Raw genomic sequence first — 72,089 nt, 5'->3', positions numbered from 1 at the left:
ATGATGCTGGACGAAGCCAGGCAAACATTATGTTGGAGGTTTCTTACGGTAATTATACAATTTGCACTCTGAATGAAATAAAACTGTATACTAAATCACATTCAAAGATACAAATCACGAACGGAAGAATACTTTCTTATGAGTTCACAAGATGTTTTGTTTCGACAACAAAAATACGGTGACCAATAGTTGTTAATGTCTCTGTCATTTGGTCCCTTTGTGGAGACTTGTCTCATTTGCAACCATACCGCATCTTCTTATTTATAAATATAAGAGTTTAACCAAATAAAATCGAAACTTATGTCAAATATGGCAAAGCGATCTAAGGCTTGAAGTAGATACATCTTTATGTATTTATGTATCGAACTATTTGAACCAATAATTAACAGTCTAATATGCAGGCGGTTGGCAAGCACAAAAGTTCCAAATTATTGACTATTCTCTAATCATGAATGTAAAGAACATGTACGTGTCAATAATAGTTATTGCCACCTTACTACTCAGCTGGTAATAACGTAAAAAATAAAATCACAAAATACTGAACCTCGAGAAAAATTCAATAGGAAAGTCCCTAATCAAATGGCAAAATCAAACGCTCGAACACATCAATCGAATGAATAACAACTGTCATATTCCAGACTTGGTACAGGCTTTTTCCTATGTAGAAAAATGGTTGATTAATTAGATATAGGAAGATGTGGTATGAGTGCCAATGAGACAACCCTCCATCCAAGTTACACTTTATAAAAGTAAACCATTATAGGTCAAGGTACGGCCTTCAACACGGAGCATTGGCTCACACCGAACAGCAAGCTATAAAGGGCCCCAAAAAATTACTAGTGTAAAACCATTCAAACGGAAAAACCAACGGTCTAATCTATATAAAAACGAGAAACGAGAAACACGTATGAACTACATAAACAGACGACAACTACTGTAATCAGATTCCTGACTTAGAACAGGTGCAAACATTTGCAGCGGGATTAAACGTTTTAATGGTACCAAACCTTCTCCCTTTTCTGAAACAATAGTATAACATCAAAACATAGAAAAACACACTATACAATATCAATTGGAAGGCTTAACTCAATCAAAAAACGTAAATTAAAACCTGGTTTTAAAGCTAGCTTAACCTCCCACTTGTATGACAGTCGCATCAAATTCCATTATATTGACAACTATGTGTAAACAAAACAAACAGACATTATAGGGAAAAATGTCAAACAAAGGGTTACAGCAGTCAACATTGTGTTAGAACCTTAATCACTATAGAAACAAACAAATATGTAACTAAGAAGCACAAAATGGCATACAGACCAAGCATATTAGCAAAAATTAAAGACAAGAATACACAAATTTACCATAGTACAATACCACAATGACGGGATGTATAAGAACAGAGAATCAAAGAAACATAAAAGGCATAAAGACAAAGCTTATTAGCATAATGAATGACAAGAATACAAAAAAGTTTTAAAATAGTAAACTGGCTTTAAAACATCTTAAAATGAACAGGACTACAATCAAATACTCCAGATGAGGGCTTGATCCACTAATGACTGACCAGTGGTACTAAAAACAAAACAGCTAGAAGAGCTTATCAAAACCAAAGGTGCGAGCATAGAAAACAAACCACAAAAAAATAAGTAAAATTTGGATATATATTGCCACTGGGGCTGATCAATTTAAGAAAATAAATTAAAACATTACTTCATGTTCTACAATGCAAGATATACCCTTAATTATTACTCATTAAAGCAATATAAATAATGGCATCATGAATTTATTTCTACTATTGATAATTATCCAACTTGGTCGATATTATGGAGACTAAAGGTAAAAGTAAAAACAAAACAACCAACCGAGAGAAATAACAAAGAAGTATAAATGTGTTAGGTGTATATAAACAAAAACCTGAACATTAAAGATTTGGTGATGTTAACTATCTTAGTGTTTGTCTTTTCCCTAGAAATCAAGATGTTGAAAATACAATGTTGTTTTATTCATTCAATCATTAGCACAGAAAATATAATTCGTTTATAAACAGTTCCATCAAATTTTACTTTTAGATCCTCCTAAGATTGTTAATCCGCCACTACCTATTATAAGTACATCTGGTGAATCACATAATTTTACTTGTACAGCCACAGGCCACCCTGTTCCAGTTGTATCATGGACTTTTAATTCGGTATTAATTATTCATAACAGCATAACTTGGACTAATAGAACTGATATACAAATGTATGCGCCAATTAAAACAGAATATTAACATTAAAAACCAAGTTCATGACATACTGTTTTTACGTTTTGTTTTCCCTTCGATTCATATTTGTTTTATTCCTGAGTGCGTTGTTTTTTGTATGCATTAAATATGAACATGTGATGAATAATGATAAGCCAAAATAGGCATTTTTTTCTGAGTGATATTCTGATAGTAGATGCACTTCTTTAACGAAATCAATGTAGTTTTTATGTGATGTATATGCTGTTTCATCTGAAACCTTTCCTGAAATATTTGTTATAAATGTTCACAGAAAACAAGTATTGACATAATCATCAAATCTGTATACTTTTATACATTAACAAAAATAACGATTCTAAATCTAAGAAATTGCACGTACACCAACGTTATACAAATTTCAATATTATAGCAAACATCAATAGCAATAGTATTAAACCTATAATAGTTTTATATTCTACGGAAAACATCGTTTTATTTCCATGTCGTTTTAGTTCTCTCGTCTACCGGTTGGGTTACTACGACATGTAACATTTGATAACGGTTTTATAATATTATTGGTTAATATGCAAGAATCCGGTGTGCTGACATGTACAGCCAAAAATGAGTTTGTTCTGATACAAAGTCCACTCATGTTATTGTTAAGCAATGTAAGTTCTAATTATGATAAAAATATGAGGCATTTATTTGTTATACACCAACTTTAATTGATTTTAAGTGACTTAAGTTTTTAATGTAGACGTTAATTTTGAGAAGTTGTAACATCAACCAATATCCATAGTATTCAAATTTTTTTGTTTAAAATCATTGCTTTTCATTGATACGACAGTTATAAAAATTAATCATCTTGTAGACATCAACATTGTTCATTAGGCAATATACATTATCCTAACTTCGAATCGATATATATTTTTTTTTTTTTTATTTATTTTACAGCCACTGCAGTGTTTGGTTGAACCAAGTCAATATTACATCATATGAAAATAAATTATGTTGTTTTATGTGTTAGTAATTATTAAAAATTATCAAAATGCATTTGCGTATACAAATCAAGGACAATTCATGCAAAAAATACAGAAGAGACTTTCTCTGTCGACACAACTTGTCTTGATCTGTTTGAAGTTTGTAATTCCCTCGGGTTTGTTTTGTATCTTGATTCCTATATTCTCAAAGGAAGGAATAAAACATAAACAGGGAAATACTTCATTATCTAAAAGAAATAACGACTAACTTTCTTGTTTATGTTAATATGATACCAATGTTGAATGATTATCACATCCTTGAAAATCCCGTCTAGAAGACGTGTAGTGCGCTAATAGATATTATCACTTGTTTGTATTTCTGAGCCTTTTGGAAATGTTTACGTTTGAAGAATAACGTAAAATAAAATATGATAAAAATTAACGGTTCTATTAACATTATAAATGAGGTTCCACGGTAGAAGTAAGGTAAATGAAGTGAATTAAACGTTTTATTAACTGACTACACGATGCCTAACAACACCAAACGTGTACAATCAGTGATATTTTCCAGGAAAGTCTAGTTTCAAATCAATTCAAAGTTAACCGCAAAATTGGAATTTGAATCAATATTACCATACCAAAAAGGACATGTTTAAGTTTATGAATGAACTTAACAATTATCAAAGACGTTAATCGTCACACCACTCCCTCAAACGTCATTCAAAAAACAAGGAAACCTAGAACTAAGACGAAGTCAAAAAACAATACTTACAACGTTATTCACTCTAAATATGAAAACACGGAACAAAAAAAATCGTCAAAGATATCAGACTTCAAAATTGGTAAACAAAACGCACAATTGGAACTCATTAGAGTCATCAGTGTGCTAAATATGGACAAACAGTAGTATACCGCTGTTCGAAAGTCATAAATCGATTGAGTGAAAACAAATCCGGGTAAAAACTAAAACTTAGGGAAACACATCAAACATTAAAGGAAAACAACAAAACAACAGAAATGCTAAAGTGCAACAAAAAACCAAACGCCAACGCAACACACATAGAAGCGAACTATAAGATAACAATTGCAATTTTCCTGACTTGGTACAGGACATTTTAAGAAAAAAATGGTGGGCTGAACCTAGATTTGTGACTAGCCAAACCTCCAGCTTTTATGGCAATGTAAATATACAGTGTAACCTGCCTAATCCGACTCACTGGGGGACCAGAAAAAAAAGTCCGTCGGATTAAGCAGGATATCGGAATACTCAGATATTTTCTGCAAGGATAGGCAGATTTCAAGACCATGAAAATGTGTCGGGCAAAGCAGGATGTTCGAATACTCAGGTGTCGGATTAGGCAGGTTACGTATACACTGTAACAATAAAAAGACAACAACACATGACAGGACTACAATACAAATAAGTAAAAAAAACATTCAGGATAGAGAAATACACAAATTAACAATACCGTAGAACATTACGACATGCTAATAGTTATTAAAGGTACCTTATAATTGAATACGCCAGATGCGTGTTTCGTCTACATAATACTCACCAGTGCACTAATGTCAAAATAGTAAAGATAGCCAAACAAAGATGAAGAGCATTGATGACCCAAAATTCCAAAAAGTTGTGTCAAATACGGCTAAGGTTATCTGCCTGGGATAAGAAATTCCTTAGTATTTAGAATAATTCATACTTTTGCAAACAGTAAATTTATAAAAACAACCATATATGATATACATGTCAACACAGAATAAAAACAAACACGTAAAACAAAATAGGCCAGCAAAATTAACGCAGCAATTTAAGAAGGCGTAATCCCAAAAAAGAGTACAAAGTTCGTCATTATCTAATAAACTTTAGACAAATAAGTTTTATTTATCGTTTTGTCATGCATTTTAATCAACTTATAAAAAAAATATAAACAGTAAAGGAGTAAGTTTCTATGAAACCCTACAATGAACCCTGTTACCAGCTACAATTATAAATAAGTATCCATTGACCAATATCGCAAAGCATTATAACTAATACAATGCCTGGATAGGAAATATGTAATTTTTTTATTTTGAAATTTACATAAATGCGTTCTATTCATGACGCCACAAACAATCAATCATTTTAATGTTTTCATTAAAATTCAATGAAAGCGGTTCAGATTTCATTGATATTGTGCATGCAAACACAGAGCGCATGCGTCAACAGAAAATATCTTCACACCTAATGTTCGCTATACTTTATCACATATCTGTCTTGCATATGTTGTGTGTCGAGTCTTGCGCTCAATGTTTCCTATGTCTAAATGTGATTGCAATTTAGAAGATTTTGCCATATTTCACAAAAATCTTCCTATTTGCCTATTTCAGAACTAAAGAGTCAAAGCTTTGAAATTAATCTTGGACAAAAAAAGCTGTATTTAACATTTTCACATGCCTTTTAATCAATTTCAAACATTTTTTTATCTTGAGGATCGTGCCTTATATCATCCATCGAAATTTCTTCTTTAATGTGAACTTATCAGTATCATTTTAATTGGGAATTACTGACTATTGATTTAAAAATATTGTCCTTATATTTGTGCTTACACGCAACGTCATTTTCGAGTATGTGTGTGGTCTTAAATCCTCGCAACTCTGTTCGAGCATTGTATTAGTCAAGTACATATCACCTTGTTATTGAAGGTCTTTAATACAAACCTGACAATGAAAACTTCAGACAAAAGTACAGCAGATATAGGGCTTTAAGTGCAAACAGAATGCTTTAAGGTGAAACTTTTTGTATGTGCTTGGTTCCTCTAAATGCTTTCATATGTTGAGTTATTCAACCATACCAAAACACTTTATGAAAGATATGAAGTTAATAATAGGGTCAGCCATAAGTGCGTTTCGTCTACCTTAGACAAATATATCAGGGGACACAAGTGGACAATCAGACCACATCTTCTTTTTTTAAAGATATTATATATACCATTACAATGCAATTTGTATGTAACATTTTGTTTTCATTGGCAAAAGTTACCGTTAAATCAACATTTGACATGTCGTAACTAAGGAGAGACCCACCATTTTGAACTTATTGAATCAACAAATGTTCGATTACTAAAATATTATTAAGAAATAAAACAACACCTATCTCAATCGCCGTTTTGATGTGATATGATCCACCTTTGAATCTTACAGGTACCATAATAACCTTCAGATTTTAAAAGTTTTCATTTGTATTACGTCACGTTCAGCCATTACGTTTAAGCGCAAAAATCATTCATTTATTTTCGCGGGATTTTATTTTATTTCAAATTTATATATTTTTTCAAGCTCTAACGTCCTAATTCATTTATAATGCATTAGATTTGGAATAACAGTTCAATTGTGATATGTCTCTGCTATGAATCGCAAGTAAAACTGCATTTGCGATCGTCAAATCGCCAATTGACGATGGTAACTCTTCAACTACACGACTGTTATTCCTTAAATATATATTTTACATAATCTGTTTGTTTTTTGAAATTTAAATATTGTTATTTCTATATCATTTACTAGTACTGTGTGGATACCGCTGCGTGTTGAAATTAATCTTCGATGATATCCAAAGATAAAAAAATCACTTACTATGTACTGTCATGTTTAACAAATAACATACCTATTTAAAATTATCCGTTTATATCTAAAAAGATTGTTAAGGTTCTAACTGTCTCAGGCAAAGTTTACTTACTTGTCATTCCGTTTAGGGTTCTCTTTTGTCATATAGGTCCTAACGTTTTAGTATATTTAAAATCAAATGCTATTAACATTACAGATTACGATATATTCAGAAAAATTCACGAAATTAGTAAATGTCTATTCGTCTCAACTGGTCATAGTGTTATCTGTATCATACCAATACTTGACCTTCGTTAAGACTTATTCAAACAAAGATAACACTTTGACCTTAAATATATGTAAAACTATCTAAAGTTGTATCTCTGTATAAGGTCATGTTTTTATTCATAACTGTTTTGTTGTATATGATATAGTTGGTAATTCATTGAAAGCAGAGCAATATCCAGCAGGTATGTATTCATCTTTGATTATGCGTAAGAAACTATATCACATTGTTTCTATTTACACATTGTTAATACATTTAAATATATATAAACAAGTATAAATTGAAAACAACGTTCAAACCCCTGATTGCGTTTGATTAAAACCGCAATTTTCGTGTGCATGCAAAACGCATTTGACTAGCAGGTCGAACAAGTGATGTTTTTAAACCCTGCTGTCTGCCATTGGCGAAAAATACCCCGAGGAAAAATGCAAAACGGAAAGTCCATAATCAAATGGCAAAATCAAAAGCCTAAACACATTAAACCAATGGATAAAAACTGTCATATTCCTCACTTGGTACATGCATTTTCTTATGTAGAAAATGTTGGATTGAACCTAGTTTTATAGCTAGCTAAACCTCTCACTTCTATGACAGTCGCATCAAATTTCATTATATTGACAACGATGCATGAACAAAACAAACAGACACAATAGATAAACATATCAAAAATAGGGAACAGCAATCAACATTGTGTTATCATCTTAATCACTAAAAAACAAACAAATGTAACAAAGAAGCACAAAATGACATACATCAAATTTAACATCCTCATTTTGCCTTTTTATTATACGATTTTATTAATCTTTGTAAAATCCAACTATAACGGATTGCAAGATTTTAAGTACTGGTATAGAATCGCACGTTTGACGTCACACAGATTGATATAAAATAATTGTGTCGTGCAAAGTAGGAGCTGCAAGTTTTTGAATACCGAATAAGTTGGGAAATGTATATCCCATATGCAGGTGAAGTTGGTATATTGATACTAATGTGGGGGAAATTAATAATTTAAAAAAAAAAATCGTCTCGTTTGTCATAGATGCTGTGACTGAAATGGATCTTAATTATTAATTTATTACCAAACAGAAAACCATTAACTTCGGGGAAAGATGGTATACCACAAACATAAGGTGCAAAAACTTGTACACCATATCAAGATTTGGACAAGTGACATCTTTTCAGTGATGTTAAGAATTGAAACGGTATTTGGAAAGCAAAATAATTAACCTCAATTTAGGATAGACTCTTTGATATTTAAAGAGTCGAAATAGGATGAACGGATCATATAAACCCGAAGGCAAATATAATACCAGCCAAAGTATAAATTGAAATCAACTTTCAATCCTATGATTTCGTTAAATAAATACCGCAATTTTTATACGTATGCATGTAAAAAAAAATTCTTGGTAAAGGGGTAAATACAGCAAAAACAACATTTTCAAAAAGACCAAAAAAGTGAAATAGTATGTTTAAACACAACGCATTTGACTAGCAGGTCGAACAACGGATGTTCCTTAACCCTGCTGACTGCCATTGACGATTGTCAAATAAACGGATAACCACATATATATTTATAATTATTACATGGGTTGCAATAACACTGATTTCCCAGTGAAATAGAAACCGATAATTTCATAAGTGAAATAAACGTGGTTATTTCACTCCTCTGATGTTATACAACAATGGGCGTTGTCAAGACGTCGATAACGTCGGATCAAAATAAATGGTGCATGCGTAGAAAAAGATATAGTTCCTTACATTTTCTACTTTAATTTCATGAACAAAACCATCTGCCAATGTTAATAAAAAGAATAATTAATCAAAGAATTCAAATATTGGAAAAATATTCGCGCATTTGTGAATAAGTGTGTTGTTTGGTCACGCGTTGACTATTTTTCTCTATTTGAATTCTTCGATTATTTATTCTATAGATATATTTTTATACAAGCAAACCTGTTTAAGAGACCACCTGTATTAAGCAAAATACCATGTAATAAGACCATTCATTTTAGATCCCTCGGCAGTGCATTTCATTTAGATTTAACCTGTATTAAAAGACTACCTGTCTTATGAGACCACTTTTTTCTCTCCCTTGATTGGTCTTTTAAAACAGCTTTGCATGCATACGTATAAAAATTGCGGTTTTTATCCACCGTAATCAAAGGTTTGAACGTTGTTTTTAATTTAGATTTGTTTTTACTTTTTCGCTGGGGCTTGTATTATATTTGCACTCTGGTTTATATGATCCGTTCATCCTAATTCAACTTTTTGAAAATTTAAGAGTCTATCTTAAATTGAGGTAAATTATTTGGCCTTTCAAATACCGTTTCGGTTCCTAATATCACTGAAGAGACATTAATCGTCGAAATCCGGATATGGCGTACTTATTTTTGCATCTTTTGTATGCAGTATACCATCTTTTTGTCCAGTTTATTATTTTGTGTTTAGTATTAAATAAATAATCAGGATCCATTTTGTTACATCTGGTGATCCATTTTTTTTTAGCAATTGCCAGTGGCAGTCAGCACGGTTAAATAAGTGCCGTTTTTGTTCGACCTACAAGTCAAATGCGTTATATTAGAATATACCTTTTAACTGTGTTGGTCTTTTAGAAAATGTTGTTTGCGCTGTATTTAGACCCCTCTACCAAGAAATTTGTTTTGTATGCACATGTATAAAAATTGCGGTTTTTATCCAATTCAATCCTAACTTTGAACTTTATTTTCTATTTAGATTTGTATCTTGTTTTTGTTGGAGCTTACATTATACTTGCCTTTGGGTTTATATGATTTGGTCATTCTATTTCGACTCTTCAAAATTTATAAGTCAATCTTGAATTGAGGTAAACTATATTGCCTTCCAAATACCGTTTGATTCCTAACAGCACTGATGAGACACTAATTGCCGAAATCTGGATATGTAGTACTAATATTTGCACCTTCTGTATGCGGTATGCCATCATTTCCGAAAGTTTATTGTGTTCTGTTTGGTATTAAATCATCAATTAAGATCCATCTTATTGCATCTAGTGATCGGTTTATTTGATAATTGCCAATGGCAGTCAGCAGGGTTTAACATGTTTAAGATTATATGTTGTTCAACCTGTTAGTCAAATACCGTTTTGTTTTGCAATATACTTTTTAATTTTTTTTTGTGGTCTTTTGGAAAACGTTGTTCGTGCTGTTTTTAGACCCCTCTACCAAGAAATTTGTTTTACATGCACACGTATAAATATTGCGGTTTTTATCCAACACAATTATAGGTTTGAACGTTACTCTCAATTTAGACTTGATATATAGAATGCATGGTATAAGAAATAAATATAAAGAATACTTTTGTTTTATATTTTATTTAGTCATACAGTCATAAAGATAAACAAATATACTACAAGCAAATTCATTATACAGCAAACACCCTACACAATACATATAACATAGTTACTTAAAACATAAATATAATGCATATTTTTCGTTCAGGCATGTAGATAATCAAACACACTAATAAATAAAGAAAATACATGCATAAACCATAGAACATTAATCTCATATAGACCGTTGGTTTTCCCGTTTGAATGGTTTTACACTAGTAATTTTTGGAACCCTTTATAGCTTGCTGTTTGGTGTGAGCCAAGGCTCCGTATTGAAGGCCGTACCTTGATCTATCATTATTTACTTTTATAAATTGGTCCTTGGATAGAGAGTTGTCTCATTGGCACTCATACCACTTCTTCCTATAGCTATTTACTAAATATGCTGGCACAATTTTGTAAAAGGGAATATAGTTGTTGGCTGCCTTACCGTTGAAGCGCCTGTGCTCGCCTAAAATGAAAACAATAATTACTAATTTTTTTTTAAAATAATAAACAATTTTAACGTTCAAATTAAATGTTTTAAAAATTGATCAAAAATGATGATAATTGCTACTTCAAAATGCAAAAAAAAGGATGAAGTTGTATCTAAATGGGTTCTCATTGTTGCTGGCCGTACAGTTATCTATACTTGCTTATATCAACTTTGGATGATTGGGGAATAGTTGTCCCATCTTCTTATTTTTATTATTAACTTTAATAAAAAATACTATGAATTTATTATACCTTCAACATCATTGTTGTTCCTCACTGACATCCGATAGTCAGACCACTGCTGAACAGTAAAGACTGTGTTGTTGAACCAGTTATGTTGAATAAAACCATCAGCTGCTGGATCTGTCTTGAGGCTATTGCAGTTGTTTGAAGCATCTCGGTAAATGCTGATCTGATGTGGTCAGCTGGCATGTATCGTAGAGCTAGTAACTTCCTGATGAAAAGGTGGACGGTCTTCGTACAGTCGTTAGCGGTCTTCAACCCAAATAAATTCTGATTCAATTACCAAAAACAAGTAGTGTGAAACTGTTATAGGTTATCCGAGTACTTAGACTAATGATTTTTGTTTTTCTTTGTTTCATGTAATTTCTGATAAAATAATTAACACATTATATATTCGTCCCGTTTTGTTTTTCTGATATTCACTGTTACATCAGCAATAATAATGGATCATCCTATTTTGGAACAACTAACAGCACAGAACTTCGTTACAATTGTTTGAACTGGAAAACAGTTAATTCGCCTTATGTTCATGACTGGGAAGACCATAACTTCTGCAGAAATCCAAACAAATTTCACAAACCTTGGTGCTATATAAATGCCAATACTTATGATTTTGATTACTATGATATTCCATTGTGTGGTCAGTCATTCAAATCTTGTTCAATATTTACATAATTGAAATCTCAAACTAAATGCGTTTACACTTCTTTTCCCCTGTTTTCGGCTATAATCATTAGAAAAAAACATTCCACATTATGTCTGTGCCTTTTCCGAGTCAGAAACCTGTAGTCCAGTGTTAACGTATGTAGCTGTATATATATTTTTTTTCTGTCGTTAGACAATTAACAATACTCGTGATGTTTTCCTTTCGCATTCCTATAGAAATAAATTGCCGTGTGGGATTAAAAACTTTGTTCATGCAGTTTTTAAACTGATCACTTTAAATTTTCATTTGGGGAAAAAATATTATTCGAATATATGTGTACATCACACATGTCCAATTACAACAAATAGGTTAAAATCAGTATTATCATATTTTTCAAGGAAATTGTTCAGGTCATCCATGCCATAATGGATCTATATGTATAGAAAAACAAGGAGAATTCGCGTGACGATGTAGAGCTGTATTTACAGGTGGACTTTGCAATATTGGTCAGTATTAACAGATATAATGAATAAAAGATAATAAATGTGTGCATATTTCTGTAATTATTTACTTTTGATTTAAAAATAAACATCATTTAGCATTCCTATCACACATTCAAAAGCAATTATCAAGTTACCAAAGTAACCCTCATATACATAATAGTGTAATTTTAGTATAAAACGGTTTTTTTATAAAAAAAAAAAACATATGCATATCAATATTTGCATATCACCACGAATCAATACATAAGAAACATTAACGACATGATCAAATTACATTCGATAAATAATTAAAAAAAATCATTGTAAAACAATGATTTTCAGATAATAACAAAACGATGTCCGTTATAATTCTGATTACCCCAATGTCAAATACAGACGTCATCGTTTACATTTGTTGATACTCACGAAACATGGAAATCTTATATCTCTACATTGCTTTGAGTAAAATAATGATTCTACTAATTACACTCTTCGGCTCTTCGAGGATATAACTTTAGCATTCTATTTGCCGGAGTTCGACGAGGCATAATAATTAACTCCCTTCAAAGAGGTCAAATTCCTGACCTATGACGTACTAACATGCTCATATAAATACGGCCTAGCTACCTGTGAAGCTCATATATTATTTTCCGAGCGGCGAGGTATATGCTTGTAAAAATTTTTCTCTGAGACGTTGTCCAGATTTATGAAATAAAAATTTTAACTGAGAACGTTGTTCCAGTTCTTTACAAACAGAAAGTTATAACTTGAGACGTTGTACAAGTTTCAAATTTAAAGATACCTTTACGCTATCTTTGTTTTTATCACCTGTGTACAGGTGTGTTGTGTACAAATGGCGGACGACGATGTGTTCTCGCTTTCATACTCAGGTTGTGAGGACAATCTTAATTCTGATTTAGAGAGTTTGTTTTGTGAAAATACACAAAATATAAACACTAGGGCAGATTCTCATAATGTTGAGAAACCTACATGTAAAACTAAAAGCAGGGTTATCAAGGGAAGTGCATTACCCACTAAACGGAAGTTGACTCCCGCTAAAGGCCCTAAACAAAAACAAACTAAACGTTCAACAAAGTCTAATGTCGAGGACAAGTTGAAAGATAAGCTAGGGATTGATAATCTCAATAGAAATATAGTTTCTTTAACAGCAGCTTTTCAGAAACATATTACCGGGCCAAACCCGAGCACCTTGACGCATTCCAGTGTTGATACGGAACGTCATGAGAATAGACCACGAGATAATATATCCGTGACACTTAATAAAAATAGACCGGGTGTTGAAAGTAATGAAAGGGTACAAGTACCTACACCCAGGTCAGAGTTGATCAGCTGGGGTGACCATGATATTGGTAGCGACCCAATTCACAATTATGATTTTAATGAATTTGATACTGATTACTTATCAGATAGTTATAACCCTAACATGGGTTTTATAACACCACCTGTAATTGGTGCTAACCCAGCTGATGCTTTTCATAGAGCTTTTAATGAGCCTACTAGTGAAGTAGACAAAGGTGAGGTTTTCGATGAAAACCCTGAAGATACTGAGTGGAACATTCCTCAGCTTAATACAGAGGAGAAAAATGGGCCCAAAATAGGGACAAATCTATCAAAAGCAGTTAATGCTTCCTTGTCTATCAAATCTAGTAAAGATTGTATTACTGAAATAACAAAAAGGCATTTAAGGCCTGACAATTGTTCCTTGATGGTTGTGCCCAAGGTGAATAAAGAGATTTGGGAGAATATCCCCAGGCAAGCACATTCTAGTGATGTGTACCTGCAAGAGGTTCAAAAATCTATGATGGCAGGCATGGTGCCTATTGTTAATCTTGCAAATCAATTGGCCATTAAAAAGGAGCCAATTGATCCTTCTATAGTCAAGAGTGAGTTATCAGACTCCATTAGCCTTATGGGCAATGCCTATTATAGTTTGTCTATGAAATGGCGATATGATATTAGAAGATTTTTGAACCCTAGGTATCAGAGAGTTTGCTCACATGATATTCCAGTTAACCAAAATCTCTTTGGTGACAATATTATGCCAAGAATTAAAGAGCTGGGTGATCCAACTAAGATCCCTATTGGCATTAATAGTTCTCGTTCAAACAGGAGATACATGTCTGGAAGTTTAAACTCTAGAGGCCCTGCTGCAGGAAGCGAACAGCAGCAGCAGGGCAACAGGCCTACTTATCTGAGAGGCCGACCTCAGCAAAGGTCAAGAGGAAGAGGACGTGGTTTCCACCTTCCAAGACGATAAAAGACGTCAATTCTATTTCTAAGGTAAGAAAATTAAAGAAAAGTTTCTGGAAAACAATTACATCTGACAAATGGATACTAGATGTTGTCGAGGGATATAAGATAGAATTCTTACAGAAACCAGTTCAATATCGTAAACCGAAAGCTATTTCGTTTTGTACGAAAGAAATTGAACTTGTAAATAAAGAGGTTAAAACCCTTTTGAAAAAACGAGCAATTAAAAAAATTCATGAAAGTGGAGACGAGTTTATTTCAAACTTATTTCTGGTGCCGAAAAAGGATATTAGCCTTCGGCCAGTCATCAATTTAAGAAAATTGAATGAATTCATTGAGTATCATCATTTTAAGCAGGAAAATTTAACATATGCTTTAGGTTTGATACAGAAAAATGATTTTTGCTGTTCCATAGACATGAAAGATGCTTATTTTAGCATTTCAATTCATGAAAATTTCAGAAACTATCTATGCTTTTACTGGAAAGATGATTTATATAGATTTACGGTTTTTACCATTTGGTATTGCTTCTGCTCCAAGGGTCTTCATAAAAGTGTTGAAACCTGTTTATGCTCTGTTTATACAGAATGGCTTCAGATGTTGTTATTATATTGATGATTCGCTTTTGATGAATCAAGATTACGAAAAATGCTCTAAAGAAGCCTCAATTATGGCCAATGTTATTGAAAAACTTGGTTTTACAGTCAATACCAAAAAATCTGTAGTAATTCCATCTCAACGTATAGTTTTCTTTGGTTTACTTATTGACACTGTCAAATTTAGAGTCTGTTTGACTGATGAGAAAATTGAAAAAATTCTTTATTTTTGTAATTTGATTTTACACCAGAAAAGAATTACCATCAGGTTATTTGCAAAACTAATTGGATTGATTATACATGCATTTAATGCTGTTTTACAAGGACCTCTACATTATAGAAATTTAGAGTGAGATAAGATAGAAAATCTTAAAGGGTCAAACGATTATGATAAAATCATAACTCTGTCTGAAAAAAGTAAATTAGAACTTAATTGGTGGTTAAAAAATGTAAGAAAATTAAATGGAAAACCAATCAAACAAGACAATGTTCTGTTCTGGATAGAAACTGATGCCTCTCTAAAAGGATGGGGTGCTTGTTATGAAAAACAAACAGCTGGTGGTCGTTGGACACATCTAGAATCCATATGTCATATTAACTTTTTAGAGTTATTGTCAGTTTTTTATGCTTTAAAAGCCTTCTGCTCAAAATGTAGTCAATGCCACATTGGAACTAAATCAGATAATTCTACAGCAGTTTCTTACATTCAATTTATGGGCGGTATGACATCTGAAAAACTTGACACTTTAGCCATTGAGATATGGACTTGGTGTTTAGATAGAGATATCTTTCTAACAGCTCAGCACATACCGGGAAAAAGTAATTTACAAGCTGATAAATTATCAAGAAACTTTTCTGATAATCATGAATGGAAACTTAGCGAACCTATTTGTAGTAGGATTTGTTCACAATTATTTACTCCAAATGTGGATCTTTTTGCATCTAGACATAATGCTCAAATGAACAAGTTTGTATCCTGGATTTATGATCCAGAAGCAATGAGTACAGATGCCTTTACTTTGTCATGGACAAATTTTGAACCATACATTTTTCCTCCTTTTTCTCTAATAGGGAGAGTTCTGAATAAAATTTCTGCAGATACAGTACAAAGAGCTATATTGATTGTGCCATTTTGGCCTACTCAAAATTGGTTTTCTTTACTGATTTCAGCTTTGATTTGTAATCCTATTAGATTACCAAGACACAAAGATCTTCTCTACTTGCCACACACAATGGAGTGTCATCCACTGTCAAGAAAACTTGTACTTGTCGCATGTGCTGTATCAGGAAATCACTGCAAAATTCAGGATTATCAAGATTCGAAATATCTATTATCTTGTCCTCATGGAGGCCAGCAACAGTTAAACAGTATCAGTATTGTTGGAAAAAGTGGACAGTTTGGTGTCATGAACAATATACCAGTATGTTTCGACCGTCTGAAATAGACGTTATAAAATTTCTAACCACTTTAGTGAGGAGAAAGTTGTCATATTCTCTAATTAATACATTTAAATCTATGTTAGTTCAAACTTTGATATATTTTGGTGTCACTTGGGTGAATAACCCAGTTTTTCTACCTAAGTTTTTGAGAGGATATTATAATTTAAACCCTCCAAAACTAAAATGTACTTTTACATGGGATGTCTCTAAGGTTATAAATTTTTTAAGTTCTTTAATGCCTTTGGCAAATTTATCATTAAAGATGCCTACGTTGAAAGCTATAGCACTTGCGGCACTTACAACTGCTTCTAGAGCTCAAACTTTAAGTGCACTAGACATAAGATACATGGGAAAATATATTGATAGGTACATTTTTTATATTCAAAAGGTTCTAAAAACCTCTAGGCCAGGAGTGCCTTTACCACAAATTTATTTTATCAAGTATGATAAACCAGAGTTATGTGTATATCTAACTTTAGAAGAATATGTCAGGAGAACAAGGAATGTTCGTAAATGTAACAATTTGTTTATTTCATACAGAACTTTTAATAGCGTAACAACCAGCACTTTAGCTAGATGGTTTAAAATGGTTTTGAGACTTTCAGGAGTTGAACATTTTTCCGCTCATTCATTCAGGAGTACTTCAACATCTGTTGCGTATGGATCTAGTGTTTCTTTGAAAGAAGTTATGAACACTGCTAATTGGTCAAGTAGTAGGACCTTTTATAGATTTTATCATAAGGAAGTTATCCGAGATAATAAATTTGCTCATGCTGTCCTGAACGATGATAATTAATATTTTGAGTATAGTGTGAACTTTGAGTACAGCTATTGAACATTGATTAGTTATTGAACTTTAATGGACTTTAATTTTGTGAAATGAATCAAAATGATTTTGTTATTTGTAGATTTTGTTGAATTAACAGTAAAGTTAAATGTTATTTAGTTTTCTGTTTATCTACGCCTTGATTAGTTTATGACAACTCTTTGAACATGCTAAAGTTATATCCTCGAAGAGCCGAAGAGTGTAATTAGTAGAATGGACTCTCATCCAAGCATAACTTGGAATGTGAAGGATGAGAGTCATTCTAGTAATGGAGCCTGAGGCTCAAGAGGATATAACAATTACCCACCCAGTTTTTGAGGGTATTATTATGCCCATCCCATGAGATGTGGTTGCATAAACAAACTTTAAAAATATGAGCTTCACAGGTAGCTGGGCCGTATTTATATGAGCATGTTAGTACGTCATAGGTCAGGAATTTGACCTCTTTGAAGGGAGTTAATTATTATGCCTCGTCGAACTCCGGCAAATAGAAAGCTAAAGTTATATCCTCCTGAGCCTCAGGCTCCATTACTAGAATGACTCTCATCCTTCACATTCCAAGTTATGCTTGGATGAGAGTCCATTATATGAAACTAAACCATTTTTGCAATTAATTAAACAAATTGTATATGAGAGGAAGACCAGAGTGTTATTTCAAGATGCCATCTGGTACTTTTCTAAAATAACAAAAGAAATCAATAAAAATGATATGTATCGTATATTGTATAATGTTCCTGTTTACATAACTGATTCTTTTTAAAAAGAAAATGGAATATATTCTAAAATATGACTGCGTTATATTGGATTAAATATATTTTAGTTTTAACCTTGTTTTCTTATTGATGACTTGTAATTGTATTTGATAAGTAATTTCACTTAAGATTTATGTTTCAGTATTTGAAAGAATTTTTGTTTGATTTTAATGTATTTGAATTAGCTCTTGTCACGATAAAGCTTTTTTGTTCTGATTCGGCGTAAAGAAAATCAATCAATTATTTGATAATCTGGTTTTGTTTTATTTTTCCTATCTTTAAAAAAAGATAATATCCATTAGCGACCTGAATTTGCCAACATCAATCCATAGTTATCCCTGTTTCAATGCACATACAGTGGTGCACTATTGTATTTTGAGTTTGTTTTACAATTGCGCATTCAATACACTAATTTGTGTAATCGTTTTTGTTTTTGTTTTAGATATAGACGAATGCGCAAGCAATCCATGTTATTATGGAGGTGTATGTACAGATACAATAAATGCTTACACATGTGGGTGTCCATCGGGTTTAACTGGATCAAATTGTTGGAGTGGTTTGTATATGAAATATTCACACTTTCCAAACAATACCAGTTGCAAGGTGAACATGTTTAACGCAATGACGATTGGATCATAGTCATGATAATCTTTGATACAGATAATCCATACCGGTTGATAACTCGAACATGCTCGATATTGAATAATTCATTTTAACTTAAACAGAATAGACGAAATATGTATATATATGTTATGTGTACAGTATGAATAAAGGCAACAGTATAATTACCTTTTCAACTGATCGGACGGAGCTTACATTTTAATTTGCATAATGACAGTCTATTTGAAGATTTGCGTGAAAAGAATGATTGTCGTTATGATTATTACTGATTTCTAATCACCTATCAGTGTCACCAAAACATAACATAACATATAGTGTTTACATATTTTAACCGGATCAATGACCAGAACTGGACACTTCATTAATGAGGTTATCCCAAAACACCTGTCCATACATAGACTGGTCTATAATGAGCGAACGGGTTAACCTCCGCCCAGTCCAGTGAAATAAATCATGTAATATATCATGTTTATTCTCCTGAACTATGTGTTGGTTTCATAAGAATGATCGTTGACTATGATATAGAGCTATATATATGTGTGTGTGTAATGCAGTTTATAAAACGAGCAACTTGCAAACTTAATCGTCTTCGGATAAAAACTTAACTGTAAACAAGTCTATTGGTTGAGGCAAAATATTTGGCTTTAAACATGTGACAGTGTTACAACTTCTTGTTCGTATATAATAATATTCCATCGGTATCGTTTATAAACCTCTTACGACTTTTATTTGAAATAAAACAAAACAATCGATATAAAATCTATTTTTGCTCGGCACAGTTTGAAAATAGATATTTATGTGTTGCTTTGTGTAGTTAAATGTGTTCAACTCATATTATATTAATAATCGAAGAGAATACACACAGGTTATTTTAAATAATCTTTTTTTTTCATATATAGATATAGACGAATGTTAAAGTAGCCCATGTCAGAATAACGGAACTTGTATAGATCAGTTCAGGAAATACAAATGTATCTGCCACAGTGGCGATTCCGGGACCCGCTGTTAGATTAGTAAGTGCTTTATAAGTAGGCATTCGAAGTACAAGACAAATATATGTTCATGATTTTTTTAAGTTACTATATTTAGGAGTAATATTACTATGTTTATGTTCACTAAAAGTATTTATTAATTTCTCATTTTGAAAAACTGTGTAGAATTTATCTTTGTTTCCTTTGTTTAAAAAAAAAACTGCTTACATGATTTTTTTTATCCTGTCCATGTCTACAGTGAAAGTTAACATAAAATTCAAATTGCATATAAGATAATAGCTATCAATGGAAGTAAACTAATCAAACGATGATTACCTGCTTTGTTCCTAATAACAAGCTGTATTAACTATGTTGCCTCAAAATCTTTTTTTTTTATAGATTCACCAAATAAAAAAAAAATACTATACTACATTGAAACATCCAGATATGTTAATAACTCAAATTTGTTTCACATCAATAAAATGTAGAATTAATATCCTTCAACTGTGATATTCAAGAGACTATTGGTTTTTCCTTTTAAACACGACACCGGATGTGACGTAATATGGTTTGATGATATTACACCTTTATGCATGTCGTTTACGTATTTGTATTTTTTTAGCGTTGTAATATTTAGCATATCTTTGGATGTTCTATTTCAATTAAAAAGGGTGAACATTCCTTTTAACGACCAGCCTATTGAAGACCAACAACATATTTTCGCATTATGTTTCGAGAACAAATAACCTATGAAAGTTGAATATTTAGAAAACCGAACAATGTTCTCTATGTTTATACGACGACGTTGATCAAACAACACCAATATTTAACCAATTCATTAATTGATGATATTATTACGGTTAAATTCGTTAGATTAAGAAAATTGTCAACAACATCTAAAACTGTTATCATCTTGAAACAAAATGACTTAATAAAGAAGCCCGAACATGTCCAAACCGCATTGACTCATTTTTTTGTGCACCTAGATTAAAATAATTTTAACAACGTAATATTGTTAAGTTTAAGTTAATGAAAATGTCTTGTGATTTTGTCATATTTCGTTTTTACTGTTCATTGCAGATAGAAAAAAGAAGTATTAGACAGTAGATATTTAATCAACAACAAATGATTTGATTTTTATGTCTAACATTGTTTGCTACATCTAATATATAAAGTGCATCTACACAACATTAAACAATTTATTCAGTGAAAATAAAGTGTGCATGAAATCAATCTGTGTAGAGCTAAATGCATCGACAAGCAAAAGCATTTACTGTGGATACATTTATTTTTGTGGGTACCAATTTTCGTAGATTAAGGAAAACTTGCATATATGTGGATATTTAACTTCGTTTCGAGGTTTTGCTGAAGTCTTCATACAAACATATAGAAAATGTGTCATTGTTGAAAAATGTATTTCGTGATTTAACTGTATCAACGAAATCAACGAAAATTGATACTCAACGAATTAAAATGAATTCCCAGAAACACATAAATAAAGCAAGTGTATAAAAATGCACAGAAAGGAGAATTGATAAATGTAACAGTTGTTAAAAGATGTTCAACTCCAATGAAACGATTCAGAAAAAGGAAAACAAGGTGTGCAAAAAAAAAAAATGAACGATACCTAGTTTATTGTATTAGTCTCCTTTGAAACCTGCAACACCGAAATACGAATCTGTATTCAAACTAACCCTCTCAGAAATAACTGTGAAGTGTCGACATTGGAAAGTTAAACGCATCACGTATGTCATTAAGTATTAATATTATGCTAGAATGCATATAATATTTATTTTAGTTTTATTATTTCAGGATCTGAATTATTTGTTCCTCCAACTATTATCATACCAACAAATAAAACCATTCAAGAAGGTACACCTTTAGTTGACATTACCTGTTTTGCAGAAGGCATTCCTCCTCCGGAGATAACATGGAGAGCCGTAAACGTACGTATTCATCGATTATAATATTGTTTTCACACTTTTACGTCGTGCAGTCAAAAGATAAGATTTTTGTTTTAGTTAAGTTAACTACTTTTTGGATTTTTGAAAAATTATGTTTTTGTGATGATGTTTTTGGGTTCGGTTGACAGTTTTGACTTTTCCCCTCTTAATACTACACTTCCACACAATCTTAGCAAATACATGTTTTCCAATGTAGTTAATTGGTTGTTTACAAAATCTGACTGCAAATTCAATTGTTGCAAAAAAGGAGCAAAATATATCAAAGAGACATTCAAACTCACAAGATGAATATAAGCTGACAACGCCATGGATAAAAAGAAAAAGACAAACAAACAACGGTTAACAAAAGTAACATAGAAAACAAGGACTTACAAATACAAACCCTACTAAGGCTGATCATATGTGATCCGGATACACTGGTAAAATAGCTACGGACGTTTCACGGATGTGGTAATAAACGTCCGTAAAACATCCGTAATACGGATGTATTACGGATGATACGGTTACGTCCGTAAAACGTCTGTAAAAAACATCCGTAAAACGTACGTGTGAAAACTGATGTAAAACGGATTTTCCGTTTCACGGACGTTTCTTAAACATACGTATTACGGACGTTTCTGCAACATCCGTATTACGGCTATATCTTATTCAAAGATGTAAAAGTACCATGCATGATATATGCACGACGGCGAATACATGCATAAAGTGATAAAGTAAAATTCTTAACTTGCTTTCAACATTCTGCATGCCAGACATACATGTGTATAGTGAATCTCTGCTTCAAGCCTATAACTTTTAATATTTGCATAATATGAGTACATATGAAGTGATTTTTTTCCGAAAAGACCACATGATTTAATTAAAAGTATGAAATATTAAAATAATTAACTGACAATGTCCATGACTGATTTATAATCCTTTTCTCCAGAGCTTTTTTTTTATATACTTCATTTGCATAGGATTTTTCAATGAAATGCAGAAAAACTTGTACTTTATGCAATGTTAACTGTACATGAAAACGTTTCAATTGATGCACTACAACACAGAGGCATCATTATAGAGGAAAGGGTTAAATATAGCAATGTAATGAAAAGTGTATAGTAACAGGAACATATATATTGATATACTGTCATGACTGTTCCCAGGTAGTAATTAAAAAAATTAGATGGAAAGCTTCTTAACAACAGTCACGATGATTCAACAGTTTTCTCATTCTTTCATATAATAAATAGATAGTGAGTTTCTAAACGCTGAATTGTTTAATTGCTTCTTGATGTTCATCATGAACATCCATTTATTTAATTTAAGATATGGTTGTACTTTTCCATCAACCATTTTAAAACATATCTTCCAAAAAAAATCTAGAAAAGGAGTCAACTTGTGAGTGAAATTATATAAAATTAAAACAATGTTAATTAAAAAAAATATCTTTTTCCTGTATGTAAGGTCAAATAAAAAAATATGTGTGTTTCTTATTTCCGCAACTACCCTATATTTTAAGCTTAGAAATAGCCTACCCTAAAGTTTTTTTGATTTATCAATAAGCACTGTTAAAATCAGAATTTCTCTTCCATCAGTCCATAGACTCAATGAATAAAAAATTGTAAAATAAGAAAAATCCCCTACCTATCCTATTTTTTCAAAGATGTAATAGGAATCACACATACTATTTCATTGGCCTAATTAAGAAATAAATGTAATTGAATTGAAGATTTTATTTTTAAAAGCTTGTCCTTACAATATTAAGTTGAATACAAAGAGTGCTTGGTGTCTTTCCCACAATCAACTAATGATGGATGGCTAATTAATTGCCATGAATGCAGTTAAAAGAATATAAAAATCTAACATTTAACCTTATTTGTAACCCTTGAGTAAAAATGACTGGATGTATATATATTTTGTACAAGGCTGAATTAAAATTACCGCATACCTGATTTCTTCAACTGAGACCAATGGAAATAGACCTGACTGTTGTCAATACTTGATTGTTGATCATTCTGATTATCTGTCCAAGTACAAAACTATGCTAACAAGAAATTGCACATGAGCATATAGAAAGTACTTGAAAAGTTTCAAATTGTTTGATGTCTGAAGTAGTTTCTATCCTGTCCAATGAGGATCATAAGATTTAGGGGGAAGGAAACACTCTTATCGTGTTTAAATCACGACAACCAATGCAATAGTCACATGGTGTTACTTCGTCCCTTATACCCGCCCTTATATTAAAGCCCTTATACAATGCATCTGAGACTTCTATAACCTCAGACTATAACATAGTGTTATAATAGTCGCAATATATATGTAGAATAATGCCGGTAACATTATAACTTTATCATACATTTATTCTCCTTTGGTGTGGAATAAAAGCAAATTACCTGCTTCTATTTTATTAAGTGGTGTTTCAAGTAAGCATTTGTGAAAACAGAACTATTTAAAGTATTTTTTGGGCAAGATAGAAAATTACAGTACAGGGCCTTTTGGTGTAGGTCTATTGTTAATGATGAAATTGAAAGAGGATATCAATTATGAATTAATTTATAACCAAAAATCTAATTAAACGAGAAAAACCAGAGAATAAAAGATCATATGAAAACAACAATAACTTACCATTACACATAAACTGACTGATCCAGAAATTTTCATAAAGGGGTGGGGGCACTGACTGTTAAAAAGCAGGCCTCACTAGTCATGCCAGTGGCGGATACAGATATTTTCATAAGTGGGGCCCACTGACTGCCTAACTGAGGGTCCCGCTCTGGTCATGCTTCAGTGATTTCCTATATAATCAACCAAATTCCCCCCTGGCCCCCCTCTAAATCCACCTCTGCATGCTTAAGTGATAATCCCTATACAATCAATCAAATTTTTCCCACAAAAAGGGGAGGGGCAGGGTGCACTAAATTCGCCTCTGTGTGCAACATGAACATCCAAAATACATGAATGAACTCAAGTAGTGATAGTAGTGAACAGTTCGGAACTTCCCGGGGCTGCTCAACATGTGGCAACCTGCGTCTTAGTATAATTGCAAATTTAGTAAGTAAAATTTTGATTTGATTCGACATTTTGACCAGCATGATAACATAAGGGACTGACGACATCATAAGATCGATGTAGGATAAAAAAAAATTAAATAAAATAGTTTGGGGGTGGGGTGGGTGGGTAAAACTTGCTGCAAGTTTTGTTTATCCAACATCAATTTTACATATGTATCAAATCAATGTTTCCCAAATTAAGTGAAAAAGGGGGGGGGGGGGGGGGGGGGGGGGGGGGGGTCAGTGTATTATCCTACATTGAACTTTTGATGTCGACTCGTCCCTAAGATCTGGTGAGCTTTTCGTTGAATATAGGAGATAGTGATTAAAGTATTTGCAAGCAATGTTCATTAGTTGAAAATTATAAAACAAAATATATTGTTTAACCTTGGACCAATAGATCAAGTCCAAAATTTAGCCATTTCAAGGATCGATCACTTATACTTTTTTGTTATTTAATGTTATTCAGGGTTATATCTGGTCTATATACCAGCTTTGATAAGTGTTTGGTATATCTATAAATTTTCACTTCGTACTATGAACATCAACATTATTTATTTTGTAATAATATTTCCTTTCTGTATTGGTACTGTACACGTATACCTAACAACAAAATTATTTTCATTTACCTGTGTTTAAAGTTATTGCAAATGGTTGGTATTTTTGTTCGAGCATATTGTTTTTCTTTAATTGTTTAACATTTCTTACCGATATAACATGTTACTTTTATTATTCTTCCCTTAGTTTATTTATTTTGTATTCAAAATTATTTATTTTGTAAAAATATTTCCTTTCTCTATTGGTACTGTACAGGTATACCTAACAACAAAATTATTTTCATTTACCTTTGTTTAAAGTTATTGCAAATGGATGGTATTTTTGTTCGAGCATATTGTTTTTCTTTAATTGTTTAACATTTCTTACCGATATAACATGTTACTTTTATTATTCTTCCCTTAGTTTATTTATTTTGTATTTACATTGTGTCATAGGTCAAATTTATTTGTTCAGTGTATGTTCAATCGCGTTAATATGTCCTTTGATTGAGTTAAGCTATTTCAGTTGATATTTATAGTGTGTCTTTCTTTGTAGTGATGTTACACTATTGTTTCAGAAAAAGGGTGAAGGTTTGGTACCATTAAAACGTTTAAACCCGCTGCATTTGTTTGCACCTGTCCTAAGTCAGGAATCTGATGTTCAGTAGTTGTCGTTTGTTGATGTGGTTCATAAGTGTTTCTCGTTTCTCGTTTTTTATATAGATTAGACCGTTGGTTTTCCCGTTTGAATGGTTTTACACTAGTAATTTTTTGGGGCCCTTTATAGCTTACTGTTCGGTGTGAGCCAAGGCTCCGTGTTGAAGACCGTACTGTGACCTATAATGGTTTACTTTTATAAATTTTGACTTGGATGGAGAGTTGTCTCATTGGCACTCATACCACATCTTCTTATATCTATTATAAGATGATTCCTAATAATTATGATTACAAAAGAACTTGACACGGATTCTTAACAGAAGGTCTGTCCGATTAGTAAAATTTCGAATGCACTTATTATAAATGAATACATAAGTGACCCCCACCCCCCTTAAGTCTCCAAGACTGATAGACTCCTTAAGCCAATTCTGTAACCAAGAGCATTCCTATGTTTATATTTTATTTATTATTGAGTTACTGTTTAACCTTTAATTCTTCTCTGATTAGAGCTAGGATTTGTATATAGTAATAATATACAAATCCTTGATAAAAGTAATCCTCGTTTGTCAATTTTCCATAATTCCGCGGCACCACCCCCTCAACAAACAGTCTTGTATTTAATTCTGAATAGAACAAAATGTAAAATAAGTGAATAAGTTATAGATTAAATAATAAATAAATAATTAAATATTCTTTATTCAGTTTTTTCTGTATTCTCACTTCTTCCAGAGACATGTACATGTATGTCTCTGATTTTTCATAGTCTAATATCAAGGATTTGTAGAGTATACAAATCCTTGATTATAACAGAGGCATATAATACTCACTTCTGAACTTTTTTGTAATTATTTTCTATACTTAAATCCCCATTCTTGATTCCAGACCGGGTTCCGGACTAACTTTCATATACGTATATGATCGTAAATGTACGAAAGCTTGGCACGTCGAATACGAAAACCCGGAAATATTTTCTCCGTTGCCGTTTTTTATACTATGACGAAAAATCCATGGACGCTCGTCTGCTGCTGAATTCATGTTTTACAGTTTAACAAGGATTTGTATAGTGTCACTGTTGTACAAATCCTTGAGTTTGAAGAATGGAAAGCTTTTTATTATAGTCAGATAGATAATACAAAGAACTCTGGTTTTTCAAAACCGATGGGTCAAAAAGTTATTATGAACAGATAAATTGAAATGGATTGCTTGTCGATTAACTGGAAGAAACCGGGGAACGAAAGAAAGTTGTGTTTCTCTTAACGGATTACGTACCCACTATGTTGTACTTGGAAAGCGCAACGAAAGGTAAATATTATCATGCACATATTTAAGAAGATGCTAGTGCTATACTTTTCACGAAAAAACATTTGACTTTATAAATGTCATCGCATGCAAACCCGTAAATCAGTCAAAGATTGTCAAGAACGGACGCAAGTCAACTCGACCAATGGCAAAACGCTCTACTTTTTTAACAACACGCCTCCCTTTATAAAAATATCCCACTCTTGTTAAGGGAGCTACCATGTGAGCTTATTGGGGGGTGGGGTGTGTTATTTGAAAAATATGCGGAACTAGAGTTCTGTCAACTTATAAGTTAAAAAAAGCTAGGATTTATGTAAAGAATTACCAGGAACGGAAATAGTGAAAAATTAACTGGCAGGACAGAGATTTCAATTAAAAAAAAAATGCAGGATAACATTCTTATCCTAGCCCCCTCCCCATAAAAATCAAGTGGTGGCTTCCTTACCAACTTGCCCCGCTTTTAAAAAAATTGCCCCACCTATGAAAAGGGTTAAATCCTTAAAATCTACTCAAGCCAACAATGGCAACTCGCCTAACTTGGGTAAAATCCAAATAAATATAGGATATAAAAAAAATAAAGGTCTGCCAACTCGCCCGTATTTACTTATCTACCCAAAAATTAGAATACACTGATACAAAAAAATCGAAATTTGATATATGATATTTATTGATTTAAAATGATGTTTCACTTCTTAAAATATGATTGTAGATTCATTATTTATTATTATGTAATTTATGTATTTATTTATTGTATCATAATCTATTTGATTTTTTTTTTAGCTGACTCAAAATCATGCTGTTTGGGCCCCCTGGTTGTACATAGGAAGTGGACTCCTCGAGAAGATGAAAGGTCTGCTTTACATGTATGTAATGTAAATATAAAAATAAGAAAATGTGGTGATTGCCAATGAGAAAATAGAGGAATTTTTAAAAGTGTAAATTCACTTGTTTTTCAATCCTAATAAATCTGTCATATTGTAATGATAGTAATGTTTAAATTACGTAATTATTTTCAAAACAAAATATTGTTTACACCAATGAGAAAAGACAACTCTCCACCAGAAATCAAATGACATTGAAGTTAACAACAATAGGTCACTGTACATCCTTCAACAATGAGCAAAGCCAATACCGCATAGTCAGGTTTTAAAGACCCTATATGAGAATCACAAATTTGTAAATCAATTCAAACCAGAAAACTAACAGACTAATTTATACAATGTAATATATAAAAAACAAAGAACCAAAAAAACAAAATATTATAAACAGCAACAAACGACAAACTGAACCACTGAATTACGCTAACAGGCTTCTGACATGGGACAGACACATTCAAAAGGTTGTGGGTGGGGCTAGACTAGTAGTTTGTGGTGCTAAACCAACCACCTTAGCTGGGATATTGGTGTGAAAAGGGCTTTTAAAGCAGATTTATACATCCCAAAAAACTAAAAAGACTAAGTATAGATCTGAGAGTACTCCCAATTGCTAACAGCTAGTTCAAAGCCAATAACAAGGTACATGTATTTACCACCAAACCTTGTCTCGTTTAGTCCATTTCTCAGATATAACCTTATATCAAAAACTAGTTCAACTTTTGGTATAATTTAAACATTTTTGAATGACTTAAAATTTCAAAAAGTATCATGATTATTAAAATAACTTGATGGTTAGTTGATGCCCAAAGATTGGCATTATAAATCATGACATATTCAGAGATCCAATTATACATGTATATAACCGCTTTTGTTCATCCCTTCATTCAAGGGTCATATGGATTTTATATGATGGATTAGATCATTAGAACATTAAAATGATTAAATACTTTGATTTTTTATAGTCATTTTTATACGCCTGTCAAAATTTTTACGGGACATATTATGGTATACAAATGTCCGGCCGTCTGTCTGTCTGTCTGTCTGTCTGTCTCTCTGGCGTCCACATGTCGCACTGTAACTTGAGAACCACTTATCCAAATTTAATGAAACTTAACATAGTTGTTTCTTATGATGGTCAAACTATCTGCATACCTTTTGGTGAAAATAAGATTTAAACTTTCGTAGTTACAGGTAGAGAGGCCAGGCCTATTTATTTACAGGGAATATATTGTCATTTATGTATGTTATTTGATAAAGCTCCTTAAGACAAACATTTTGAGCTATTACTTGTCTTAATCGGATATATGGTTTAAAAGTTACGAGTGTTCAAAGTTTCCAATTCATCCCCCCTTTTTTTATCCAAGATGGCCGCCATTTTATAGACATTGAAGTCCCTTTTAGAAGGTTAATATTGATCCACATTGACATATATCAACCACATACTGCTTGTTTTCTGACAGTGTATACCACATTCTATTATAATACAGTTCAGAGTTGTCCATGATATGCTCTCAAAAAATTTAACAGCCATACAAATTTCCATAAAGTGCTGTTTTCTGCCTTGCATAATGGGACACAATAACCATATAGCTCTATCAATTATCAAAAACGATGGTATGCATATAACATTATAGATTGATTTCACCCTGCAACTCATCACAAATGGTACAATTATGAGAAATTGGACAAGTAGGTTGAAGGACATAAAAAAAAATAAGGCTCAGTTTGCACTCCCAGCCTCTTTGACATTAAAATGATGAATGGCACCGAAGTCAATATTACAACAATAAGTATTGTAGTGTCCAATGGTAGCACTAAAATGAAAATATCTCATAAACTACTAAAGATGTGTTCATGAAATTTTTCATGAGATTAAAACAGTTATCAATGCATGTGATGGTTATTTCTTTGTACCTTAAAGAGCGAAAAAGGCGACCATTTTAATCAAAATGGCCGCCAATTTCATAACTTTTGAATGAAATTTATACAATTTTTAGTCCTACTCTCATATTTCTTGACCGATTTTTGTAATGCTGGTATCAAATTGTTTGTCTTAACACAAGGTACCAATTTTGGAATGAATTGTGACAATACAACTCAAAATGGTAGCCATTTTGATTCAAAATGGCTCCCATTTCGGAGTTTTTCTGTTTCGATTAAACATTTTTCATCAATACTCAGTCATTTCTCAACTGATTTTTGCAATGTTGGTATCAAATTGTTTGTTTTAATACAAGGTATCAGGTTTTGAATGAATTATGACAGTTGAACTCTGAATGGTGGCCATTTTGATCCAAAATGGCTCCCATTTGAAGGTAATCCAAAGTTTTTACATCACGATCTATGTTTTATCTTCATTATTCTCTCATTTTTCAGCTGAGTTTTGTAATATTGGTATTCAACTAAATATCTTAACACAAGTTATCAAACTGGCAGCAGGAATTGACTACCCATCCTGAGACTGAGTTCATTTGTAAAAAACATGCACATGGCATATCAAATTATGCATTTACATGTTGTATATTTCATCCTGAATATGCTTGAAATATTTGCCACTGGATGTTACTGGAGCCAAATAATAAAATGTCATTATGTTATTGATTCATCGACTGAAACAAATTATGCCTGATAAATGTGATATTTGATGATTTCATGAAAAAAAATTCCAGCATATAATGTATTTTATTTTTTTAAACAGCTCTAATAAGTTCACTACTAGCACTGTTGTATGCCTGCATCATCATTTTCTTCATCAATAACACATCAATTGGATAATTCTGTTGAAGTTGTACCATCAGTGCATCACTGAATCATTTGAAGTTGTACCACTACTGAGTCCGAGATTCCTCAAGGTTCTATTGATAGGTTACCATTCCATGACATTTTTCCAAATGTGTAATGCAATTGCTGGTCAAGCTTACATCTATGGGATCCAGACTAAAACATCACAAGAAAAAAAAACCAAAGTTATTAATATGCTATACTTATTTATTAAGATAAAGTTTATATTAAATCATAGTAATATTAGCAGCAATAGTATGAAATATATATGACTACTACACAGAAATTTGTGATATCTGTTTACATAAATATATGAAATAGCATGTAAACACATGATTTCATAAACCCTAGACAAAATAGGTATTGTAATATTTCTTATATTCAGAACAAATAGTATCATAATTTGTTAAAACCCAAGTTCTTCCACCTGAATCTTTTGCGTTAACTTCGAAATCTGAACAGAAAATAGAAATATTTTCCACAACACTAATGTCATCTTTTTGTGGCCATTTAAACAAATTGCCCATATTTTGGGATGGACACAAAACTTTTACCTGAACCAGTAAATCATTTTTAACAGATAAAATTTGACCTGGATACCAGGTATCAATATATGCTACAGCAACATACTGTCCAGCTTTCAAAGCTATGGATTTTGGAGTATATGTTTCTGAAGGTTTGCTAACAACAAAATCAGTTTCTTCTACATTATCATGATTTTGACTCTGATAATTAGCTTTATTACTGTTTGATTTTCTTGGTTTTTTCTGTACTGGCTCACAGATTGAGCTTTATACAAATGAGTTCTTTTTGTTTTTCCATAATTTGCTCCCTTTCTTCTTTTGATTTGATACAAAATATAATACATGCATCTTTGGTTCCAGATTGTGCATTGTTCACATTAATATTCAAATGTATAAGAACTTTCAAATTAGAAATAAGCTCTGCTAAAGAAAATGAAATATTATTAGAAGAAAATTGTAAAAGTGTTTTATGTTCAACATTCATGTGTAAAACTTTTTTCCTAAACTTAAGTTGAGTTTTTACCGCTTCAATCTTTTCATTTTGAGTTAAGTTAACTAAAAATTTATTAATGTCTTCAATATTTTACCAAAGACCACCTATGTTCTGAATGTCTTTTGAAATTTTTTCAATTTCTTGCTGATTTTGCAATTGTTTTTTTAATTTATCTGCCTCTCTTTTCTTAAGTAATAATGAATGTTGATTTTTTATTTCAATCTTTCTTTCTTTAAACTGTTTAATGATCTCTGGTGTACGTTGTCTTGCTATTTTAAAATATTCAGATTTTTTTTCACTTTCTAAATTATTCAACCTCTTAACTGTTTTGTTGTTAGCAAACAAAATAATACCTTCCAGTGCAATTAAATTGGCATTTGGTTTTTCCCTTTGAAGCCTGTCTAAGTTTTCAAAATCTCTTTCCGAAATAATATTGGTAGTAGGAACTGATTTGCTTTGTTCTCTTAAATTTATATCAATCCCATCAGTTTTTTCATTTAATATTCCTCCAGGAAGACAGTCACTTAACTGTCTCTCTAGAATTAACTGAAAGTTTAATAAAATAATTTGAAGAGCTTCAGTAGTAAGAATGTTGAGTTCTTCGTCTTCAACAGCAAATAAACAACCAAAAATTTCATCAATATTAGTATAGTTTTTATACAATATGTTTCCTTGGACTAAATCAGTAGCATCTTGAGAATAAATCTCTAAAAAACCTTTAAATTGTTCCCACACCTGATTTAAATCTAAGATATGATCTGCATTTTCTATAATACGCCACAAAGGACCAGTAAATAACTTGTCAACTATTCCAAAAGCTCGACAACCAGCCAAATACATTGGATTTTTAACATCATTAGCAACAGCTTTTAATAAATTATTTCTATTCTCTTTTTCAAAATACAAATCAATAAATTCATAAATATTATCTTTGTGAAAAAACACAGATGCACCCATAGCAAAAAGCAAATTAATACGATGACCGTGAAAAGTGGTCAACTTAAGATCAATGTTATTATCACTCAAAAATGTTCGAAACAATGAACCGTAACCAGACTTTTCATCAGCACCTGGTACACAAAGTTTGCAGCAAGCTCTAATAAAATCAGTTGTTGACAAACTCCATTTATTTATTTATATATATCTATTTCACTTAGGACTATATTTTATGTTAGGGCTTATTTTCGTTAACACCGGACTATATAGTCAAGCAGACCTTTCATGTGTATCACGTGATTAGGCACCTATTGAAATTTCACAGCTGAGTTTGAAATCAGTCGACACATGGCCATTGAATAAAGCACACGCTTGTGCGGAGTCTAGAGTTGGTAAAAGTAGCAGTTGGGTATTATAATTGTCAGTTTAGGACATGGATATCCCAAGGCTTATTATTACAACACTCAGGTAAGACATTTTTACTTATTTATATCGTTCATTGAGGTCTATTTTGCCGTCGAGATGATATTTCTTACTCGCGGTCCAAAATGTCGGAAAATTGCTGTATCATGCAAATGTATAGATAAAGTAAGTAATGTTTGGGTTCAATATTTATTTTGCAGGGGTTTTTAGGCCCGGTTTTGGTGTGCGTACAGCACGTAGTAAATACCGACGACTGGTCGGTGATATATGGTGTCGGAGATACAAAGGGTGTTACTAGTAATATGGTTACAACTCGATGTTTGCTGATATCAATTACAACGCCTGGAGTCGGTGAAAATATCCGTTATAAATATACAAAGAAGTCCGTTTAAATATATGTTAAACGAATCGAGCAGTCCGTGCAGTATTATGCAGTTTCAAGTCGTCATTGCTCATTGAAGTTATCATTGCCGTAAAAGTATAAAGTCTAGTGTTCTTTTCATCAATTTAGAATCAACCAAAAATGTGTGAAAACAGTTATTTTCTGTCCGTTTTATATTAAAAGAAATTCAAGGGGAACAACCCAAAGTTATTCTACAGTACGTGCAACGTTCAACCTTTACCGGGAAGTGTGCAGAGTGGATGGAGGTGTGCGGACTGTAATTGTTTAATTTCATTTTGTTTATTTCACAACATTATATTTAGTTCTGTTTTGTGTGTGTTTATTTAGTTACATTTGCATGTATTCACTTCATTATTTCATTTATGTTGAATTTACTTTACTTTTGTTTTGTTTATTAAATTTATATTTAAATTTAGTTTTGTATAACATTGGCCACTTGACAATCCAAAGAACTTAATTCTTTACAATGGTGGCAGCAGTGGGATTGTCACTGTGCCAATTGTCATATTAGGAACATTGTCAAACATACAAGAGGGAACATTTTTGTTGAACATTTTATTTGAATTTTGTGATTATTATTTTTGTTATCATTTACATTTACTTTGATTTATTATTATTTGTATTGTGCAGCATGACAAGTGGATTACCCGCTTGGGTTGCAGATTTACTAGAGAAGGGAGAGAAGGTGGAGACATGTTTGGAACTGTTAAGAAACATGCAGGCTACAGAGAGGGAAGAGCGAGCGGCAGAGAGAGAGATGAGAAAGGTAGAGATGGAAAGAGAGGTACGATTAAAAGAGTTAGAGCTTAGGGACAAAGAGCGGACACAGGGGGTAGTGCAACCCCAGGGCAAGTCAAATATGAAGTCAAAACTTCCCAAGTTTAAGGAAGGTGACGACCCGGATGTTTTTTTAAGGTCATTTGAGAAGTTTGTGGGTTTACATAAAATACCCAAGCCAGAGTGGGCCCTCAGATTAGTCCCTTTACTTTGTGGGAAAGCTTTAGAGGCATTTTCTAGATTGTCAAAAGAGGACAGTAGAGATTATGATAAAATTAAAACTGCTATCTTATCTAGATATGAGCTTACTGCCGACGCATACAGAGAAAAGTTCAGAAGTGCTGGTCAATTTTCTGATGAGTCATTTAAGGAATTTGCAGTAAGACTGGTAGGGTTTCTTAGGCATTGGATAGAGCGTGAAGCGATAGGCACTGATTTTGATAAATTTGTTGATTTAGTTACTAGAGAACAGTTGATGGTAAGTTGTAGTAAAGAGCTGAAACTTTGGATCAAGGAACAAAAACCAAAAACGGTCGACGAATTGGTAGATAAAGCAGAGGCGTTTCAACAAGCTCACAAGAGTGAACAGGTAAGTTCCAAACAACATTTAGATTATACAGAGCAGTCTAAACATCAAGGTAAGAATTCCCAAAAGAAACCAAACACAGAGACTAGGACTTGTTTTATTTGTAAAAACATAGGCCATATAGCAACAAATTGTCCTGCAAGGACAAACCGATCAACAGGGGAAATGTTTAAGACAGGTAAGTTTGGTTTGTGCATACAGGCTCAGCAGGACCATAAAGTGGTTGATTATATTAGTGGCGTGACTGTTAAATTGCCTGGAGTTTCATGCAATGGCAACAAGGTACAGGTACATGGACTTGATATAGTTGAAGGTGAGATTAACAGTGACAAAGTCTCTGTTTTGAGAGATACAGGTTGTTCTACTGTGTTTGTTCATAGCAGGTTTACTAATGCAGATTTCCTAACAGGTCAGACTAGAGATATTTGCTTAGCAGACGGTACGGTGAAGCAGTGTCAAGAGGTGTATATTAATGTGTCTACTCCTTATATTTCAGGGGATATTATTGCATTGATTTTAGATACACCGTTCGCAGATCTTATAGTTGGAAACTATGTGAACACATCAGTACCACATAGTATGGATGAAGTACATGTGACACGAGGTGAAGATATATTTGTTTCAGATGATGCTGTCCCTTGTCATGCAATTGAGACTAGAACTCAAAGGAAGAAGCAAGATGTAGAAGATAGGATGATAGACAGGACAGCAGTTCAGCGTATTTGCGATACACCTATATCTCATTCTATAGATTTTTCAGAGATTACTAGTGAATTTAAGATTTGTGACAGGAAGCAGCTAATAGAGTTACAGAAGACAGATGAGGCCTTGAATAAGGTACGATCATATGTAGGTGAAGACCATCAAAATCATGAATCGTATTTTATGTATTATTCAGATTTACTTTATAGAGTGTATACGAAGCCAAGCGGAGAAGTTATCCATCAGATTGTATTACCACGACAGCTGAGAGAGACTGTTCTTTCATTGGGACACGACATACCATTAGCAGGTCATCTGGGGAACAAGAAGACAAGAGACAGAATCATGCAACACTTTTTCTGGCCAGGTATTTTTAATGATATTGCAGAGTACTGTAGGTCTTGTCCTGATTGTCAGATAGGTACATCTAAAGGTAGAGTACCAAGAGCTCCATTGATAAGCATACCACCTATTGATGAGCCATTCCAGCGCATTGCTCTTGAATTTATTGGCCCTTTACCTATGACTGATAGCAAGAACCGTTATGCTTTAGTTTGCGTTGATTACGCCACTAAATATCCAGAGGCGATTCCTTTGAAAGACCAGGAAGCTGGTACAGTTGCAAATGCTCTTATAAGTTTATTTTCTAGGGTTGGCATACCAAAGGAGCTGTTAACAGACAAAGGCAGTAACTTTATGTCAGAACTGATGGTTGAGGTATGTAGACTATTACAAATAAGTAAGTTACGTACTAGTCCTTATCATGCAATGTGTAATGGACTTTGTGAAAAGTTCAATGGCGTTTTGAAGAAAATGCTGAAAGCATATGCACGATTAAAGCCACAAACATGGGATGAATATATCCCCTACTTATTATTTGCATACAGAGAGGTGCCAAATGAGAGCACTGGTTTTTCACCATTTGAATTGTTATACGGCCGACACATAAGAGGTCCTCTTGCAGTACTTAAAGAGGAATGGGAAGAGCCAAGTACATGTCAAAACTCTGTATTGAGTTATTTGTTAGAAACAAGAGAAAAGATGAGAACAATGGCTGAGTATGCAAATGAAAATGAAAAGAAAGCAAAACAGAGACAAAAATTGTACTATGACCGAACATCTAGAGACAGAAAGTTAGAAGTTGGCCAGAAGGTGCTAATATTACTACCTACACATACATCAAAACTGATAGCAAGTTGGAAAGGACCGTTTGTAGTAACTGACAAAGTTAGTCTTGTTGACTATAAAATTAGGGTCAGAGGAAAGGACAAAGTATTTCATGTGAATATGTTGAAGTTGTGGCATGAAAGGGTAGATAATAATATTGATAATAGTGTTCCAACAGATATTGCTGCGTGCTTAAATTTAATTTCAGGTCTTAGCACAGATGACAGTACAGATGATAATGAGATGTCTACAGCTATAACTCCTGTGTTGAAAAGAAAAGAAAGTGCAGATGACGTCAAAATATCACCAGAGTTAACAGACGAAGAAAACCAACAGTTAAAAGAACTACTGAATGAATACGATGACATCTTTAGTGACGTACCTAAGTAACAAATATTATAGAACATAGAGTAGTTACAAAGACAGATGAACCGATATACAAGCGTTCATATCCGTTACCATACGCACTCAGAGATAAAGTCAAACAAGAGATTGATGGTATGTTAGATGCCGGTATAGTTGAGCCGTCTGATAGTCCATATGCATTTCCGATAGTACTTATCAAGAAAAAAGACAACACACTTCGTTTTTGTGTCGATTATCGAGATTTAAACAAACAGACAATTTTCAACCCGATTTTAATGCCGAGAATGGACGAAGTATTGAATAAAGTCAGCAGAGCAAAGTATATAAGTAAAATTGATTTAACCAAGGGCTACTGGCAAGTACCGCTCGACAAAGATAGCCGACAGAAGAGTGCATTCATTACACCTTTCGGACATTATCAATTTACCGTCACTCCGTTTGGAATGATGAATTCAGGTGCTACTTTCGTCCGTATGATGGACAAAGTCCTTGCAGGATACGAAGATTTCGCTGATTCGTTCATTGACGATATTGGTATATTTAGCGATACTTGGGAGTATCATATTGAGCATTTGAGAGCAGTATTTGATTCGTTGAGACAGGCAAGGCTCGTTGCCAAACCGAGCAAGTGTTCATTCGGCTATGGTGAGCTAGAATTTTTAGGTCATATTGCAGGAAGTGGCAAATTCAAACCTGTCCAGGACAAGGTTTCTGCTATACGGAAGTTTCCAGAACCTGCAACTAAGAAACAGGTTAGATCATTTCTCGGACTGATAGGTTTTTACCGAAAATGTATACCACAGTTTACAGACATATCCGTCCCGTTAACTGACCTAACAAAGAAAAATGCACCAAATAAAGTTAGGTGGTCAGATACAACACAAAAATCTTTTGATAAACTTAAAGATTGTATTTGTAGTGACTCTGTTTTACGGAGTCCAGATTTTTCTAAAAAGTTTATTTTGCAGACTGATGCGTCAGGGAAGGGTCTAGGTGCTGTATTAGAACAGGAGTTTGACGACGGAAGGCGTCCAATCATGTTTATCAGCAAGAAACTTTCTGGAGCTGAGTGTAACTATGCAGTGGTAGAAAAAGAGTGTTTTGCCATAGTTTGGGCGGTACAGATGTTAAGGAATTGTCTTGAGGGTAAAGAGTTTACTATTTGTACTGATCATGCTCCTTTTACAGTGGTTACAGAGGATGAAAACCAGTAACCAACGGTTACTCCGTTGGAGTTTAATACTTCAGGAATTTAATTTTACTATTTGTTACATTGCAGGCAGGACGAACATTGTTGCAGATGTATTATCTAGATGTGATGATATTTAGATGACCTCTGAGTGTTACTAGAATGCTACTAAAGTTTTACGGTTTTTTTTTATTTTATATAGGTTGATAGGTACATATATTGTCATATATACCTGATATAGTTTATTTCAGATTTGTTTTGGAGTTTGTTAGTCTGGTTGGACTAAAATGTGCTTTAGTCTTCAGGAAAGGGACGTTTGTAACAAACTCCATTTATTTATTTATATATATCTATTTCACTTAGGACTATATTTTATGTTAGGGCTTATTTTCGTTAACACCGGACTATATAGTCAAGCAGACCTTTCATGTGTATCACGTGATTAGGCACCTATTGAAATTTCACAGCTGAGTTTGAAATCAGTCGACACATGGCCATTGAATAAAGCACACGCTTGTGCGGAGTCTAGAGTTGGTAAAAGTAGCAGTTGGGTATTATAATTGTCAGTTTAGGACATGGATATCCCAAGGCTTATTATTACAACACTCAGGTAAGACATTTTTACTTATTTATATCGTTCATTGAGGTCTATTTTGCCGTCGAGATGATATTTCTTACTCGCGGTCCAAAATGTCGGAAAATTGCTGTATCATGCAAATGTATAGATAAAGTAAGTAATTTTTGGGTTCAATATTTATTTTGCAGGGGTTTTTAGGCCCGGTTTTGGTGTGCGTACAGCACGTAGTAAATACCGTCGACTGGTCGGTGATATATGGTGTCGGAGATACAAAGGGTGTTACTAGTAATATGGTTACAACTCGATGTTTGCTGATATCAATTACAACGCCTGGAGTCGGTGAAAATATCCGTTATAAATATACAAAGAAGTCCGTTTAAATATATGTTAAACGAATCGAGCAGTCCGTGCAGTATTATGCAGTTTCAAGTCGTCATTGCTCATTGAAGTTATCATTGCAGTAAAAGTATAAAATCTAGTGTTCTTTTCATCAATTTAGAATCAACCAAAAATGTGTGAAAACAGTTATTTTCTGTCCGTTTTATATTAAAAGAAATCCAAGGGGAACAACCCAAAGTTATTCTACAGTACGTGCAACGTTCAACCTTTACCGGGAAGTGTGCAGAGTGGATGGAGGTGTGCGGACTGTAATTGTTTAATATCATTTTGTTTATTTCACAACATTATATTTAGTTCTGTTTTGTGTGTGTTTATTTAGTTACATTTGCATGTATTCATTTCATTATTTCATTTATGTTGAATCTACTTTACTTTTGTTTTGTTTATTAAATTTATATTTAAATTTAGTTTTGTATAACATTGGCCACTTGACAATGTAAAGAACTTAATTCTTTACAATGGTGGCAGCGGTGGGATTGTCACTGTGCCAATTGTCATATTAGGAACATTGTCAAACATACAAGAGGGAACATTTTTGTTGAACATTTTATTTGAATTTTGTGATTATTATTTTTGTTATCATTTACATTTACTTTGATTTATTATTATTTGTATTGTGCAGCATGACAAGTGGATTACCCGCTTGGGTTGCAGATTTACTAGAGAAGGGAGAGAAGGTGGAGACATGTTTGGAACTGTTAAGAAACATGCAGGCTACAGAGAGGGAAGAGCGAGCGGCAGAGAGAGAGATGAGAAAGGTAGAGATGGAAAGAGAGGTACGATTAAAAGAGTTAGAGCTTAGGGACAAAGAGCTGACACAGGGGGTAGTGCAACCCCAGGGCAAGTCAAATTTGAAGTCAAAACTTCCCAAGTTTAAGGAAGGTGACGACCCGGATGTTTTTTTAAGGTCATTTGAGAAGTTTGTGGGTTTACATAAAATACCCAAGCCAGAGTGGGCCCTCAGATTAGTCCCTTTACTTTGTGGGAAAGCTTTAGAAGCATTTTCTAGATTGTCAGAAGAGGACAGTAGAGATTATGATAAAATTAAAACTGCTATCTTATCTAGATATGAGCTTACTGCCGACGCATACAGAGAAAAGTTCAGAAGTGCTGGTCAATTTTCTGATGAGTCATTTAAGGAATTTGCAGTAAGACTGGTAGGGTTTCTTAGGTATTGGATAGAGCGTGAAGCGATAGGCACTGATTTTGATAAATTTGTTAATTTAGTTACTAGAGAACAGTTGATGGTAAGTTGTAGTAAAGAGCTGAAACTTTGGATCAAGGAACAAAAACCAAAAACGGTCGACGAATTGGTAGATAAAGCAGAGGCGTTTCAACAAGCTCACAAGAGTGAACAGGTAAGTTCCAAACAACATTTAGATTATACAGAGCAGTCTAAACATCAAGGTAAGAATTCCCAAAAGAAACCAAACACAGAGACTAGGACTTGTTTTATTTGTAAAAACATAGGCCATATAGCAACAAATTGTCCTGCAAGGACAAACCGATCAACAGGGGAAATGTTTAAGACAGGTAAGTTTGGTTTGTGCATACAGGCTCAGCAGGACCATAAAGTGGATGATTATATTAGTGGCGTGACTGTTAAATTGCCTGGAGTTTCATGCAATGGCAACAAGGTACAGGTACATGGACTTGATATAGTTGAAGGTGAGATTAACAGTGACAAAGTCTCTGTTTTGAGAGATACAGGTTGTTCTACTGTGTTTGTTCATAGCAGGTTTACTAATGCAGATTTCTTAACAGGTCAGACTAGAGATATTTGCTTAGCAGACGGTACGGTGAAGCAGTGTCAAGATGTGTATATTAATGTTTCTACTCCTTATATTTCAGGGGATATTATTGCATTGATTTTAGATACACCGTTCGCAGATCTTATAGTTGGAAACTATGTGAACACATCAGTACCACATAGTATGGATGAAGTACATGTGACACGAGGTGAAGATATTTTTGTTTCAGATGATGCTGTCCCTTGTCATGCAATTGAGACTAGATCTCAAAGGAAGAAGCAAGATGTAGAAGATAGGATGATAGACAGGACAGCAGTTCAGCGTAGTTGCGATACACCTATATCTCATTCTATAGATTTTTCAGAGATTACTAGTGAATTTAAGATTTGTGACAAGAAGCAGCTAATAGAGTTACAGAAGACAGATGAGGACTTGAATAAGGTACGATCATATGTAGGTGAAGACCATCAAAATCATGAATCGTATTTTATGTATTATTCAGATTTACTTTATAGAGTGTATACGAAGCCAAGCGGAGAAGTTAACCATCGGATTGTATTACCACGACAGCTGAGAGAGACTGTTCTTTCATTGGGACACGACATACCATTAGCAGGTCATCTGGGGAACAAGAAGACAAGAGACAGAATCATGCAACACTTTTTCTGGCCAGGTATTTTTAATGATATTGCAGAGTACTGCAGGTCTTGTCCTGATTGTCAGATAGGTACATCTAAAGGTAGAGTACCAAGAGCTCCATTGATAAGCATACCACCTATTGATGAGCCATTCCAGCGCATTGCTCTTGATTTTATTGGCCCTTTACCTATGACTGATAGCAAGAACCGTTATGCTTTAGTTTGCGTTGATTACGCCACTAAATATCCAGAGGCGATTCCTTTGAAAGACCAGGAAGCTGGTACAGTTGCAAATGCTCTTATAAGTTTATTTTCTAGGGTTGGCATACCAGAGGAGCTGTTAACTGACCAAGGCAGTAACTTTATGTCAGAACTGATGGTTGAGGTATGTAGACTATTACAAATAAGTTAGTTACGTACTAGTCCTTATCATGCAATGTGTAATGGACTTTGTGAAAAGTTCAATGGCGTTTTGAAGAAAATGCTGAAAGCATATGCACGATTAAAGCCACAAACATGGGATGAATATATCCCCTACTTATCATTTGCATACAGAGAGGTGCCAAATGAGAGCACTGGTTTTTCACCATTTGAATTGTTATACGGCCGACACATAAGAGGTCCTCTTGCAGTACTTAAAGAGGAATGGGAAGAGCCAAGTACATGTCAAAACTCTGTATTGAGTTATTTGTTAGAAACAAGAGAAAAGATGAGAACAATGGCTGAGTATGCAAATGAAAATGAAAAGAAAGCAAAACAGAGACAAAAATTGTACTATGACCGAAAATCTAGAGACAGAAAGTTAGAAGTTGGCCAGAAGGTGCTAATATTACTACCTACACATACATCAAAACTGATAGCAAGTTGGAAAGGACCGTTTGTAGTAACTGACAAAGTTAGTCCTGTTGACTATAAAATTAGGGTCAGAGGAAAGGACAAAGTATTATATGTGAATATGTTGAAGTTGTGGCATGAAAGGGTAGATAATAATATTGATAATAGTGTTCCAACAGATATTGCTGCGTGCTTAAATTTAATTTCAGGTCTTAGCACAGATGACAGTACAGATGATAATGAGATGTCTACAGCTATAACTCCTGTGTTGAACAGAAAAGAAAGTGCAGATGACGTCAAAATATCACCAGAGTTAACAGACGAAGAAAACCAACAGTTAAAAGAACTACTGAATGAATACGATGACATCTTTAGTGACGTACCTAAGTAACAAATATTATAGAACATAGAGTAGTTACAAAGACAGATGAACCGATATACAAGCGTTCATATCCGTTACCATACGCACTCAGAGATAAAGTCAAACAAGAGATTGATGATATGTTAGATGCCGGTATAGTTGAGCCGTCTGATAGTCCATATGCATTTCCGATAGTACTTATCAAGAAAAAAGACAACACACTTCGTTTTTGTGTCGATTATCGAGATTTAAACAAACAGACAATTTTCGACCCGATTTTAATGCCGAGAATGGACGAAGTATTGAATAAAGTCAGCAGAGCAAAGTATATAAGTAAAATTGATTTAACCAAGGGCTACTGGCAAGTACCGCTCGACAAAGATAGCCGACAGAAGAGTGCATTCATTACACATTTCGGACATTATCAATTTACCGTCACTCCGTTTGGAATGATGAATTCAGGTGCTACTTTCGTCCGTATGATGGACAAAGTCCTTGCAGGATACGAAGATTTCGCTGATTCGTTCATTGACGATATTGGTATATTTAGCGATACTTGGGAGTATCATATTGAGCATTTGAGAGCAGTATTTGATTCGTTGAGACAGGCAAGGCTCGTTGCCAAACCGAGCAAGTGTTCATTCGGCTATGGTGAGCTAGAATTTTTAGGTCATATTGCAGGAAGTGGCAATATCAAACCTGTCCAGGACAAGGTTTCTGCTATACGGAAGTTTCCAGAACCTGCAACTAAGAAACAGGTTAGATCATTTCTCGGACTGATAGGTTTTTACCGAAAATGTATACCACAGTTTACAGACATATCCGTCCCGTTAACTGACCTAACAAAGAAAAATGCACCAAATAAAGTTAGGTGGTCAGATACAACACAAAAATCTTTTGATAAACTTAAAGATTGTATTTGTAGTGACTGTTTTACGGAGTCCAGATTTTTCTAAAAAGTTTATTTTGCAGACTGATGCGTCAGGGACGGGTCTAGGTGCTGTATTAGAACAGGAGTTTGACGACGGAAGGCGTCCAATCATGTTTATCAGCAAGAAACTTTCTGGAGCTGAGTGTAACTATGCAGTGGTAGAAAAAGAGTGTTTTGCCATAGTTTGGGCGGTACAGATGTTAAGGAATTGTCTTGAGGGTAAAAAGTTGACTATTTGTACTGATCATGCTCCTTTTACAGTGGTTACAGAGGATGAAAACCAGTAACCAACGGTTACTCCGTTGGAGTTTAATACTTCAGGAATTTAATTTTACTATTTGTTACATTGCAGGCAGGACGAACATTGTTGCAGATGTATTATCTAGATGTGATGATATTTAGATGACCCCTGAGTGTTACTAGAATGCTACTAAAGTTTTACGGTTTTTTTTTATTTTATATAGGTTGATAGGTACATATATTGTCATATATACCTGATATAGTTTATTTCAGATTTGTTTTGGAGTTTGTTAGTCTGGTTGGACTAAAATGTGCTTTAGTCTTCAGGAAAGGGACGTTTGTAACAAACTCCATTTATTTATTTATATATATCTATTTCACTTAGGACTATATTTTATGTTAGGGCTTATTTTCGTTAACACCGGACTATATAGTCAAGCAGACCTTTCATGTGTATCACGTGATTAGGCACCTATTGAAATTTCACAGCTGAGTTTGAAATCAGTTGACACATGGCCATTGAATAAAGCACACGCTTGTGCGGAGTCTAGAGTTGGTAAAAGTAGCAGTTGGGTATTATAATTGTCAGTTTAGGACATGGATATCCCAAGGCTTATTATTACAACACTCGGGTAAGACATTTTTACTTATTTATATCGTTCATTGAGGTCTATTTTGCCGTCGAGATGATATTTCTTACTCGCGGTCCAAAATGTCGGAAAATTGCTGTATCATGCAAATGTATAGATAAAGTAAGTAATTTTTGGGTTCAATATTTATTTTGCAGGGGTTTTTAGGCCCGGTTTTGGTGTGCGTACAGCACGTAGTAAATACCGTCGACTGGTCGGTGATATATGGTGTCGGAGATACAAAGGGTGTTACTAGTAATATGGTTACAACTCGATGTTTGCTGATATCAATTACAACGCCTGGAGTCGGTGAAAATATCCGTTATAAATATACAATGAAGTCCGTTTAAATATATGTTAAACGAATTGAGCAGTCCGTGCAGTATTATGCAGTTTCAAGTCGTCATTGCTCATTGAAGTTATCATTGCAGTAAAAGTATAAAATCTAGTGTTCTTTTCATCAATTTAGAATCAACCAAAAATGTGTGAAAACAGTTATTTTCTGTCCGTTTTATATTAAAAGAAATCCAAGGGGAACAACCCAAAGTTATTCTACAGTACGTGCAACGTTCAACCTTTACCGGGAAGTGTGCAGAGTGGATGGAGGTGTGCGGACTGTAATTGTTTAATTTCATTTTGTTTATTTCACAACATTATATTTAGTTCTGTTTTGTGTGTGTTTATTTAGTTACATTTGCATGTATTCATTTCATTATTTCATTTATGTTGAATCTACTTTACTGTTGTTTTGTTTATTAAATTTATATTTAAATTTAGTTTTGTATAACATTGGCCACTTGACAATCCAAAGAACTTAATTCTTTACACTGATTATAAGTAAAATTAACATTATTATCTTCAACATTATCTAAATTCGAAATATTTTTTTCCCATTGTTTAAGGCCAATTTCTGCCTGGGAAGCAAAATTTACAATAACATGCAAATTACATTTAAAACCATTTAATTTAGCAACTTTTTTTCTAACTTCCTCCGGTGTATCCCCATCTTCCGGTATACACTCAAAACGCATTTTTTCTAAACAATTTTTCAAACAGGTATTTACAATATGATGATCTGTCATTAAATTTTTTACTGACAAAAGTAGTTTTGCCTTCTTTACAGCTATATCCTCATCAGTTTCTAATAAACTACCCATATCACTTAAAATTTGGTCAATCATTTTTAAAAAGCTTTCGGTATTGCCACTCACAAGTTCCGAAATACCTAAAGAGAGTTGCCCGGAATCGGTACCAACTTGAAGCCCCCCAAATTCCCTACCCATACGCTTTGTCCCATCTGTATGTAACGTATTAAAATTACTATTTAACATAGCTTCTGCAGCTTGAATTTGAGCTAATGCCTTAGCTTCAACCATCATATATTCTGCAAAGGTTTTTTTAGGAAGCCTTTCTACTTTTAAACCTCCAAGTTTTTCTAAAACTGTTTTTATGACATTTTCTATGTTTTTCACGCCTACATTCATAGATAACAATGTAGCATACACCTCCCGTACATCATCTGTGTATTTACCTTCATGAAATGTAGTGACCATTTTTGATTGTGAAAGTTCTTCCAACTCATCTTTGAAAATAAAATTTTCATTTTCTAAATATGAAACTTTCTCTCTAAGTGAAGAAACCTCAATGTTTTCCTTGTTGCATGTTTTTTGTGTTAAATTTTGAGTGACTTTAGCTTTTTTCAAATTTCTATACTTGTCGCAGTAATATTTCAATAGTGATGATGTTTGTTTATGAATTTGTTTGCTTATTTCTGACTTCTGTTTTATTAATTTTTTTTCTGTAATGTGTTTGCTATTTTCTGACTGAAGAAACTGTATTTTCTTTTGCCTCCGCTTTAGCTTTTTATTTACATTTCTTGTAGAAAAGTTGGACAGTTTTATACAGCATGTAGCATATTTTTTATTCAGTTTCACATTGCTCTTCTTTAATTCATTTAATTTTAAATTTGCATTCATTCTTGCATGCCTAGCAATTTTCAATTTGTTTTCAAGATTTTGTACATTCTTTTTCAACATACATTTCTCTCCATCTACAGTGTTTAAACAAGGACGCCTTTGTTGAAGGCCTTCACCTTCATTTTTCCCTGTAGCATTATATTTGGTTTTGGGGGGTACATATATACTATCCAAGTACATGTCTTGATCTATTTTACTGTTTTTAGATAGAGCTAGCTGCCTTTCATAAAAACTTTCCATTTGTCTCCTCAAAAAACCGACATCAGGACAATAATCGAGACCCAACATTAATTTTATCCAAACAGAAAAATCTTTAAAAGTGAAATTGTGTCGGAGTCTGAGTTTTTGTAACTCTACAATTAAACCAATTGGTAAATTCAAAATACCTTCCAACTTAGAGGGGTTCTTTAACCATTGTAATGAAATACCATATTTCATACAATAGGGCCCTACTTCACTAAAATTTTCATTTCCAAAAACTACATCATAACCTAAAGTAACATCAATGCGTTTTAAAATCAGAGCCATTCTGTTTCTAATTTTTCTTACAAAAGATGACACAGAAGTAATTAAAATATCAAAGTTCTTAAAAGCTATTGGTAAGTTCTCTTTAATTGACATTTCTTCTTCTTCTTCAACAACTTTAATGACTGCATCCCAGAAATAAAATTCTTTCCAAATTGGGCTCTTTAATTTCTCTAACGACCAACCATCTGAAATAATAATCGTACCCAAAAAAAACCAAGTATATTAAAAACTTTGCCAGTTAATCTGTTGCTGTCTCATGAACATATACCCCACATATGTGCCCATTTGTTGAACATTCTACTGTTTAAAATACCTCACCTATTATTTCATCAGGTACGTGTTACAAATATACCATGGTCTAAATTGTCATCGTCCAGCGATGGTGAAAATAATATGACATCATGATCATTGGTTGGTGGTGGTAAGAGATAAGTATGGTTTATATTTCTACGATGGTATGGCATTATCATATATTGACTTGTTAAGCAATGAGTTCACTCATATAGTTTTATCATCCAGCAATGCAACATCTATTAAAGGCTACATCATCCAAATTTGCTGACATTCTAGATGTTCGAACAATTCTAAATATCCATTAAGCTGAAAAACACAAAGAAGGGACCACAAAGAAAAGGTTCTAATGCCATGGAACATGATTCATACATGTATTAAAATGATGCAGTATTATTTTTTTTTAATTTTATGTAAAAATTAACATAAAAACACCCTGTGCAAGTGTGGATTGGATATCCGTTGCTAAATTTGAAACATATTTATGTAAGGAATTTCCTCTACCTAAAGATAGGTATATTAAAGTAACATGTGCATGATCTAGGTTTAAATTTTAGAAATTATCTTATAATCAGTGTGACAGTGACAAGCTTCCGATAAACTATAAAAATAATTAGTATCTTTGCTAAAAAATGAACCAGAACCCTTTGTTTATTGACCTGACACTTAAGTCTCATTGAAACTTCCCTATTTCGGTTCCTTTTTCACGATAAACTTACATTTATATCTATGCCCCACCCCCTATTGCCCCAATTTATTTGCTTTATCGTTATTCAAATTCTTTTATTTTCCTTATTTCTAAAGCTTAAAAAAAGTTAAAAGCATAAAATATGAGAACTAACCGGTATAATTCTCGTCCTTCAACAAAGCGACCACTGTTTCTCGATTAACGTTGAACTCCGACAGCCGTTTCCAACATTCCTGTTCACTGGACATTTTCACGTAGGCACTGTTATTACTCGACGCTGAAAAGAAATATGTTCCCGGTTAAATTTTAAGGAGAGATTTAGATCGCTTTAAAGATAAAATATTGAAGATTAAAAATATCTCGGTCAAAAAAGTAAAATTCTTACTTAATCTGGTAAATTTTCGACTTGAACTTTTGTTATTGAAATTGCAAGGTCATAGAAACCGGAAGGTGACATTTGACTGGTACCAAAAGGAAAAAGAAACCCTGCTCTTTAATTGGATAACAAAATTAGATCGATATGACGTCAGGAACATATTTCTATTCCAGTTTGAAGAGGGCTATCCCTGCTCGAAATGCGTGCCGCGGATGACATTCTTTTGAAAAAACATCGCGAATTCGCCTGAAAATGAAAATTTATTACTACAAGTAATCAAAATATTTTATTATAATAGAAAACACAACCTTTCATCCTTCATTTTAACAATATAATGACACTAAGGATATACGGGAACAACAAGAAAATGATATTTCAATTTCTTTGAATATTAGTAAAATTGTCAACTGGAAAACAAAATGGCGGACAAAATAAACTATTCTGGTCTCTCTATTACAGGACTTTATAGCTAAAACAGGGGTGTGTTTTTTCACATGTCGCGCCATATCTCAAAAAATATGTCGTATTATTGCTTAAAACTTTACACACTTCTTATTTGTATTAATCGTAAGATCTGTATACTTTTTGGTGATGATTCAAAATTTTATTTTAGAGTTATTGAGTTTTTTGTAAAAAAGGGGGGTTTTCACATGTCGCGCCGTATCTCAGAACTATTTATGATTATTGCATAAAACTTCACACACAAGACAACGGGTGTATCATGCGCTCGTGACACAGCTGTTTATTAGCTTTTCTCATCACAAGGCGTCTGTCGTCGTTGTCCGTCCATGTTAACTTTTACAAAAATCTTCTCTTCTGAAACTACGGAGTCAAATTGAACCAAACTTGGCCACAAACATCATTAGGATATTTAGTTAGAAATATGTGTCCGATGACTTCTCCTGCTAACTAACATGCCAACATGGCTAAAAATAGAACATAGGGGTAAAATGCAGTTTTTGGCTGATACATGTGTAGGACTCGGAGGTGCGATGGGGACGCTGAAGTGCGATGGTCCTTTCAATGAAGTGAGATGATTTTGCATGACGTTTGATATTATGACGTTTTCAAATACAACGTTATGAAACAAATTGATTCACAGGCAGGAGAATAAGATTTGTAGATGAAGGTTTTGTACGTACGAAGGAAAGGAAACAGAATGAAACGAACAATTTAAGTCCCAAACAGTTTTGAGCATGTCTTGGTCTTATATAAAATTTGACTTCTCCTCAAGTAAACATCACATGATTGTGTGTGGACAACTTTTAAAATAATAAATTAATTATTAGCAATGTTTTCGTTATATCAAGTAGCGATAATTTTGTTTTATTCTCGAGATGAATCCGGCATGCTTTGTAAGAAAACGGGCAATCTTGGTTATTTTATTTTGTTTAAAGTATTAATATTCTGCTATGGGTTAGGCCTAAAGAAACCCAAATGGTGCCAACTTGTTGTAATTCTCAGTTTCTGCTGCTTAGCGAAAAATCAGCTAATTCTCAAGCTATTGACAGAACAAGCGTCATGTCTCACTATATGTCAAGCATAAATGTAATCGGTAGTTTTCATTTCTTAAAAACTGTTATGATTTATTAAATAAATAGATGCATGAGTGTTGTGAGAAATTTCATAGCTACTGACATGACAAGAACAAGTTACTAGTATATTTGATAAAATTAAATGTATCCTGCTTAGTTAGTACTACAAAGAGCGCCGTGCTATACCCGTTTTATTTTTTATCGCACTTAAAACGCTCATTATAAAAACCAAGTCCCCCAACTCGAATCCATTATACTTAATCTGAGCCATCCAGTCTATTTTCTGCCTCATACTGTTGTATACTAAGCAAAACATTAGCAAATTAAAAATTAAAGTCTTTAGTTTGACCTGACCATAAAACCCGGTCTTCCAAATGCGAGGCTAGCACACTAACCACTACACCGCCACATTTAAAAATGGGATTTCAACTTCAGACCATTGCATTTAGCTAGTATACACAACGTCACAGTTAGATCATCGCACTTCAGCGTACCCACCAACGCACTTCTGGGTATCTAACAACAAGTTAGTGTCACAATGGACCATTGCACTTCAGCGTGTTAACCAACGCACATCAGCGTGGACCATCGCACTTCGGCGTGACCATCGCAGTTCGGAGTACCATGTATCTCTGAGACTAAAGCATTCAGAGCTAATCTGACGTGGAGTTAAAACGTTCACCAGGTTAAGTTCTATCTGCTATGAAATTTTTAGTCGAATCAGACAACCTGTTGTTGGGTTGCTGCCCCCTGAATTGGTAATTTTAGGGAAATTTTGCAGTTTTTGGCAATTATCTTGAATATTATTAGAGATGGAGATAAACTGTAAACAGAAATTATGTTCAGCAAAGTAAGATCTACAAATAAGTCGACAGGACCAAAATTGTCAATTGACCTTTTAGGGAGTTATTGCCCTTTATAATCAATTTTATTAACCATTTTTTGTAAATTTTTGTAATCTTTTACTAAAATCTTCTCTAAAACTGCTGGGCCAAATTTAACCAAACTTGGCCACAATCATTATTGGGGTATCTAATACTATTTATTATGATTTAAACGTTATTTTACATGATTTCCAAAACCACAGTGGATACTGGTGAGTGACTGAGGCTCTTGGAAGCCTCAATTTTTTCAGGGAAAGTTTGTTGGTCTAGTTTTAAAAGATCAAACTAAGCCAATTTTGCCGGATCAAATATTAAAGGCTATTTTGGCAGATATTATAACTTCATTTCATTAAACATCATTTCTTTTAGCATTTTCAATGAAAGTACAAGTACTTTGAGAAGTAGGAGAAGCTAAGCAACAGAACAGAATTCATTTGGGTCATTGATGTCTAGATTATATAGTGGATTCATAGATTGTCATATTGATTTATGTGCATATGAGCACAGAGGAGCAGTAGTCAATGAATAATTTTGTGATGAGAGGTATGTTATTAAAATGATGACTTTATTTGAATATTTTTTTTTCTTGTCAGACTCGGTACATCATGTACATGTAGTTTTCAAGATTTTTGTAAAGTTTGAGGTCATAGAGTTCAAAGTTTTGATTCTTGTTGTGGGCAAGTCGAAAATTATTATTATTATCCATGTTAGAAGTGACAAATTATTTTTTTTACAAAACTGTAAACAATTTGTTGATATTCGTGATGAGGTCAGTTTAAGGAAACCAAGAAATAACTTATGGTAAAGTCATTTATATTGTGCAGTTGTAGTAATAATACTCCTTAGTACTTAACTTAAATGTTGACAAGTTTCTGAATTCGGATTGTAAATAAATATTTGACACATTACAGTTTTCTGAATAAATGTAGTCAAAGAACTTGAAATTGGTTACACAGCTACTTTTGCATAGGTACTATTTCTGTACCAAAATTATGTAGTACTAGAAATCTACTTTTAATATTTAGTACCATTTTGTTACTTTAAAATTATCATGATATTAAGTTCCTGTATTTTACAGTACCTGATTTGTACTTGAAATTTAAGTACTACAGTTTTTTTATTCATGTTATTACACCGTTACATTTTCAGCATTTTGATAGTTTGTCTATTTCAAATCTCTTTAAGTTATGATTTTCAAACATGGAATATTATGATCACTGTGGGTATTATTTCTGTACCAAAATTTTTAGTACAAAACAAGTACTGTAAAATACTGGTACAGTACCAAAATATTACATTAATTTTTAAGTAAAGAAGTAGTGTCCGGTACTACAGATTTTTAGTACAGATATAGAGTAAAAAGGATTAGAATGTACGAAAAATACTCTGGTTACCAACCAATCAAAATCCGGCATTACTATATAAGGTTGAATTTATAAGGAAAATTGCATTGCAAGCAATCCCAAACAGGCCTACATTTCTTGTAGATGAATTCCCATACAGAAAAAATGATAGGATGGCCAACTGCATTGCTCAACTGGCCGCCAGTTGAGCAAACAGTTGAGGACCAGTTGAGGGCTAGCTGGCTGTCAGTTGAGCAAATAGTTGAGGGCCAGTTGAGGGCTACATGGATTTTTGCCATGCAAATTAGGTAGCCCTCAACTATCAATGCTCAACTTTATGCAAATTAGTTGAGCAAGGTTGAGCAAAATATCATAGTTGAGGGCTAGGTGTCCAACAGTTGAGCAATTAGAGTTGAGGGCTACCTGGCCAACAGTTGAGCACCAGGTCATTAAAAGTTGAGGGCTAGGTGGCCAATAGTTGAGGGCCAGGTCATTAAAAGTTGAGGGCTAGGTGACCAATAGTTGAGGGCCAGGTCTTTAAAATTTGAGCATTAGCTGGTCATTGCAAACTGATGACTACAAATTGTAGAAAAAATGAATTTAAATTGTGTATTTTATATAGCCAAAATACTGCTGAAAGATCTAAATTCACAACAGACTACATGACAGCTTTAAACTTGCTTTTTAAATGTCATATAGTAAATAAAATCTCTATTACCCTATTAACTGTATTAAGTGTATCTGCTCATTAAACCCTAAAACAATTTTCTTTTCTTAAAAATTTCTACCCCACCCCCTTGATAAACCAAAATGGCAACAGTCAGTACAAAATGGGTATTCAAAGTGCACATTGCAAAAATACTCAAAACAGAAAGTGTTGTTCAACCATAAAAAAAGATATAATTATCTGTCATTTGTGGATAGATGTCTTATTGGCAGTCATACCCCAGATCTCATTATTAATTCATTATATTAGAAGATTCTTATTTTATTAGTAATACTTTCTAAAATAAATTGTCTTAATAATAAAAAAAATATGTCTCCTGTCTTACACATTTTGATAATAGTCTAATTTTTTTCTTCACTCTAAAAAGTTAAGAAGACACTTTAAATATCACTATTTTGAACTAAAAGAGCATTATGCACTTATTCAAAATAGTGGAAATTATAATCCAATGTACTTACCAAAAGATGTTATCCATAAATATGTGAAAACAGCAATCTTCCTAAATCCAAGAGTCATGTCATCAGAAGAATACATCTGCACTAATCAATGTCAATACAGTTATTTGTAACTTTTTGATCTACATCCATTGTAAAATCCATATTTTGTTCATGATAGCTAGAAGACATCTTTGCTTGCCATGTGTATGCTCATGCTAGTTCAAATTTTAAATTTGTTTGAGGTTGTTTAGGGTATTGTGACAGTGTGATCCCTATGAAATGTGCCCCTAATAATAACTGTTAATTACCTAATTTAAATCTTGAATATTTGATATATATTATGATAAAAAAATATTGTTTGTTTTTTATCTTTATCTTTATGTTACGAGTTAAAATAATTACAGAAAAATGTATAAAAACATGTGCTTCCCTTAATTTGGCCTCAAACTCTGTGTACAATTATAATGATACATCCTGTCTTCTTGCACTACACAAAGATAAATGGAAAACAGATAGAACATAACATTTATATCACCGGCTCATATTTCTAATTGCTCAACTTTTGCTCAACTACATGAAAACCAAAGATCAATTGCTCAACTTTTCCTCAACTATAAAAAAAATTAGTAAGGGTTCCGCGGAACTCAGTGTCTCGCCTACTTTTAGATAGTTTTTGAATCTAATAAATGTTTTAAAAACTTAAACTGCAGACTGTATGTAATGTTAACTGCAAGAAAAACTAAGTCCATTTATAAGTAAAATACGGAAAAAATGGAACAAAATCTTAACAAAATTTCCTTCTAGATACTAGGTTTTCATCATAAACAAGCTTCTATCCTAGTTTGGTACAAATCCAGGATAGTTTAAGAAAGTTGTTAAAATTTTAAAGAAAAACTAAGTCCATTTATAAGTAAAATATGGAAAAATGGATTTTTTTTTACAAAATTTACTTTTGGATACTATGATCATAAACAAGCTTCTTTCCAAGTTTGGTAGAAATCCAGGATAGTTTAAGAAAGTTATAGAAAGTTATTAAAATTTCAAAAACTTTAACCACAGAGTGAATATTTGTGGACGCCGCCGCCGCCGCCGTAATGTAGGATCGCTATATCTCACTTTTTCAACAAAAATCAAAGTCTGAATGCTCAACTTTTTCTCAACTACAAAAAAATCAAAGTCTGAATGCTCAACTTTTGCTCAACTACGAAAAAATCAAAGTCTGAATGCTCAACTTTTGCTCAACTACAAAAAAATCAAAGTCTGAATGCTCAACTTTTGCTCAACTACATGAAAACCAAAGATCAATTGCTCAACTTTTCCTCAACTTAATGGCCAGCTTCAGTTGAGGGCCAGTTGAGCGACATCTATCCAACATACAGTGCTTGGCCAGGTTTGAGTTGAGCTAAATTGCTCAACACCTAGCCCTCAACTATTTTACTTAAAACAGCTAGCCCTCAACTTTCCGCCACATGGCCCTCAACTGGCCCTCAACTTTTTTTTCTGTGGGGGTTATGAAAAAGTTTAAAAGAACAAACAATTTTTTTATACAACCACAATATGGGGTCGTATACTGCTATGACACATTGTTGTCCTTTAAAGACATTTGGTTTCTGGATTAAAAACTTTAGTTTAAGTGTATGGATCTCTTTAATCTAAAGGTTCAATACCCAGTGGCGGATCCAGAAATTTCCCCCCTATAATGTGTCAAATATTTGATTACAATCCAAATTCAGACCTATATCAAACTTGAATATTGTGTTCATTTTTACCCCAACTGTTCAGGATTCGTTTCCAGCTGTGCTTGGGAAACCGTTTATTGAAGTTTATTTTGCTTTTTGACAGACATTGCCAACATACATTGAAAGGTTGTTCTTTTATTAAAATCTGCACATATAATTTATATTAATTTTTTATAAGCTTAACTGTTGATCTTTTTTCTGTTGTTTGCTTACATTTTGTTTCAATTCACTCAAAAGTAAAAGTATATAGTAAAGGTATAAATTAGTAAGCATCAGTTCATACTACATGTAGTTTTTGTCTGGACTTCTTGATTAAATTATTTATAAATACAATTTTAGCTTGTTACCAAATGAAAGGAAAGTACAGTATTGACAATGATTGATATCACTGGTGAACATGTACGTTAGTAGGTGTGAATGTCATACAAAAAAGAACTGACATCAAAGTAAGTTCATCTGTAGAATTGCAGTTAATTTAAATAATTTGATGTTATCTACCTAAAACTGTTTCAAGTATAATTGTACATGTACACTGTTGCTTATTTTTCTCACTTTCCCATGTAATGTATGCATCAATGCATCCTTACTTTGCCCCTTCTACTGCTCCATACACACACACTTGAGATGTCAGAAGTTCAAGCTATCAGCATTTACATTTCAAACTTACACAGCTATAATAGTACAAGTAATCTTGATGTACAGTTCTAAAGATGCATATCGAATGTACATCTGTAAAGCTGTATATAAACTGTACAGCTGTAAAGCTGTATATCAACTTAACAGCTGTATAGTTGATATACAGCTTTACAGATGTACAGTTTATATACAGCTTTACAGATGTACAGTTTATATACAGCTTTATAGCTGTACAGTTAATATACAGCTTTACAGATGTGATATATACATCAATCTTATTCTACAAGAAGAGAAAAGGGGGGAGGGGGGAATCAGAATCAAAGGCATGTATAATAGATGTGCCATTTGACTTTGGTACACTCAAAATGATTGCTACTACCGTGACAATGTTCAGTACAGGGTGACATCCTCCTCTATTGCTTGCAATAGCAAATCTAGTGTTATAATAACTTAATCGCCATTCATTTTTTCTGATGTAAGAAGAGGAAATAGAGTATATTTCTCAATCTTACGTGTAAAATTGTGCGTTAGATATTTGTCACTGAACAGCACAAAACGTATAGACAAGGAATAAACCAATGCAAAATGTGTCATTTTAGGCTATACAAAATATTGATCAATCAATTAAATCATGATTAAAGTGATCAAATCATGATCAAGTTTTGATATCAAACAAGTAATTAATCAAGGGCAGAATTCGAAAAAAAATGTCCCCTCACCATTTTACAAACTGTCAATCAATCAATCAAACGATCGATCAATCAATTGATTGATCAATTATGATCACAAACCATCAATCAACCAATCCTCATATCTTTTCTGATCAATTTATGAAAGAAAATACCTTTAATTCGCTTTTGAACAATCGACTTTTGCGTATTATTATGTCAGCCCTTTGATAAAAGGGGGGACATATTGTTATTCTACGATTATTCTTCCACACTTTTTGTCCAGCTTAGTTCTCGGAGATGACTTGACATACATTGATAAAACTGCTCCATAATACCAATCCCCATGTGCAGATGTGCACTTTGGGTTTGGAATTTTCAAGATGGCCGCTGTTACCATGGAAACGGCAAAAATGTGAAAAACCGAAAGATGGTCCAAATTAAATAAAACTTTATAGCTGTACAGTTAATATACAGCTTTACAGATGTACATTCGATATGCATCTTGAGAACTATACATCAAGATTACTTGTACTAAAGTAGCTGTGTACCTAGTCAGACTGGCCTATATTATGTATTGATAAGTTGTTATCATTTAGAATACATAAAATATTTGCCACTGGACATTAAAATAAGCAAGAAAAATCAATCAACCAATTAATGATTTTGCATTATCAGAATGAATTTGCAAACATATAGCAATCAGATTATGTACATGGATAAACCTTGGAGCTTTTTCAATGAACCAGGCTCAACCAGCATATAAATATAAGAAGATGAGGTATGATCCTCAATGTGTCATTTAAAAGACCAAAGGACATTATTATATATATAATATAATGCTATTTCACACTTTCAATTTTGTTTTTTGATCAGAATGATTTTTTATCAAAACATAGCCATAAGTATTTCTATTTTTGGCGGCATTGTCAAAGATTTGTATAAAGCTTTATATTTCAGAAGGTAGAACATCTGGCCTTGAAGTCATAAAACTTTTGACTCAGTTTTTTGTACTCATACTCCAAAATCAACCAATCAAAATGTTTGATTTCAAAAATCAACCAATCAAAATGTTTGATTTCATGTTTCGAGCATGATTTTTGTGCTCCGAGCACTGTGCAAAGTTTTATGACTTCAACCCCTGGACTTCATATCTTGTTTGCAGAAGTTTATGTTACAAAGATTCTGTCTATCATTTGTCCATTGTCCTCGACCTCATTTTCATGGTTCAATAACTGCTTGAAAAAAATATATAGTTCTTTTGTCATGTGAATTTCTCACTTATGACATGTATGAGTTATAGGATATTTTAACTATATTTTGTATATGGGTTCCTTGCAACATCTACATGTCTGTTAGAAGGGTTCACCTGACTTCTTCTTCACTTTTTTGATCAGTGACAAGGTCCATTTCTCAAATCCTATAAGCAGTAGGTCAACTGTACATGTATATCAGTCTGGCAAGTCAGTCTGACAGGTTTCATCTGATCTTGGGTACGACCTCATTTCATTTATCAATGTTAAGTTTTTGTATTTTGGCTGATTTTCAAGTACTACAAGCTTAAGTAATAGGTCAACTATATTTGGTGTATAAAAAAATCGTTTGGTGTAGATGTCTGTCTGATAGGATTTATCCGACCTTCACCTTATGGTCAAAGATCTGTAAAGTGTTAAGATTTTATGATACTTTTAGTAATTTTACCTTTATCTTAAAGAATTTCAACATAAAATAAATGGTCAGCATGTGCACTCTAAGTCTTGTTGAGGTACTGGTTACCTATGAGTTGTACGCTTAACATGCTTTGACAATTTTGTAAATACTGGTTCAACCTACAGCTTGTATTTAATAGAAGCTCTTCCAAGTTACGGCTATGGTAGTTTGATCAAAATGCCTTCATTGTTTGATTAATCTATTGATACTGTTTCTGCACATTAATATATATGAGTACACACACAACTTTGTTTTAAGATTTCATAAAAGGAAAGTAAAAGGAAAGGCTTACATTAGTTTGACAGCAACCTTACAACAAAAAGTACAATAAACATGGACATGACAGCAGTTTTTATACAACCGCCAAAAATCACATCATCGTCCGATTTAAAAAAAAAACGTCTTCAAATATTATTTGGGGGAGGGGTGTCAATTCACAACAGCATAGTGTACTGCACAAAAGCAAACAAATTAATATAAATTCAAATCGTATAACCAATTCTAGTTCTTTGACTACATTTATTCTGTGTCAGAAACCTATTATTTGTCAAATATTTAATTACAATCCAAATTCAGACCTGTATCAAGTGCGAATATTGTGTCCATTTTTGCCCCAACTGTTCAGGGTTGGACCTCTGCGGTCCTATCCAGCTGCACTCGGCGAAGCAATTTATTTTAACATGCTAATACTCACAATATGTCATAGGCATATACTTTGTTTGGGACCTCTTAAGTGTATTAGACTATTAATTATTATAACATTACTTCATGGAAGTTAAATTTATATTATTTATGAATATTTTATTTCAGTTACCATTCACAGTGAACATGGTGAAGATTAACCAATACCATGAATACAGGACAGAAGACTACCTCACAAATATGGGAATTTTACAAAAAATACAACATTCAAATTTACAAAGAAGACATTTATTTTGACATTCATGGACTTTGAAAGTAAAGAAATTAGAATGTGAATAAAAATCCTTGGAAATAACATTTTGAAATTTGAAGAAGATTGAAGATTATTTGTGTTCTAAGAAAGTTTTAAGAAAACAGATACATTCAAAACTGTAAAAAGGAAACAATACAGTATTCACAATTACTCTTGAGATCAATTACTCTTGATATATAATTAAAAGATCATATAAAAGTAAGGAAATTTGGTTGAATTGCCAATGAGAAAAATATCCACCAGAGTTCAAATGATGTGATAGTGAGCAATTATAGGTCACCATATGTCCTCCAACAATGAAAAAACCCAACTATATAGTGTGCTATGAAAAGGTTTGGATATGACAAATAGAGAAAACTAAGAGCCTTATTTTAACAAGTCAATATATGAAAGCAAAATATGAACCAAAGACAAGCACTGAAATACTTATGATTATTGTTGATTTACTCTTGAATATAAATCATGCAGAATGTTTAAGAAGATTTTAAATCAGAGTTATCATCAATATTCAACTTGTTAAACAACAAGTCACTGTATGACAGAAAGTTCTATGCCAAAAACCTTGTATGTATTGCATCAGAAACAAATTTTAGATAGAACACTAGGAGACTATATAAGGAAATGCAGATAAAAAGTATCATCACCTTAAAATAAAGTATAGCATTTTGTCATTGACAGTTCCATCAAAAGTTTCAGCAATATAACTGTTACATAAAAATCAAACCATACAGGTATTGTTTTTCAAAATATCTCTATATATTAATATGCATAATATTAATAGACGTTATACGTCCGTGGTACAAAAAATCCGTAATACGGACGTGGTACTAAACATCCGTATTACGGACGTAGCATTATAAATCCGTATTACGGACGTTTAACGGATGTTTTACGGTTTGATACGGACGTATTATGGATGGGAAGCAACGGACGTTTTACGTCCGTGGTACTATTCGTCCGTAGGTCTTCCGTATAATACGGACGTATTACGGATTTTTACAGACGTAATACGTCCGTAGCTATTTTACCTGTGTAGGTAGGCATATCCTGCTTCAAATGTGCTGCTCAATTTAGTACAAACTCTTTTATCTCTTTCTAAAACATTGTAACAGGTAATCAATTTAACTCCGTAATTGGATTTTTGGAAGTTGTTTTTATTTGTACAAATATTGTTCATCTTACAAAAATGTATCAGTAAAGAAAATCAATACTGGATGATTTTGTTCTGCATGTATGCACATTAATCTAAAGGGACTAAAATATGTCGATACCTACATTGTTGCACTGAGCTTGATCAGGTTGTTCTTGACTATTTTTAATGACGTTTTCAAAGTAAACCCGTTGCATGGTGGATATTTACTGATTGATAATCCTAGTCTTAGAGTCAATGTTCTTTTTATTAACATTGAGAATGTAAAAGGGGAATATGTCACAGAGACAACCATACCAAAGTGCAAAAAACAACCAAAAGACCACCAATTGGTCTGCAACACCAGGAGACATGCTTCAGCTGGTCCCTAAACAAAACTGTGTACTAGTTTAGTGATAGCAGACGTCATACTAAACTCCGAAATATATAAACGAACCAAAATTAAAAATAGAACAAAATAAAAAAAGGCCAGAGGCTTTTGTTTTAGTTTTCATGGATGTTTGAAAACCCTTGAACGTTCAGTCTTTTTTTTTGTCTGTTTGTTAAATTTTTGTTTCTGCTTTTTCCGATCTAATTAATTAAGCCGTTGTTAGCAAAGGACAAGTGTCACGAAGCATCAAATACGGCCCTGTTATATGCCATTTTTTTTAAAATTCAATATGTTCATTTTATCGATATGTTGTTTTTTCCGTTTTATTGCAATTCTTGTATGTCCAAATAAGTATCTAAAATCGGGTACGGTTACGGAAAACGCCGTTTTTGGTGGATTTTCATGCAAAACTCTGCAATATTTACTTTGGCTGCCACTCACGATCCACACTTTTTTAAAATGTTCTTACTATTCATTCATTTGTCTTATTAAAAACAAAAAGACAATTTAGATCGTAGGTGGCGGCCAAAGTGAAAATTGAGTTCAAAGGAATTGCCGATGTATCCGGAAAGTGCAAAAAATAATTTGATCGCATGTATAGTTATCCGTATCTTTATATATATAGTCAATATATATCACGTAAAGATGTAATTAAAGACCACACTAGGCCTTTGGCCCAATCATTACTTGGGAACAATACTGAAAATCAAGCTATTCTTGTTTTGGATGGTACTTATATATACACCCAAAATAGTAGGTCGTAAAGCATGCATAAAGGAAGACCACTGGTGAAGCTGATGGTGGTTGTCACTACAGATGGATACTTCTTGTCAATTTGTGGACCGTATATTGCGGATGCCAAAAATAACGATGCATCAATTTTGAAACATATGCTTAAATCAAACATAGAGGACATCAAAGCATGGGTAGAAACAGATGATGTATTTGTGGTAGATAGAAGATTTCGTGACTCAATCGAGGCCCTAGAAGAAAGTTTTTTTACTTCTTACTACAAGTGAATTATTTTTTTTTTTTTAATTAAATAAAAAAACAAAATAAAGGTAACTGGTTATTAAGAAAGTTGATTAAGAAACCATTATCTTTAAACAAATTAATACTTATTTTACTTTAAGATAAGATGGGTTGTCGAATCAGCTAACGCAAGGATAAAGCAGTGGATATATCTAGACAATGTCCTACCAACCAATCAAGTACTTCATATTGGGGAATATGTGTGCATCGTGTGTGCTATTTCAAACAAGTTTTCACTGCCATTGTCAACAGGTATATCCTATATGTAGCAATACTTGGTTCAAGGCTTGAAATATATATATTTAAAATTAAAATTGCGCATTTTCGTATTTACTCTCAAACTACTCATGCAACTTTACTCAAGCATTGTAGGAATACGAAATAGAAAGGTAATCTAGATAGCGTCATGGCGTTATGGCTCACCTACGTCTGATTAAGAAAAACAAAACTGTATGTCAGAGGCATAATTTAATTGTTTCTGGTAAATCCTTCCGTGCAACAAAAATGCAAGTTTCTATAATTTGACAAGGTTAATATGTTGCAGCTCATTTAAGAATTTTATGCTCATTTTTGTAAATGCATCGTGGTTTAAAAGCGTTGACCGAAGTACATTTTGTTAGAAGCGTGGAATCGCTTCATTCTAGAAATGTACACACGGCCAACGCTTTTACTCTACTATGAAATTACTAAAGGTAGCATTAAATACTTATAACTACATTTTTTCGCTATGATCTTGAAAACATGATTACTATCAAGTTTTTATTTTATTTTCATGTGCACTTTATTGTGGACATGTGTGTCATCGTGTATGTTACAATTTATGTAATTCATTTTGAAATGCAGAATGACGCGAAATTGATGTTAACCAATCAAAATAATGTATAATAATGAAATATACATCTAATGTGATTATTAAGAAACAATCTTAATCAAAGTTGGTCCAGTCTCAAATATTACACCACTGGTGACATTGAGCAGATATAACCATGCCTGGCATTAAAAATGTTTTGAAAATCAACTTCAAATGATTTAAGTTATGTTTAAATACAAACATTTATGAAACATTTTCTTTATTTTGAACAACATTTCGAACTTGAATGACTTTGTTGAAATTGTGTTTTATGCATTGGACAGCCCCGTCCACACATGTACTTTTACTTCATTTATAAAAATTTTCCAGGTAATAGTTTTGAAGATGAACAACTGGCCTGCAAGATGGTTTACTTATCTAAGCAGATAAACGAATTAAAACAATATGTTGAAATTAACAACTTGGAACGGAGAACGGCAAAATGGACAAATGCGGATGAAATAGAATTAGAAGAATTTCCTGTTCTTGATGAAGACCAGTTAAAGTTTATAACATGTTGTACATATCAATTAAAACTTAGATCAAGCTATATGCAAGAACACCTAGACGGTGACTGTGAAATTCAAGTCAATAAAGATGAAGATCGCCTCCTCCGTGTAAGACTTAGAAGTAGACATGTTTCTTCAAGGTCTTATCTCATGTGGATTCGGTACACAGAATCAAATGTTGTTGCCTGGTATTGTAAATGTCGAGCCGGTTCTAGAGTTGTTGGTGCATGTTCGCATCTAACATCAATTATGTGGTTTTAGGTTTTGCCAGACATCAAAACCTCAGTTCATATGGAGTCAGAAATTGGGGTGCCAGCGTTAATGACGCTGCTGCTGTTATAGAACCAATAGATACATCTGATAGTGATGGTTAAGATGAAGATGTTGGAAACACTGATGTAGCATAAAATGAGCAGTGACAAACAGTGTCAAAATAATGAAATAAGTCATTCTTTTATATTATGCAACTGAAACATATACTACTAAATATGAATGCAGGCTACAATTTGTATTTTATTGTGAAGTAGCAACTTGCTCTCTTGATTTGACTGGACAAATATTTAACAGTGGTCAAGTTAAGTCATTATTAATTCATCATTTTAATTATTTTCAAATTGAACAAATAATTTTTATTTCAAAAACAGAAATTCGTGATTTCTAATTGTACTTTTATTTTACAAAATAAATACATATACATGATATATGAGCCTGAAATGTTTCATGAACAGAATATAACTACTCTTTTATAGCCTCTATATTGATATCCATAAAAACATTTTCTTTTGTGAAACATTTCAAAAATATTCAAAAAAATCTATGAATTTCTATTGTATTTTTACGTTTTTTTACCACCAAATTCTAGATAAAATCCTAATTGTATATGCTTTTTAAACATTTTTATATTAAGTCTCTTTTGAAGTAAACATTTAAAAAAAAATTGTTTCAATAAAAAAAAAGAAAATTTTGAGATTTTTCCTCATTTTTCCTCATTTTTTCTCTTTTTGACCCCAAAACATCAAAAATCAATATAAATTTCTTTTTAAAAGTGTTTTTGTATGATTTAGGTCCTAAACTTCAATTTTATGTCAACATTTTTGTTTTATGAGACAGGGCCATTTTCAACCCTTCGTGAACCTTGTGTATAGGTTTCTTATGCTGTACGGTTACTCCACTGTCCTATGTTGGAGGAAGGTTGTCACCGTGAAATATTATAAACATCTCTTCATTATATGCCTATCTCTAGATTTGTTAACTGACTACTATTATGATATCTTTTTAGGCACACTTGCAGAGTAATACAAAACAGATAGCCCATTATTTAGTAATACAAAATGTGACCATTGCTGATGGCGGTTATTATATGTGCATTACATCAAACAGAGCAGGGACTGATGTAAAAGTTGTTCACATACATGTAATAGGTATTTCATTATTCAAGTTACACACATTTTTGTTTTTAAATAAACTCATTATAGAAGCCAGGATTGAAATTTTGTATTTGCGCCAGACGCGCGTTACGTCAACAAAAATCGCATCAGTGACGCTCAAATGAAAAAAAAAAAATAAAAGTCTAAATAAAGTACGAAGTTGGTTAGCAAGTTTGTTTTCATTAATATTAAAACAGTCAATTTGTTCTAAAATTTATCGTTTAGTTGTTGTAGGTTGCAATTTTGTAAATGTAGATAATACAATTTTCCATAGGAACTCCCTTTGCGGCTAAAACTGTGACACTTTTACTATGAAGTTTCGTGAAAGATAATATCCCAGAACGAAAAGTGTATATGCACTACTATTTTATTCAAAGGTCAAAACATAGGGCTGCTGGGCATATTTTCAACATTTATATGCCCTGAATTTCTAAGAGTTTAAACTTATACTTTAATTCTATACTACCCTTAACTCTATTTTTGGACTTCCTAAGAATTAAAATTTAGGCGCTACTATGTTTTTCTATACTGGTTACATTCCCAATTGATGCCTCTATGAGATGAAACACAGATATCATCTATGGGAACCAGTACGTTTACAAATTAACATATTTATGAATATTATAAATCTCCCCAAAAGAGGCGTGGTTTGAGAAACAGCTGTATTTACAAAGTGCAACCTGTAGTGATTTCAATGAGTTTAATTAAGATACATTTCTTTTTAAAGTTCGTCGTTGGTTTCTGATTTAGCCCGATAGAAAAATGTTTCACTATGTTGTATTGATAATTCTGTTTGTTTAATCTGAAGCCATTAGTGTGACTACTATGGAACAGATATCTAATCAAAGGTTATCTTTTACAAAATATCAAAAGAATTAATGTTTGAATATTAATGATTGTTGGTTCCGTTGTTTCTCGTAAATTTCAAATTTCTAACTTCAGGGAAAATTCAAAACGGAAAGTCTCTTATCAATTGGCAAAATTCGCACACCAAAACATTGATTCTTTATGTAAGTGACAGTATTTGCCAGTTCTACTTATTTACTTCTATTCACTGTGGGATCTTCCTGTATTATTCTATCTTTTTTCAGCAAAACATCCATTTTATATACCTCCAGTTATCACAGCTCCTTCTCAAGTGGAAGTGTTTTATAATACCGAAACCAAATTGGTTTGCATTGTTTCGGGTTATCCAAAACCTGTTGTAAAGTGGGAGTACAATCATGTATGATAAATTCGTTTTAGATAAACAAAAAAAAAAAAACGAAAAAAAACGAAAAAAAAGGTATCTAGTTTCCCAATATTTAAATTATTAATATGTAAGTCAAACAGTTAGACGTCCATATGTGAAGAAGGAACTGTGTTTTAAATATAATAGACTTAATTATTAACCAATACAAAAGAAACCCAATGTTAGATCCTATATCAAAGGAGAAAAAAATATACTAATGGGCATTAGAAAATCATTAGGGCATATATGTAACAGCACTTCCATTCTTGGAGGATTTATAAGATGCATATTTTTACTTTTTAATATTGATCCTGAAGAATTCAGTTTCAAAAAATGGTCCAGGTTGAAACAAAAAATATTTAGTACAAGGTTTTGAAATATGACAATTCCAAAACTCGGAAAAATAAATACAGTAATAGACTTTCTTACAAAGTACAGGAATAAAATACTTATCGATTATAAGTGCATCTTTACCTACGTACATTATTAGACTGCAATCAGTGGTGTAACACAGGGTTAACGTCATTATACATGTTATAATATAAAATAAAAAGCACCAATGTTATTTGAAAAGCGAGAAGTAAAACAAATACACGTACCCCAACAAAATCTAGGGGTTATTCCATGTCCACCGGAAGGGTAAGCAGATCCTGCTCCAAATGTGACACCTGTCTTATTGCTCATGTTTGCACAGAAGCGGTAAATAAATTCGGTAAAGTCACAATCGTAAAAAAAAATGAGTAATATACACATTCATAATTTCACATTATTTTTATATGTTCTTTTTGTTTATTTAAAAACATGAAATATATTGTAGAAAGACTACAACTCTACCGGAGACACCTTAATAATATCGAGAGTAACAAACTCAAATATTGGACTTTACAGTTGTATTGCAACAAATGATGCCGGAACAAGCTATGCAAATATAACACTGAAGGTAAAATTTGGCAAGAATATCTGTGTGCATGATGTTTAATATGAATGATATATCTGTTTGGATACAATCTATTCACTACATAACTTTCAAATGTCATACTATGAGGTTGCCTTTTTTCCTTAGGTTAAACATTGTTTCATGTATTAATGTAGTCCATTTTTTGTTATTTTAATGAGATACACACAATATAGTGTCTCAACCACAGTCATCTATCATTCAAGCTGGTGTTTCACATAATTTAACGTGCCTTGCTACCGGAAATCCGCCTCCTGTTATTACTTGGACGTTTAATTCGGTGAGAAGTTCTTTCTTTTATTTTGTTTGTCTCAAGAATGCCCAGAAAAAATAAACATGTAGTACCATGAAATATAAACAGTGATACAATTAAGATAGTTATATGCAAATATACGATACTTGTGTTACTAAAACATAGAGACTTAATATCAACAATCCGGAAAACGACATAAGAACAGGAAGGGTATATTATTGCGAAGAAGAGGGGTAAGGAGACTGACAGATTGTGTTGTATTGGAAAAAATACTTGAATTTCAATATCGCTGATTGTTGTTGATCAAAATTATTCTACTTTGTTTAATGCAAAAAAATATTATTTGAAAAAGGGTTGTTTAATCAATATTAGAAAATATACATAATCTTATACTAACTCGACTGATGCACGTTCTGCATAATTATGTTACATTAAATACATGAAACTAATCTACCAGTCATATTCACAGAACAAAAAATATCGGAAAAGCAAGTTGATGATCATTCTGTTCTGATATATTTTTGTTTGACATATTTCAAATTTATATGGAAGTGTTAACACTGTATTGGGACAAAATTAAACATACAACCAAATATCAAATGCACAGCAAAGCTGATTTATATTAAATAAACTGAAATATTTGATATATTCTATTATCTCTTACAATGAGTATTTATTGCTTTACGATTTGTATGCTTTTTGTCTGTAGTTTTTTCATCAATTGACGTGTTTACCACAACATGTAAAGTTTGACAATGGAACAGTGCTACAGTTGGTCAATATGCAAGAATTTGGGCTACTTTCTTGTACAGCGAGCAATGAATTTGGTACAGATTCTGCATCAGCGAATGTAATTGTTGAAAAATGTAGGTCTTGTTTCTTAGTTTTTATTATGGTATTCTTTAGAACAAACCAAAACCAAATGCATTTACTGATATATAACATGGATAAGAGAATAACCTCATAGTTCCCACTCAACAAAAACATGTACATAGAAAGACTTCGAATAACACATAATAAGTTTTGTTCATCGCAGATTGATTGATTTACTGGTGGATTAATAAATTAATTGATCGGTTGATTGATTGATTGATTGATTGGTTGATTGAATGATGGATTAATAACCGTCCATTGACAAATAGCTTGCAAGTTGGACCAGAAGAAATTATGTGCGCCGAAATGCATAAACAATTATACTTAGCTATTGTTACGATGTACTGTTTGTAGTATTAAGATACAAAAGGAGCGCAAAAAAACATCAAATATATATTTTTCATATTTCTATTTTTCACAACCTTGAATATAAAACATGCGGTTTCGATTATTGGTCGTTTTTTTCATTAAATCTTGTTAAATAACTTGGTGACAATGGTCGGTGACCGAAAACAATCATTATACAAGATTGATTAATACTAGGAGTTTCATGGCTTGTTCTAGACGATTACTTAAAAAACAACTAAAAAATGGGTCTTTGTTTTTCATCATGATAAAATCAAACTTGTTTGAATCAAATATTATAGGGGAAGCATCAATTACATGTACCTATGAATTCATTTATGTAACCGTAAAGCCTCTATAGTTGGTTTGTGTTTGTCAGTCAATATTTCTTTCATGAAGTATGTTATAAAATGTTGTTTGTCATTGTCTCATTTTCGGTTTTACTACAATTATTGAGGTCTCTGACTAATTAGTTATAGGTCTCCCATTGGTGTTTGCTAACCTCTTATCTGTTGCCATCACTTGCATTTTAGATTATTTTTTTTTTATGTTTTATGTCGTTTCAGCTACTGATGTTATTGGTTAAGTCACCAGTATATAACAATGAAATGATTCTACCATCATAAAAATGCATATTTACAATCATTATATAACTGTATTGAAAGTTCAAACTTTGTGAAACTAGATACAAGACTGGTGTAGATGAACAAAATCAGTTTAACTTAAAAGCTTATTTTTCTTATTATACATTTGAGTGTAGTTATTAATTTATAAGAATAATTTAAAATGAATGTTGAGTAACTTGCAGTGTTGTGCCAAATACATAAATAAAAAATACTGTCATCTGTAAAAAAAAAAATTGAGCTGTTCACTCAATGCTCTAATACTATTTTATTTCAAAAAGCCTTTGCAAAACAAAGTCAAGCATAACACTCTTAATATAGTTTGTATGTAGTGCACACAAGTGAAAATAAACAAAAATGGCCTTTTACTTGACAAGAAGGATTTCAGATAATTCAAACAATGTACAAGGATTAATATAGATTAGATAGGACCAATTATTGACGTCTGAAAAATGTTTTTTTTTATGTTTGAACTATAAAAGATCATTCTGCATCTCAAGCTACCGTACAAAAGTGAAAATAAGTATGGACTAGTTTGGCACCAAATATACGCTGGGTAATAGGAATGAAATGAATAAACTTGAGATTGTTAATGGGGAATATGTCAAAGAGACAACAACCCGACCAAAGAGCAGAAAATAGCCAAAGGCTGAATGTATGAAGGTTATCTTTCAACTTCTGTGTTTTCAGGTTAAATGTCTATATGTTATAACATGCTCATTTAAGAATCTGAAATAATTCAGTGTCCATGCAAATGCTTTAACCGAACTTTGTAATTCACATGACTTATGTACCAGCCAAATATGTTTATATATAAATAATTTTGGAAAGTAAGAATACTTATTACAAACCTATTACTATGTCTTATGTATCATTTGATGCAGATTGTGCTACATAACAGAAAACAGTGCGAAAAGAAACTACTTTTAAAACACTCAACATGTTTACCGAAAGCAACGATCATTCAACAAAAAACTCAGCAATAACAAGAAGTGTTTATTAAACATAGCATAAACTTGTCCTTTACTTAAAATGCGTTGTAATCGGTCATCGACAAAGGGTTAGGTCTTTATAAATAAATTTCTGTTCTATATACCGATATCGCTCTTACAAAGTATTATATACAATGCAAAAACGGAAAGAACTACTTTGATATTTGCAAAAGAGAGGCGAAAGATGTCAAATGTACTTGAAGTAAAAAAAAAATAAAACCAAACAACTCCATGGCAAAAACAAAAGGACCAAACGACGAAAACCAGTACACATAATATCGCACACAAAACTTAAGACGGAGTAGCATGAACCTCAACAAAAACTGTTAATGATCTCATTATTTCGGAATATTAAGTGGGTCTTGTTCCATGCGTGGCACCCGTCCAGTTGCTCATGTAAATTCAAACCCAGCGACAAGTCTTCTTTGGTACGTCGCATTCGTGGAAAAGAGGTCAAAACTGTGGTTACGGCAATTGAAACATATCCATCGTCTTCTCTGAAGAATATATCCCAAAACGGTCAACTAACTCGTGATGGTGTCTATTAATGATTTATAATAATTTCAACTTCACCACTTGCAACTCTTGGTTTAATGGCTTCCTTGTTAGTATCAACCAACCTTCTATAAATAAAGTCGTGATAGAAAGTACAAGGCCTGTGTAAACACACAACAAGCAGGCATTGCGTGATTGTTGCTACATAGAAATGGAACTCGATAATCGGAAAACTAACACTATTTCTTACATTGGAAAGTTTTTTTCTCAACCAAGAATCATTGTCAATTACTAATGTTGAATACAACTCAATATATAAAGCAAGCTTGTATCTTTTATGTTTAAGATCAATGAAACTGAAGAGTTCAAAATTGTTAACAGTACCCTCAGATGTGTACTTATTTTCTTTTTGTCTCAAGAATGAATAGTTTTACACAATTTGAGATCTCTATAAGACTACGGTTACTAATATGTATGTCAATAACAACAAACAGGAACAATATTTCTTTTCTTGGTGGATATTCTTGCAGTAGCCTAAAAATAGAGTACTGTTTATACCCCAAGATGGATTATAAGACATAAAAGTGAAGAAATTTATGTTTGAAATTTCAAAATTTGTTGTAGCACGTATGTGTATGAATGTACAAAAAATTCGTTGACTTCTAGGATGTAACTCTACAAGGAACGCACGAACCTTAACAATTGAAAGACACATACAATGTTATCAGCAACAACTGCCGGGCTTGTGAAACTACGTATTCTAGGTGGCGAAAATTAGATGTGGATACTAAAACATTCCGAGGATATTTTAGAGTACATACAATATAAGACTCTTTTTAATTGCAATAGTATTAAAACATTTCACTTTTCTACACTCTACACATATATTCTCCATTTATAACTAAAAAACAAATGGAATGAGCTGGTCCTGCTTTGGTATGCGTAAATTAAATTATCGTGTTTTACGAAAACAAATGTTTTAGTGAAGAATAAATCCTTCTTTGTAAAAAGTCACTTTGATTCAAACATTTTTTTTTTTAAATCTGAAAATGACAACATATATGTTACGTTTGGAAGAAGTGTTTAAAAAAAACAATCGGCATGCCAATTGAAACAAACTGTTCCCCCTTTTTGATAACTTGTTCCCATATTTATATGAGGTTGACTTCATATTTCAACTCTTAGAAAGGTAGTTGTATTGTTTAAACTTAACTTCCCGCTAAAGATTACGCCCTCTCGCTAAATATTTCAAATGGTGCTGACTATGTTTAACGCATCTATCCAATCGACTTTAGATAAAGGATACACCAGAAACATTTTAATATGCCCCATATTTGTCTTGCATCTAGAAATTGACAACGAGGGTCGGTTGAAAACAAACTTTTACGACAAAACAGTTGATTTAAGCTTTCAAATGAATGCAATTGTGAACTTACTATTTCCAGATTTTCGGCATAAAGTGACTTTTTGTCTTTTCATAACTACGAATAAAGGCAATATAAGTAGACCGCATTTCGATAGACAACTCAACTAAACTACTACAAAATCACACGCAAACATACATACAAACGGACTTTTAAATAACAACTGACATATTTTTGACTGGTACAGGACATTTTATCAAAACATGGTGGACCAAAATAGTTAAAAATCCAAAAACCGTTTA

At 32.8% G+C, this 72,089-nt stretch overlaps 1 long non-coding RNA gene across 1 annotated transcript; it reads left to right on the top strand.

The window, feature by feature from the left end:
* Positions 1–27,060: 27,060 nt before the first annotated feature.
* Positions 27,061–55,745, top strand: LOC127731711 (uncharacterized). The gene is made up of 4 exons (XR_007995705.1): positions 27,061–27,246; positions 28,024–28,106; positions 51,473–51,646; positions 55,689–55,745. It is a non-coding gene; the product is annotated as an uncharacterized LOC127731711 (long non-coding RNA).
* Positions 55,746–72,089: the final 16,344 nt, after the last annotated feature.

Source organism: Mytilus californianus, unplaced genomic scaffold, assembly GCF_021869535.1.
Source record: "Mytilus californianus isolate M0D057914Y unplaced genomic scaffold, xbMytCali1.0.p SCAF_20, whole genome shotgun sequence".
In the NCBI taxonomy this organism is placed as follows: Eukaryota; Metazoa; Mollusca; class Bivalvia; order Mytilida; family Mytilidae; genus Mytilus; species Mytilus californianus.
Note: the sequence above shows the minus strand (reverse complement) of the source record. Positions and strands in the feature narration are given on the sequence as shown.